Source organism: Oreochromis niloticus, linkage group LG14 (assembly GCF_001858045.2).
Source record: "Oreochromis niloticus isolate F11D_XX linkage group LG14, O_niloticus_UMD_NMBU, whole genome shotgun sequence".
NCBI lineage: Eukaryota > Metazoa > Chordata > Actinopteri > Cichliformes > Cichlidae > Oreochromis > Oreochromis niloticus.
The window spans coordinates 12,966,317-13,038,405 of record NC_031979.2 but is presented as its reverse complement, the minus strand read 5'-3'; the positions used below and the strand labels follow the sequence as shown (position 1 = coordinate 13,038,405).

General features: G+C 38.5%; 2 protein-coding genes and 1 long non-coding RNA gene across 3 annotated transcripts in view; all 3 read left to right on the top strand.

The window, feature by feature from the left end:
- Positions 1–32,458: 32,458 nt before the first annotated feature.
- Positions 32,459–34,822, top strand: LOC109194626 (uncharacterized). The gene is made up of 4 exons (XR_002056431.2): positions 32,459–32,888; positions 33,611–33,689; positions 34,274–34,431; positions 34,782–34,822. It is a non-coding gene; the product is annotated as an uncharacterized LOC109194626 (long non-coding RNA).
- An 11,637-nt stretch (positions 34,823–46,459) lies between these two features.
- Positions 46,460–60,895, top strand: scn2b (sodium channel, voltage-gated, type II, beta). Its single transcript, XM_005474507.4, has 6 exons — positions 46,460–46,714; positions 54,610–54,770; positions 54,858–55,074; positions 55,990–56,182; positions 57,658–57,714; positions 57,960–60,895. Exons 1-5 carry the CDS (start codon positions 46,639–46,641, stop codon positions 57,665–57,667), a joined length of 657 nt encoding a protein of 218 aa, XP_005474564.1. The 5' UTR covers positions 46,460–46,638; the 3' UTR covers positions 57,668–57,714; positions 57,960–60,895.
- A 5,998-nt stretch (positions 60,896–66,893) lies between these two features.
- The window catches only part of LOC100698831 (sodium channel subunit beta-4), a 17,741-nt gene continuing 12,545 nt past the window's right edge, over positions 66,894–72,089 (top strand). Inside the window, exon 1 of the mRNA XM_003441720.5 lies at positions 66,894–67,810. Coding sequence (XP_003441768.1) covers positions 67,717–67,810 — 94 coding nt within the window. The 5' untranslated portion in view covers positions 66,894–67,716. The remainder of the gene's footprint in view (positions 67,811–72,089) is intronic.

The following is a 72,089-nucleotide window of genomic DNA, read 5'->3' as shown; positions in this document are numbered from 1 at the left end:
TATCTCTTGAGCACTTCAGCCTTTTCAAAACTAAGATAGGCCATGTTTTCTGAGGGAATAACTCTTTCAACACAGCTTAACCCACACTTTCTATCATTTTGTTGTCAATGTCTGATCCTTCACCTAGGGTGATGATGATTATTGAGATTGCTTTGTTGCTTTGTTTCTCTGTTTTCAGGCCTTCTATTTAAATCCATTCATTTTGAAATACGTAGCATGAAAACAGCTAATATATGCACACAAAGACGCAAATGTGCATGCATACACACCCACATGCGCTGATGAGCAAACTGGGAATTTGGAACTGGAACAGTTCCGGAGGGGGCCAAAGATCCCCTTCTCTAAGTGTCAACGAAACAAAAACAACAAAAAGCTCAGGAAAAGAAAAAAAAAAGTGATGACATGAAAATAGCACTCCTACAACAAATCGCATCGTTTTCATCTGTTTCACCCAGTCATTGGGACAACTTGCTAAAAAACACCCCCCGGCACAGAGAGAGCTTGAGGATCTAGGCAATGAAAAGTAACCATAAATAAAGTGTGCCACTTAATTGAGGGGAAGAAGAATGCATCCACTTTTGGCCTCTTTTTCTGTGTCTCTCTGTCTTTTGTTATCACTCTCACTTGTGGGGGAGTATGTAGAGACACAGATGCTCTGTCATGCTCAGTTTCTGCCTGTACATTGTCTCTCTGTGCTTGCTTCTATTTGTCTGTATTTTTTTCCCCTTTCTCTGGCTCCATTATAGTTTCTTCTCTTCACAAACCCTGCATTCTAAGGCACAAGTACAGCTTTCTCAACCACTATTTCCACAAAGGGCATCTTTCTTTTTTCTTTCCTCTCCAAGAGTCACGAACTTTTGAAAAGTTTTTGGAAATGTGCTTATGAGAATCCGAGTGTCGTATTTCATGCTGGGCTGGATCGTGTCACTGTTTCCCTTTTGGCTTAGGTGAGACTGAAGCATATTAGGCACTACTCACCATTACTCATTTGCATATGAAGGTGAGGAATGGAGGAAGCAGAGAGAGAACCACAAAGACAAGTGAGAAGGGTTGTTTGAGTCAGTAAAAGAAGAAAGACAGAGCAATATGGTGAAAGATGTCTGTGTATGTCTCTACAGTGAGTGCTGTACCTTTCCCACTTATCCTTCTGTTTTCTGTCACAGGCAAACACACACACATACGCGCACACACACACATACATGCATATATACACTACTGACTGGCTGCGTCAGATCCTATTAGTGCTCTTGGACTCTAGTCGCTGTCCCTTTGCTGTCCTTTGAGGCAGCAGCCAAAACCGCTGGAGGAAAGCAGCCGCTGCACAACATGTCTCAGACAGATTGTTAATCAAGCGGTGCTGCGTGATATTCTGTAACCGGTTACATCTTGCTCCCTCAGCAAGTAATCACCTAACAGTGTTATGCTGATATTGCACAGGGTCAGATGGAAAGAGAGCTGTTTCCTTCAGTATAAGTGGTAGACAGGGGAAAGTGAGTTAATAAAGGAAAGGAAAGGAAAGGTATTTTTCTGGTATGGGTTGGGTCCACTTCTCTCTGTAGAAACAAAATTCACTAGAAATCAGTATTTTGAAATAAGTTACCTTCATCATATGATTTATTTCAGTGATGCTGACTGGTCACTTGCAGGATAGAGCATAAGAGCCTGCTGGGTAGGAATTTGATGTGAATCATGTGCAATGGCCTTTGTACTCATCAGATTAATCACAATTGTACATCAACCATCCAAATGAGAGAATATCTTATGTAAGAATAGAGTTCCAGTGACTCGTGATGTCTTATACATATAACAGGTACCAGGGCAGAGCACCCATGGACAGCTCTATTTATCGGTTCTAAACAACATACATAAATAATCAGACTGGCAAAATTGGCTTATCTTTGCTGAATTCTCTACTTTTATTTATAGATTTTTTTTAAAGTGTGATGTTATTTTGACAGTGAAATTATTAAATATTTTCTCTAATAAGATTAATTACGCACATGATATTTTTGTACTGTCTTGAAATTTTTCCAGACTTGCACTTTGAAGACAGTCCCTGCACACTCATCTCGTATCTCTCTCCAAACATCGACAACAATTTAGAGGCATTTTCATCTAATGGTCCAGAATGGATAATTATAATGAAAATGGTTGCAACTCATTGTCTACAGTTAGAAAGAGGCATCCTTAATGTTTCAATTAAGCGTTATTAATTCCGAAGCTCGGCTCAGTGAAGAGCTTTACAACTATACTGAAGTCAGAAACTCCCTGTAACACACATCTGAAGAGTCACACATATGGCTTTTGTTTGTTTGTTTTGGGGTTCTTTTTCTTTTTAACTCACCATTTTTTTCCTCTGTCCTTGAAGTAAAGAGAGCTAAATTAGTGAAACAACAGATAAGGGCTGATTATCTCAGACAAGTGGCAACACACACCACTTGAATCGGGTTGTGTGTTGCTACATTGCAATGACAGATGGACTGAAATTCTATTCAGTGTGGATTGTGTGTGTCGACTGCATATTAGAGACAATCTGGCGATATGTGTAACATTAGATGAACACATAAAACTTACTGATGCATGAATTCCAAGTGTTCAAAGTCAGTTTTGAGGGTCACACAAGTTAGTGGAGCTTACCAGGAGAAAGGCTACAACAGGAGGCCATGGGAGATGGTCTGAAAATACAGAGAAACCTGGGAGAAATCCTAAGCTGGAAACAAGAAAGACAATGAGATGTGCCTTGTCTTTGCCGACTTGTCAGCCATTATGAGGAAAAGCATGAAACATGTCATTCTGAGTGTAGTGATCAGGTTAAACCACATTGCCATCTACTAATACAAAGTGTCCTTGCTGAGAAACTAGATCCTTAGCTTAAATCAATTAATTAATTAACAGTATTTTCAAATGGCAATACCTAAATTTGCAATAGAAACAACAGAAGTATAAATTAAGTTAAGTGAGCTCACACTTCAGTGGATGTCACATACAAAATGCAAATGTATTTTTTTCCAAAGACACGACCAATCACTCTTTAGGAAGCCCTATTACGACACTGAATCCTATTTCCTTTTCTTATTTTACAAGGACTGATTCACACCCACAAGAATGCACATACACATCACATATAGACATACTTTTCGTGTATCTGGACTTGGGAGATGACGTGGCAGCAGTTAACACCTTATTGACATTTGCTTCTCCAGCTGCAGTTTAGTGTATAAAGAAATAGAAGTAAAATAAGTGAATACAATTCACTTACGTCTTTCCATTTGTGCTTGTGTGTCTTCATTTCTCTGAATGACCTTTCAAATGACATGCTACAACCATACTATAGTGATTTCACCACTTCTAAACAGAAAATATCAAGATTTTGTGGAAGCAGTGTGTAGTTTTGTGAAGTGCAGCTTAGGAATCAATCGTTATGACTATTGTCGCACTGAATTTAGACTGTCAATATGCTGCCCGTTTGTGGGCGAGTAGAGAGGCCACGTCAGGCTGCCCAGACATCTGCTGCTCTGTCTGTGCTCGAGCCTACTCCATCTTGAACATGAGAGATAAACACACACCATGCTAGCCTAGTATGCAATAATCGGTTCAGTTTTATTTAGGAAGTTTATATGTGCAGATAAGTCCCTTAAGGCTCTGGATGTTGTGGGGTTGTCCAGATTGACACACCTCTGTGACACTGAGGTCTGGAGCATTGCTTCTGAACTGCAGACCAAGCTCATTGTTTCTTTTTTCAAGGGATCAGAGGGTGTGTTCCAACGTCAGGGGAATCACATTCCTCAGCCAGTAGTGTACACGAGGGTACTGATGATGTCACTAGAACCTTGGATTCAGGAGGAACAATGTGGTTTCCATCCTGGTTGCGAAGCACTGGATAAGATAAGGTAAGATAAAATAAGAAACGCTTTATTTATCCCACATTTTGGAATTTTCTTTGGGCATTGGAATTTGGCCAACCTGTCTACATGTATCCTTGGGGCATCCTGTTGGGAGTATTGGGTATCGGTCTCATGTTGAGGGCTTTCTGGTCCCTGTACAACTGCAGTGAGAGCTTGGTCTGCATTGCAATAAGTCATACTCATTCCTGGTGCGCACTGGACTCTGCCAAGACTGCCCTTTGTCTCAGATTCTGTTTATTCTTTTCACTCATGGCTTCGAGCTGTGGGTAGTAACCCAAACAATAACATCTTTGATACAAAAAGGGGATATAGGCTCCAAAGGATGTCTGGGCTCAGCTTTATAGGGCGAGAAGCTCGGTTTTTTGGGAGGGGCTCAGAGTGGAGTTGTTCACAAGGAGCTAATTGAGATGATTCAGGTATTTGACGAGAAAGCCTCCAGGACAAACCCTAGGCCACATGTTCTGATGTAGAAGGAGATCTTTGACTGACTTTCAGAGGTGCTAGGGGTCTTGGCTCCCCCTGCACAAACCTGGAAAAGTGGTAGAAGATGGATGGATGGATTTTTTTTATAGTGCCAATTATTACTGTTTTAGCTAGTGTCTGTGTAGGTCCCAGGTCACGTTAGTATAAGTAGCTTGGAACAAGAAGCAATGGGACTTCTTTAAGTTTTGTGAAGATGTTTCACCGCTCATCTGAGAGGCTTCTTCAGTTCTTGCATATCATATTCAAGTAACCAGCAAGTTACATTATGACACAGATATTAAGCAAATGTTTGGTAGCTGCACTAAAATGGCTCCAAGGCGCACAGTTGACATTTAAAATTCTTTAAAATGGTGCATTATATGCGCATAAAAACACCCAAAGTCACGTAAAGAGTCTGAGGTCAAGTGAAAGAAGCAGAAACTTGGCATTTATTTTTGCAGTCTGAGATTAATCTTTGAGGACGTGGCTTTGGGCTAATGGAGTGGTGCTTATTCCTTTGAGAAAGGTTAGAGAAAAAATAAAATACAGTGACAGCAAACACAGAGAGGAAAAAAAAACAGAAAGGAGTGGAATGAGGGGTCACAGAGAAAGCAAGAGTGACAGACTATATAAAGAAGAAGAAGAAGACTTATAGAGTTCTTCTTGGCTACTACATATCTCACTGTGTCACCTCCATTCAATGTCATGGCCTTCTTCCTCTGATGAGATGCTAATGCACATGTCACCAGACAGACATTTCCACTTCCACCATTCTGAGCATCTACTCTCAGCGCGCCTCTCTCTGTCATTTACATATCTCTGTCACCATGTCTCCAATCTCTCTCTTCCCCTCTTCAGCTCCTTCCAGCACACTTATCTGGGCCTTACTCTAATCTGACTCCATCTTTCTGTCACTCACTGTCCCTCTAAAGTCGCTCTCACGTCTCTTTCGATCTATTTAGGTTAAACTGTGTTGACTCAGGTCAACACGTGGTGTATTTGACCAGGTTTCACACATATGTACACAAATACATAGTGCATGCTGTCACTGAAAGATGGAAATAAGCTAAAAGTTGTCACCAGAGATAGAAGGGCTCTTAAATTATCATTTATTTATCTCTAAAACCTTCTGGGCTTTGTATATGGGAGTGCCTTCCTAAGATTGACTGCTGTCGCTGGTAATACAACGTGATTACACAGACATGTTCACACAAGCAAAAACAAAGTTCATTTCGGAACTTGGGTTGCAATGGTAGGAGATGTTGAGTGCAAAATAACATTCTGAGGAAATATCATGGTTTCTTGATATCACAGAATATAAAATTGATGTTTGATGTTTTCCTCATTGTGCAAACAATAACCATCCAAATTTTTCCAAACTCTATACTGACACCTTTAAAAAACTCCCAACTCTTTTGGTGACATCTGGTTTAATCTTAATCTGCTAATTTGTTTCTTTTATTTTATCTCATAATATTTAGTGGCTACTTTCTTTATAAAGATATATTGTCAAAGTACAGTTTTTCTTGTCATCTCACACCTTTTACCTGCTACCCTTTAAACACATGGCACATAGATGTGAGCCTAGATTTAATCTTCCTAGAAATTACTTGCATCTATAATTCAGTAGTGCATGGCCCACGACCCATGCAGTGTTCAGCGTCAATCCAGGAAGTACTGGTGAAAAATGAAAGCGAGAGCTGGTGGTCAGGGTAATGGATGGCAGGCGATAGCACAAAATTATCTTCTAATCTGATACTAAGCAGCACCGAGTGTTTCCAATCATTTTTTATTACCATAATTGGCAAATGTACAGTATGTAGTGAAGAAGCTTGATAAAACCCTAGGTTTTTCTCTGTGATAATTAAGAAATATGTTGAGCAAAAAAAGCTACACAGAAAAATTGCAGACACTAGGAAGAGCAAGAGAGCAATTTATTTTTGGTAATAATCCAACTGAGGCAAGTATTGATATTTAACCAAGACTTATTAGTAGTGATATCAGTACCTCGGTATTCATTCAGCTACACTTAGTGGATTAAATTGGGCTGTTATCTGACTTTAATGTTGGAAGCTGAATAACAAAACTTTGTGGCTTAAAAATTAAATTCCCATTCACATGGCAAAATCGACCCAATGGACTCGTTGAATGCCGGTAGTGGGTTTAACTTGTGCCCCTCAGTTTTTTGCTGTCTGGGACCATACCGCTCACCGAAACTGTGCTGGGATTTGAGGCTGCTACTGCTTCTGGCAGTAATGAGCATTTCATAACTCCCTCCTTTACTCTAGTGCCCACGTGAAGGTTGCAAATTTACCTTTCCCCGAGTCAGTACCATTACTCCCCTCTTCCTGCTGTGCTGAGCTTGGTGTTTTCTTGTGGCGAGCAATCAAGTCAAAACCCTAGATAACTCAAAGCTGTACATATGCATCTAATATTTACCCTTTTCATATAGTTTGGCTGACTGAATTAAGCTTATTTTTCAGCCATGAGAAAGTCTTTAACCTCACTTGAACATACCCCACATGTAATTTGTATGCATATATTTAGGCAATACTGCACAAATTACCTGTTTTCCCAGATATTGATAAGTTTGACTGAGTGTTCAGACCTTAACATAGCACTCTGCAAACAAAGTCTTCCTTAAGCAACTGAGTAAGGATGTGAAAACGAAGCGAACTGGTTCCCCCACAAAACAGGGAAGGACTATAAAAAGATATCAAAGCACTTTGAGCTTGCAGTTTCCCATTTCTGAAGAATCATTAAGAACTTCCTGTTAAAGAAAATTGTGGAAGTTAAGAAAAGATCTGGAAAACCAAGAGAACAGACCGAGAGACATAGCAAAGCATTTGTATTTCACTGAAAATCTCTTGGTTAACATGATGTATGAAAAAACTTGTACAATATCTGCCCAAGGCACTGAGTATTCAAATAGGTGGCTTCATATTACTGTAATGAGGCAGTTAATAATTTCAAAATGTGTGGGGTTTTTTTGTAAAATTGCATAATATTAATATATTGTCACTGTCCAGCAATGGATTGGTGACCTGTCCGAGGTGTACCCTGCATCCCCCCCTCCACCCTAAATTGGATAAGTGGAGGAAAAATGGATTGATTAATATATTGTCTGGCTTCACAGTTAGAGATAAGTATACACGTTCCAACATACAGACTCATAATCAACCATAGAGTCAGACATTCATTCCAACGTACACACTTTCATACACAAAAATAGATCCACAGTATTGCCCAAATAATGGAAAAAAGATTAAGGGAAAGCTAATCTATAAAAATGAGTTTTCAGCAAACAAACCTGCTAGGCTGAAGAAGACTGTTCCTAAATTTGGGTACTACAACCTCAAAAGTGTAATCAGCCCTGGATTTAAAATATGAGCAATTAGGAGACATTGATCAGATGAGAAGTCGGTATCAGTGATAAGATCTTCATAGCTCTGATATATGAGCAGGAGCTTAGTGCTTTATATGTTAATAATAGGATTTTAAAGTGTATTCTGAATTTCACTGGGACAGAGGGAAGTACAGCAAGAAAAGGTTTAATATGTGAGCACTGGTTACATTTTTTTAGCAGCCTTGCTGTTGCGTTCTGCACCAATTGGAGACAGGCTATGGGGATGCTTGTGAAAAGTGAGTTACAAAAGTCAAGAAGAGGTCCAAATTAATGAATTACAGTAAAGATTTGATTTTTTTTCCTATATTTCTGAGGTAAAGGCAGCAAGACTGGATGACATGTAAGATTCAAAATTCAGATGTTGGTCAAAGATGATAACAAGGTTCTTAGCAGACGCTCTGATGTTACTGGCGAGGGGCCCGATGTACTGACTGACCTACTTAGAGAAACTGTCACGGGCAAACATGTAAAGGGTACCTCTGTTGCTCTCTCTCTGCAATATACTTTATATTGATAAAAAGAAAGATTTGCATTAACAAAACAAGCAGCACACATGAAATTGGCAGTGTTTATCCTATTTATGCTCTCAACACGGTGACTTCGAGTAAAATAAAGCAAATTTACTTTCACTGTATGCAAAAAATGTAACTTACTAACATTCAAACTTTTTATGCAATGTCACCTTTAGCCAGAATGGGTATTTAAAAAGGTATGTATGGAGACCCCCGAGCACTGCTCCTACTTACAACCGCACACATTTGACCATTGTCACAGTACAACAGGGACCTCTACAGGCCACTGATGGAAACAAAAAAAAAAAGCTTTTGCACAAAACTGTCATTAGATTAAAGCTGAATGCTTGCAGACGTTTTAAGGTTAAATGCTTGCAGATGTTTCACTCACTGTCACAGTCACAGTCTCTTTCTGCCAGTCAGGAGGCATCTCACTGTCTTGTGGCCTCCAGTGACACACCCACATGAAGTCATTCATAAAGACAACACAGACACTGTAAGTCTGTCCATCTGGACATTTGGATAGACTGTGGACTGCATCAAGGGCTAACACTGGCATGAATAACACTCATTTAATTGTTTTTTGATTATTATTTTTGTATAAAAGATCAATACATGGCCTTTTAAATAAAATCTCTGACTTATATCAGCATACCTCCATACTAAAGTCAAAGTACTTGAATCCCCACTGGAAACATGATCAGTAGCTCTTATACCAGTATTAGATAAGCTGTGATCACTGAAACCACTGAAAAAACAAGACTTTTTCTCATCTGTCAGTATTTGAGAGCTGCATGTGTTATCCATTCTATAAAAGCATTTGTTCCAATCCTTTGGGTAACGACTCTCCATCTAGTTGCAAGATAATGAAGGATAGTAAAATGACTAATGGAAAAATGAGGAGGAAAAACATCTTTCTGCTTCATAAAATTATGATTATTTTTTATTGTACGGGGAAATCTGTCTACTGAGGCCTTTAAATGTTATTCAAATGGAACAAAATTGGACAGAAAATTGTTCTTTGCTTCAGTTGCTCACAACAGGCCTGACAGTGTATGCAAGTGACTTTTTGTAGGGTTCACAAGCGAGAATACTTGGGAAATCACTGCTGTCATTGATGCAGTTAACATATACTTAAACTTAGCTGGCTTTGAATGGTGGTAAGATGATAAATAGGCTATACCTCGGCAAGAGAGAAAAACAGCAAAGGACTTTAAGCTGAAATCTTCCTTGTGAAATTTGCTGGGTGTTGAAATGGTGTTTTCTCTAGTGTCTATTTATTGAAAGCAAAACTTGTCTTGTGTACAAATGTTCAGAAACAACACAACAACACAAGTGAACTGAAGTAAAGTTTTCAGGTTGGTCCAAACTTTTCAAAGAAGCAAGTTTTAAGATGCATTTGATTAGACTACGCTTGAATAAGAGACACGGAAAAGGGCATGGTCATTTTTTTTTTTTTTAATGAAAAGCTCACTTTGATGTTAGATGAATATGTTGATAACATAATTAGAGCATGGTATTTGGATATCTTTGTGGAGTTTATTAGACCACATCTCTAGCTTGAGTAGGCTTTCCTTGACTGTGTGTGACATTTGCCTTTATGGTTCCTTCTCCGTTTTTTATCTCTTCACCTCATAAAGAGAAATCTTAATTGGAACTTTTAGTAAACAGACAGCACCTACAGTCTGACTTTTCTCCTCGGAAGTGGGATATATCATTTATTTTGTACACCACATACCTCCTTGTCCTTCTCACTAATGTCCTCATCGGTTTGCTGCTAGTGCTCTTGCAGCTATTTGTAGGGCCAACTTATGTGATTAATTAATGTATATTTTTAGAAACCAAGTTAACTAAATCTGGTAGGATAATGCATGTCCAGAAGTTTCTTGCTGATGATGTGTGTTAGGATAAAGGCTGGAAAGGGTTGGACGAAAAAGGTAGTCATGGTAGTTTTTTTCTACTTCTTTTTTTAATAGACCTCATAGATGCACTTTCTAGAGCAGGTACTTTGAAAGCCATCAGCTTAAACTGATTTACCCACAAAATGCCTTAGAGCCTCACATAGCCATAGCTCAAAGTTTAATTAACACAGATTTAAATCAACTTGGTTATGTTGACAACTCTCTGGTTATCATTATTAGTCTTTAAAAATGTCATAGTTCCAACTTAATTAGCTACTTCTACTATCCAAGACAGCCCCAGTCACTGGCATTTCCTAAAGTCAATGAATTGCCATATAATACCATAGAATTACACACACAATACTTTTGGAAGACCTAGAAAAGGTACATCTTTTGCCACTTGTATAGTGTGCAATAAAGCAGAACAAAGGGGCATTTACTGCTGCTGGATCATTGTGACATATTTTCTTGTTGCCACCAATCATCTGCAGGTATTCCCACGTCTGACTAGATCCCTCAGCACATTATGATTGATGCATGTTCCAAACCCAATGCTACTATAGCTATGTTCTATGACTGATTTGGTTCAAAAACAGACTTTCAGCAGTACTGTTGACAGGTCTATTGATGACACAATATATTTGAAAGACCTGCTTTTCTTGACTAAAATAGGTGGTACTCAATTGGTCTGTTTTGTGTGGAAGAAGGGTGAAATGTTGCTTGCCCTTTATCTGGAACTCTGCACAGACTCTGATGAAGAAAACTTGGATTGCCTATCGTCATTTATCATTTAAATTTTAGGTTTTGTCAAGTTTTGTCAAGCCAGCAAATGACATGAAAGGATAGGTGTGTTGAGCTCTGTACTATGTGGTAGTTTACCCTTTAGGTTTGCTCACACCGAAGCATGGCTATCTTTTTGTGTCACAAACTGTTTGCCATCAGTTATTATTGGCATCTGTCTAGGACAGGGAAATGTCTTTTGTTGTTGTTGCTTAAGTAGTGGCAGTTTGGTTTGCTGTGTGTTTACGTGCATCACTTTCCTCATGGTCAATTGGTTTTTGGCCCATGCAAAGCTGCAGCGTTTCATAAACATTTCTTCTGTGATCTTTACGCTTGATGTTTAGCTGAAGATATGGATAGAAATAAATAACTGAAGAGTCTGTGTGCATGTTAATATATGTGTGGGGGTGCCCACATTACAGGGTCTTGCATCAGTTTTATGCCTTTGCAGTATAGAAAACAATCACTTGAATTTTATTCTCACTTCTTTTTTCTTGCCTTAAAATATCTGTCTTTTAGTGTGGCCCCTACTGTTCTCTGTCTAAAGCATTTCCTTTTATGCCCCCCCTTCCCCTTTTCTTCCCAGCTGCCAAACAACTTTGCTCCAGTCCTTTCAAAACTTGCCTACTCCATGGTTCTTAAATTACTTGTTTGATGACTTGACTCCAAATACCACAATGCCTGAGATCTTGTGAGTCTGTTAAACTAGGCAGAAATGTTAGGTGCTCATGTGTATATATTTTGCCCACCCTTCCTCTGAAAACCATTAAAAAGCAATATATAATACATTCACTGGGCATTTTATTGGATACACTGGGTTAGATCTCATTTTGACATTAGAACTACAATAATAGATTCAGAAAGGTGCTGGAAATAGTCCTCAGGGATTTTGGTCCATATTGACATGATCCCATCACAAAGTTGCTGCAGATTTGTCAGCTGCACATTCATCAGCCTCATCTTGTTCCATCACATCCCAAAAGTGGATTGAGATATCGTGACAAACTGTTCAGTACACTGAATTCTTTGTCATGTTCAAGAAATCAGTCTGAGGTGATTTGAGCTTTGTGATACAGCGAGTTATTCAAAAGATGGGTACTCTGTGGTCATGAAAGTATAGACATGGTTAGTCACAACACTAAGGTTCCAAGAAAATCAGCATGAACTGAACTGATGTAAGCCAGGATGGATCCATGTTGTTTATGCCATATTCTGACCCTACCATGCAAATGTGGCAGCAGACCTGGAAAGTCAGATTTTTGTGAGTCTGTGGGAATTGTAGTCAGTTTCCTGTTCTTAGCTATCAGAAGTGTAGTTTCTGCTGCTATATCCCCAACTGTTTAAGAGTTCCTTGTGTTTGCTGTTTGCCTACCTTGTTGGAAATGAGTGTTTTTTTAAGTTACTGTTCCCTTCCTATCAGCATGAAGCAGACGGTTATGTGGGAAAGTCACAGTAGTCAACGGTTTCTGGATAACTCAGACCAACTCATCTGACACAAACAAGAATGTCACGTTCAAAGTCACTTAAATGACCTTTCTTCCCAATTCTGATGCTCATTTACTAGTCTTTGACTTTTTCTAAATCCCTTAATACATTGAGTGTGAAAGAACAAGTGTACCTAAAAAAGTGACCGGTGTATATGAATACTAGAGTGATCAGTAACCCAAAAGTGAGTGTTTGATATACTTTTTAAGTTGAAGATCAGTTGTTTCAGGTGGGGATGCCGGGGACCAGAGATGATAGTTCACTGCTCTTGTCATATACATATATACGTCTACACCTGTCAGTTGTACGGACCAGCACTTTATACTCAGCTCCATATCTTCACAGTTTCTACCACAGCAGCAGTTTTATTATCTATCTATCTTTCAAGAACTTGGTTTAAGCATTCTTCCGCTCAGCTTTAACTTTATTTAGTATGAGCAAGTATGTTCTCAATAAGCGAGGATGCACACACAAAAAAACAGGAAGATGAAGAAGGGTTTGCCAATTCTATTACCATTCCTCTTTCTGGGGAATCCAATTCTTCTCTCATCCTGCCAGCAGCATGCATTATTGATCAATATGCAATACAGCCTAGCCCCAGTGCAGTGTTGTTATGTCTGTTGTCTGTCAGCAGAGCGGCTGCCTGATGAGACTGTAAGTTTCCATAGTAACAAAATGTTAAAGGCCCCATATTACACTGCTTTATAATTTTATTCCTGAGGTCTACTAGAATAGGTTTATATGCTTTATTTTTTTAAATTTTCCTTATTTATGTCTACAGTTTGTATGTTGTTGCATCATCTCTTTTCACAAACAGCTTGAAATGACTCATTTTACCCCCCTGTTTCTTTAGGCCACCCTTTGTGGTACAATCCCAGTCTGCTCCATTTGAGGCCAACTCAATTAAACAAGGAGGAACAAAAACATACTTCCATATACTGTAGAAGACATTTGTCAGTGTCCAGGGGGAGATTGAAATATGAGTCAAAGACAATTCACTAAAATCAGTTACTTGCTTGCTGTTGTAGTTATCTTTTGACTTCCTTGACCGAGAACCAGAGGCAAAGCGATGCTTGTATTGCTCATATTCATGACATTCATCATATTTTGTGGGGGGAGTTCTATGGCTTTTGTATGTCCATCAACGGTTTAATGATCTAAAATGTCACGGGTTTATTCAGATTGTCTGATGTTTCAAACAACAAATAGTCAGCTTTGACATTTCTAATTGCATTCCTGCATGATTTGCATAGTTGCGTAAAAACAAACCACATTCCACATGAAACACACACCGTTCCCTCATTTAACGCTATGCTTTCTTAAGGAAGCATACTTATTGACTTTGACACTAAAAATATTGTGCATGCGTGTGTCCTGTGTGGCAGCTAGTACAAAAGAATATTTACTTTTTGTTACTTAAAATTTTTTAATTAAAGGGAGGAAACCAAAGCACTCAGTTGCAAACCCGGAGAACAGAAACTATAAAGAAGTAAAATAGTTAAATGTAGCCATTCTGTTTTTGCATGATCAACAACTCTCACCACCTGGCTTATATTGCACAGGCTCTTCTCAACAGTATTGTGGGTTTTACTTTCTGCTCCATCTATTGTGATGCAGCTCTTTGGAGAGAGGTATTTCATAAACCTCCCTATTTCTGTGGTTTTGCTGAATACCTTTGTCTTATAATAGATATCTTTCCTCTTTGGCTATCTTGCACCTTCTTCTCAGTTTTTCAGATTTGTGCCTTTCCTCCCCTCTCAGACAAACTCTTGAAATTATCCTTGATTGACCAGGTTGTTTTGGGGATGCAGCTCTGATCTTCTCACTGTCCTATTTTCCGGTAGTTCTAAGCAGACCTGTTTGCCCCCTCCTGAAAGCAATAAGAGCTTCCCATAGAGATGGGATTTCCTTTTATTTGTCTTGATTTATCGCCACCTTCGACCTGTGTTTGATGTTAAATCAGTCTTGCTTTCATTCTTTTGTTCTCCAAAGCATTGTCGAAGTTTCTGAATTTCTTTTTAGTCGGTATATCACTGAAGTGTTATTTTGACTCAGTTTCTTTGGTTTAGCCTCATAACTTAGTGCCTTCTTTTTTACCAGTCTTCTCCATTAAGCTTTATTTCTGGAGACCAGCTTCTTGGTTCTGGCTTTAGGACTTGTCTAAAGTGGAGATTATACTCTGCTGTGGACACAGCCAGCTGGAGACACCACAGCCAAGTAGTCATTCTTCTTATAATTCTTTGAAGTTCGCCTTAAGGCTCCATGCATACTTGACGTGTATTGTCTGCTCAGAGCCTCGTGCTCACCGTCTGATGATGTAATTACATCACTCAGACCCAAGAGGACCCTAACAGACTCATGGTTGTGAAAAGTAAAACATGTCTGGTCCTTTCTAGACTCAGTTTGAAGCTTTTTGGTGAGTATAATGCCCGCTGCAAGGCCCTTACTCAAACGCATGAAAGACATGCAGACTTTTTTTTTTTTAGCAGTTGATTTAGCCCCATCTTAACACACACAAGGCAAAAAGCTTATCACCTAAGAATCCTAAACCAGGTAAACTTTTTACACCTGCTGTTAAACATAAGGATGATATGCTTTTGAGGGCTCGTCAGCACTGGGCAATATTTTCTTACTTTCTTACTTTGGAAAAAGCATGAATTGTCAGACAGATGAACCAGATGGACCATATTTAGAGCCCTTTTATTCAAAGTGCTGTAGTTTCATTCCCATGATTGTTTTTGCAAAGGGACGTGCATCTGTGGATGAAACTAATTACAACACTTCTGGAAGCCAGACTTGAAAGAGAGAGATGCGGAGAGAGAAAGATAGAGTAAGGAGAAAAGAGGACTCAGTACTTACCCTGAGCTAGTCTTCTTCTAAGTGAACAGCACAGCTTATGATGTTACACTCACATCAGCTGTCAAGAGGAGTGTTGAGCGTGTGTGTGTGTGTGTGTGTGTGTGTGTTTAATGCCCTGCAATGCTCCTGGCGGATGGGCCAGGTGGCCGTCCTGTTGTGTGGGAGGAAGTAAGCCTTGGCACACAGATATGGTGGGCACAGTTTTCAAAGAGGAAACTCAGCTACACAAACACACCATGTACAAGGGGGGGAAATGAGGACTACAACGTGTCAAACCACATTCAGTTTATCAGCAGTTTCAAACAGTCATCTGAACCACTGGACCGTCTGATGAAAAAGAGAGGGAACATAGCCATGAAAACTTTAATCTCAGTAGATCTCACACATCTCTGTGGCAAGCAACTTTCAATTACACATGCATATGTTACTTGTCATATTCTTCTGACTTTGCTAATGAAGCATTTTGATTGACCGAAACTTTTAAGAAGGCATCCCTCTTTTATTTTTTTACTGTTTAGTTGTCTTTCACTGCCCTGCAAAAACAGAAAAAAAATTATCTTAAATCAAATTCAAGATTTTTTCTTTACTCCAATCCCACAAAAAGAAATTTAAAAAAAGGAAAATGGCTAATTGGATTTTTTTATCTGCTGTGTTCCACACAACTGTAAGGCATGACTTTGTCTTTTTGTTGGTTTTTTGTAATTGTTGTTTAATTTCATTTTAAAAATGGGTTTCAGTTATATTATTTTTCTCCTTCACCTATAGTTAGTTCCATTAGTTTTTGGATAATGGCACGTTTTTTAAGACGTGATTAAAGTGCAGAGTTTCAGCTTTAACTGACAAGTCTTTCATTCATTTCAGTCCCTTTTATATATAGTCCCCCATTTTTAGAGGCTCAAAAGTAACATAATTTTAATTTTTGGACAAAATCCTTTGCAGAGAGTGACTGCCTGATGTCATGGACTTATCACTGGATACTGTTTCACCCTTGAGACCTTCTGCCAGGTGTTTATTGCAGCCACCTTCAGTTGCTTCTTGATAGTGCATCCTTCTGCATTCAGTTGGTTTTGTGTTGCTTTTGTATGTGTTGTTTGACCAGTTTTGCAACATTTGGCTGAATGTGAGAAGACTATGGACATATACACTTCACAATTCATTCTGCTTTTTGTCAGTGGTCACATCATCAATAAACACTAGTGACTTGGTTCTACTGGCAGCTAATCAGACCCATGCCATACACCTTGTTTGACAGATGACATGGAATATTAAAGATCATGAACTGTTTCTTCTCTTAATCTCGGCTTTACATGTACAAAGATTTTTTTTTTTTCCATATCTTTTCGCACTCTTGTAGAAGTTTACTAGCAACGTCTAATGTAGCCTTCTTATTCTTGAGTATTACCAGTAGTTGTCATATAACCTCTGTAGTTCCATTCAGGAAGGTATCTTTCAATTGCAGACTTTCACAATGATACACCTAGAGTATGTCCTTAAGAGTGCTTTTGTCTTGAAGTTGTTAAAATGTTTTTTCAACAGAAGATCAAATTTGTGAACATCCATTTTAGCTATCTTCTGTGGTCCTGGTTTTGGTGTGAACCTCTCCAATGCATTACTTCTTTTTAGCAATGTGGCTGATTGTTGATTTGGCTCTTTTTACAGTTTTGGCATCTCTCTGTTAGTTTATTTGGGGCTTTCAGCCTAATAATGGCATCTCTCATTTGTGTCGACATATCTTTGTACCTCACATTGAGAATTCCACTGAATAGCAACCAAATGCATGGTTAACATTTGGAATTAACTCCAGGTCTTTTATATGCCGAGTTTATAATGGAATAATGAGATAAAAGGCCTCACTTGGCCATGGCCAGGCAGTAGAAAATTATACTGATTCAATACTGATTTAAAAGCACAAATCACTAAAAATAAGTATTACAAAATAATGTAACCAAAATATTTCAATAAAAACTTCTGTATAATAGTATAATGCTATAACCCACTTGAATAAGAAAGCAAAGTAAAGTAACCTGTAAGCTTAAAAATTTACTACTGAATGTGTCTTTGACAACTGATGTAAAGAAAATGTGTGATAGGTGGGTATTTTTGAGAGACTTCTGAGATGTTCAGAATGTATTTATTTATTTATTTTTGGCTGTTTTGTGCTGTCCTTTATTTGGTTTGTTTTTTTAGGCTGTGGCTGGTAAAATAGTTTTAAATGTAATGTCATGAAACAGGTTCTATGTGTAGAAATTAGCATAGGCATTCCCTCAAAGTTGTATGGTTAATATGAATGGTTAATAAATTAGGTATCCGGTCACTGTATGAGTTTAAATGCAAACAACAAATGACTTGAAAATACATCTAACATTTGTTAATTTACCAAATACACACATACATTTTTCAAGACATATCAACAGATTACAGAACTTGCTCAGAGCAAAGAAAGTGCATAAAACAGTTGCCTTCTGTATCTCTCTTACTCTCAAGCACTCAGCTGAGAATATCTGCAGGGCTTCCTCTTCTACTATCAAACAGTTGTTTGTTCTCATTATCAGAACTAATTAAATATGATCAGACTTGATCCAACTATTCTTTTCACTGTCAATTTTTTCTTCTTACACCCTCTCTCTCTCTCTCTCTCTCTCACACACACACACACACACATTTTCATGTCTTAGTGAGGAAATCCAATTGACATGATGCAGCACAGGTGACTGTTGGTCCCGACAAGTGTAGCAGCATGCCAATTTTCTGTCCTCACAAAGATGTCTGAACATGTAGACACGCACACAGTTACACATGGTTGTTTGTGTATTCATCATTTATAGATTTTGATCAGACAGAATCTTTGATAAGGTTTACAGACTGGGCTTGCCCAGGCAGAGGGGGAAACAACAGAAATAAACAGTCATAAATATATACATGGTGATACCCACTGGATGACGCAGGAGGCACAGTTAATGTAACGATACTGTTTAAGAGTCAGTTACTTACTGATTTGTGAACGAGAGACAGCATAGCCAGGAAGTGTGCTGACCCTCAGTTTGCAGTTTCTGAAAGGAAAGACTTACACAGCATTGCACTGTTTTATTTATTTATATATTTATTGATTTAGTGGAATTATTTTTTTAATAGGAGTGAATGCGGGAGTGAATGTGAGCACGAATGGTTGTCTGTCCCTGTGTGTTAGCCCTGCGACAGACTGGCGACTGTCCAGGGTGTACCCCACCTCTCGCCCTATGACAGCTGGGATAGGCTCCAGCGCCCCCCCGCGACCCTGTCTGCTTTCCCAAGTGGTTGGCTGCTAGTCTTTCTTTACTTCACATCCACCTTCCCATGCTGTAAAACTTAATGCTGACACCATCGCTGTAGTCATCTTTCTGCCTGCCTTCCTCAAGCCAATCAGCCTCCGCTCTGCGTACTTTACATCTTACTGCTCATATTTAATTTTCACTTGCAGACTCCTTCATGGAACCCATCTCCTCCCTATCTCCAATTCACGCAGGTCACTCCATCCAAGCCTTCATCTTATCTTCGACACCACCAGCGTCTAGGGGTTCTTGCCTAATTCCTATCACAGCTGGGATTTCATTCTGCTGTGACGGGCCATCAGAGTCTAATCGCTAAATAGCATAACTGAATTCTATATATCAATAAATCATACTCAGTTCTTTCTAAGGATCTCTCCTTATTGAATTCTGATCTGCTTTGATCTGTTTATGCATCAACAGAATGTCAGATATGTTCACCAACTATTTTCCAAAACTCCTCTTTGATGCAACTTGTAGACAAAATAAAATGAATGTGAAAAACAGGACAGACAATTAACCTAAGATCCTTAAGATACTTCAGCATCTCAATGGGAAGCATGTGGGAAAGTCTCTCAGCATGCATCAAAGTAACAAATTCATGGAAATTAGCTGTGTTTGCATGTCTTTCTCCATTTTTATGCAGAAAGACATTGATTATGTTCTACAGTCTTTCCACTAATGTCAAAAACCATGTGTAGAATTTGAATCTGCACGGCTTAAACATATATTATCAGTGAACATGATTTACAAATGAGAGGCATTGGTCATTAAATGCATTTATTTGTAGATTCCTGATAAATGGGTTCTTCACATGATACAAGCTGATGACAGCAGGCAAACTTGCTGTTTAGCTGCTTTAATCTCAGTTGGAAAAACCCCCCAGAAATAACACTGAATATCATAAATAAAAAGAGCCTTGAAGCAAAGAAGAAGCAAAACAGACCCTTGTTTAACTCACTGACATTTGTATTCTAGATGTAGAGTTTTTTGTCAACATTCTTCATTAACCATCAACACTAAACACTGAGGCAAAGACAGGGATATACACACACAAAGACAGCAAGATTGAGTGATGTGCATGAGTATGAGACAGAGGGAGCAAGAGAGAGATTGATAGCAAAAGTAAATCCGTGCCAAAAATAAAGACTAATCCAAACTGAGTCTGATGGATAAGTTGGTAAATTGAGTAAACAAAGTCCCCCCTCTCTTCATTATGAGGTGCCAGGAAAAATCTTGTCATACAAAATGGAATCCAGAACAAGTCAGTTTGGTTCAGATGGGGATAATGTTGGATAAATATAAGCACCAGTAAGAAGGAGCAAAAATATAATAACAAGAAATCTACCCAACAAATGATGATCTCAACTCAATTTGACAGGCTTGTAGACATGGTTTTAAAAAAAGAAAAGAAAAGAAAGGTTTAAAAAAATAAACACCAGCTAGTGTACAAGGGAATGAAAGAGACAGAAAGATGTGAAGTAAAGAATAAAAGAAAACGAACAAAGAATAAAAAAGGCAAAATAGTGAGACTGAGGCAGGAGAGAATATGAAGCCGTTAGATTAATTACTGTATGATAAATCTTTACCCTGAGTAGAAACCAAAACCTCTGATGCAAGACACCTAAGGAAGGCCAGGAGAGCCAAAGACCATTTTCACAGAGATAAGATATTATTGACACTCTAAGAATGAAGCACGACGCTCTTCAGAATAACACAAATATGAAACTGGAGACATTTCAAATTGCCTGATGAGCAGCAAGATGTATTAACATAACTAGGGTTTCTTCCATTTTAGTGTCCCGGTAAGAATACCAAAAAATAAAGGGTACTTTCAGCCTGTCAAAATGCGTGTCACTTTTGACAGTGTCAAAAGTGGAATTTTTAGATATCATCTTTATCCTGAAGAGAAAACAAGAACAACAGATGACAAAAGAATCACATGATAAAGGCGAGAACGCTAACAGCAGTCAGAAGAAGCCTGAGAGAGCAGGTAGAACAGCTACCAACAGTTTGTGACCTTTTTCATATATATTGCCTCTCATATATGTCTGTTAGCTAACCTAAATTGTGTTTTTTTTTTAGTTTGTTTACAGTTGAGAATTTAAGCAGTTTGCTTCAGCTGAAACTTGAAGCTCGGGACTGTTGCCAAGGTGTTTCTGCAACTGTCTACTGAAAAAAAACCTGATTATCTCGCTCTCACACACAAAAACACACAAACACACATGCCATGTGATATATTGAAAACATTTGGTGCCAGAAAACTAGATACATGTAAAAACTGTGCACTTACTGTGAGGGAACAGAAGAATGGGGATGTTTATTGTTATGTATGTATGTATTTATGCTGTTAAGTTAGCTTTTTTTTTTTAGCAGTGTTGGCTTTTGAACAGTGAAAAACATTAGCAACACAAAGCTGGAGAGTAGTCTGTTGATTCCCCGCACACACACCTCCCATTTACACTGGATCCCTTTGAGGAGAAGCTGAAGGGGAAGGAGACATGTGGCAGTGGAAGAAAAGAACATATGGCATCTGCTCTAGTGTAAAATCTTAATATGGGGTAGAGTATTGGCACCCATCGCCTCACTAGCATTGACATGCTGTCAGAGTTGTTCTGGCAGAACACTAAGTGGAGCACACTTGTCCAGCACTGTTCCCATGAGTGTTGCAGCATGTCCCTTCCCACTTGCCATCCACCCTGGACCACATTAGCAATGCTGTTATAGAAATGCGAGAACACAAACATGGTAGAGCAGATCTGTTTATCAGATCTTCAGCCAAAGATCTGGTGAGACACACTGCTGCGGCTAAATTGGTAAGGAAAAAAGAACTAGAGCAATGAATAGGCAGCACAGTCATTTCCAGAGATCACTAAACGGCAGGGGTCCCTGGCATAGACCAGAGGGAAGTTGTTTTTTTTTCTATTATTATTCTTTTAAATCATGATTACAATATTATCAACAAGTACAGCTCTGTAATTACAAGGATAAACACACTGCGGCCCTTTGGCACAACTTGAAAATATGGCTAAATAAACGCTGCCTGCTACTATGATATCATATGTGTAACCAATGCACAAGAACATTTCTCCATAATGAGAAGCCTCAAAGCCTTTCCTTTATTCAAAATTAAATTAAAAAAAACACACACACACCATACATTTATGGCTAAACAGGGCTGCTTCAACATTTCAGCATTAAAACTGGTTAACAGACATTATAGGAAGTGCAAAAGACAGATTATTACAAGACTTATCCATATGAGAAAATGTTAACATGAGCTGTGTTTGTTAGCCAGGCTGTCATCAAATCAAAAGGACTCTAATACTACTGTTTGAATTCATAGCTATTTTTCAGAAATTGTTCACCTGACATCATCATTTATAACCTTGCTAGGATGCTCAACCAGATAACAACAACTGTTACTTTTATTAGTAATATTTGCTTTGTAGTAAAGTTTACAAATATAACCTTGATTAAGGTTTTGTGAACAATGTGACAGGACAGGTAACATGTGCTTATGTGGAACTGATCACATTATGGAAAGCTACTTAATACAAAAAAATAATAATAAAATAATATTCATAACAAATAATAATCAAAAATAGAAAAAGGCTTAGTGCAAGTTTGTAAAACAAAGCAACCGATTCAGTTGAAAAGACTCCTTATTCCCCTCTAGCCAAGAATTTCCTACAGTGTGGACATTTGGTCACAAAATTGAAATTCTGCTCTATATACTTCATCAATCCCATTCAATTGGGGGTGGAAAACACAATCTGTTCGCCTTAAAATAATGCTAAATTAATGTTTATATTGGTGCCACGACTTCAGGTGAACAGATGTGATGTGTTTTGCTAACATTTTTCCATGTAAAGTATTATTAAAGTTTTAAAATCAGAGAAAAGCAAAAGCTTAAATGTTCCAAAGACCCACACAAACATGTAGTACATATACTCACATACGTACAGTAATGATTCAGTTCAGTTCAGTTTAATTTTATTTATATAGCACCAAATCACAAAAACAGTTGCCTCAAGGTGCTTTAAACTGTAAGGTAAAGACCTTTTAATAATACAGAGAAAACCCTAACAATTAGGCGACCCCCTATGAGCAAACACTTGGCAACAGCGGGAGGGAAAAACTCCCTTTTAACAGGAAGAAACCTCTGGGAGAACCAGGCTCAGGGAGGGGTGGCCATCTGCTGCGACTGTTTGGGTGTGGGGGGTGGGAGACAGGACAAAAGACACGCTGTGGAAGAGAGCCAGAGATTAATAACAGGTCATGATTAAAGTCAGAGTGGTGTATAAACACATGATGAGTAAAAATACATGATTGAACGAGAATTGTTCAGTGCCTTATGCGAAGGCCCCAGCAGGCCAAACCATTTGCAGTGTAACTACGGGGGGATTCAGCCTGACCCAGCCCTAACTATAAGCTTTACTAAAAAAAGGAAAGTTTGAAGCCTAAACTTAAAAGTAGAATGGATGCAGAATGGATGTAGCTTCTGGGTCGAAAAAAAATGAAGCTCCAGCAGAACTACCAAAAGAAATCTGCATTCTATCTGAAAGCCACCAGATGGCGATAGCTGTAGCTACAGAATGACTTTCTATAGAAGTCTATGGGAAAACATATTTTAAGCTCTGTAAACAACTTCCTGCTACGTTTTTGGGCTCGGTCACTAATCTTGGATCATACTGAATAATAAAAGAAGTGTTCTGTAAATCCTTGGTCATGTTTTTTATTTAAATGGAAGATTTTCTGTGGTGTGAAAATCCACATTCATTGGCTAACGAGTTGTCCTCACAAGCCTTTAGCCAGTGAGCATACAGTTTCACAGCCAGACCCAACTTTCTTTGTCTCACCCAGTATTTTGCAACCAAGATAGTGACATAATTTCAGAAACCAATGGGTGACACCACAGTAGCATCATCCATCTTTATTTTTTAAATTAATTATTAGTCCTTTATTTATCTAGGTAAAAAATCTCATTGAGATTAAAAATCTCATTTCCAAGAGAGACCCTGGCATCATGGCAACAAAAGTCAAAATACATGTATTTTTATACTGGCTATTGCTTCCTTACACTTTTAATCGTTCAGTGTTTGACCTAAACATATCATTGTCCATGTGTTGGGTTTTTGGAGGACTGCATGCAAGCCTGGTTGCATAGGTTGAAAAAACTCTCTATTTACACTCTACCTAGGAAAATTCACAAACAAGCAGCATGAAGTAGAAACTTGTTTTACAAGCTTCTGTCTTGTTTAGCTTTTTGAATAGAATTAGAAGTAGAAGTTAAAACTTACATTTACAATAGAAGTTAAAATTTACATTTTACTGTCAAACACCAGTGGAATCATAAGTAGGCTTAGAAGTCAGCGTAAATGTGTTTCATAGAAGAAGACAACTGGAACCCAGTGACTCAGTTTTTGAGTTTAGAAGAACGTCATTAAGCATTTGTAAATGTGCCTTGATTTAATCTTCACTTTCATGTGCGAGAAGGAAGCAATGACATTACATCAGGGAGAGAACATGCCGCAAAAAGTGCACATTGTTCTAACTGTTCAAGTTGGGAGAGCGCTGTACTCAGTACATTTTGGCAAGCTAAATGCACAGAACAATTTGCTTACATAATATGATATGAGTCTCTCTCATTTTCCAAGTGTATTATACAGTCAGAACTCAATTTGTTTTATTCATGGTAGAACTTAGAAAATATGGCAAGTGTTTAAATGTACAAAATGCACCATTTTAAGAATTTGATGGCAAAACGATGTCTTGGTGTTCAAAAGCCCAAATGTACCCTCATACCATCAAAGACACATTTTTTATAACTGTGTGGTGATATCAAGTTGAATGGTTCCTTTGCTCTTTAGTCCAGAGAATATTGTGTCTGTGTTTTCAAAAAAGAATTTCAAATTGTGATTTGTGTTACCACAACGGATGAAATATTCAGTGTTTGCAATTTTCCACCAAAGAACCTCCAGTTTTTTCTTTTTAGTGTCACTTACCTATCCAGCCTTTGTTGCTCCATCAGACATTGCTGAAATGTGTTGCTCCCTTCAAATTTAAAATGGGATCATATTTTTTCAGAAAAGAGTAAATTTGAGGCGTTTGAAGTATTTTGTGTGTTATTTTGCCCTTAAAATATGGGTTTATGAGATTAGCAAATCTTGCAATTAGCATCGTGTTTTTATTTGGATTTTACACAGCAACCACAGACCCGTGGTTTCATCATAGGGTAAAATTACTTGGCTTTATAATGATAGCATTGCGATAAACCTAGCAGTTTTTACCTCTTTAATAGTAAAACCACTTTTTGAAGATGAAAATATTCATATTCCAGTAGCTTGTGGCTACCAGGTTAAGAACCACAGTTATAGCCAATTATGTAAGGTCTTGTCACACCATTGCCTTCTGGTAGTTTTGAAGCACCGCATGTAGCCATTGCTTTAGGCAGCCATTAATGTTTCCAACATGAAAGAGATGTTGTGCATGCTGCTGGAAAGGACACTTGTTTTCTTCAATGTCTTTTTTTCATGAGCACATGGAGGTATGTTGTTCCAACATACCTGCTGTGAATCCAAGCTGAATATAGCTGCCATCTATGACAAAAAAGCAATTTACTTTCAGAGCCTTCTTTCAGACCCTACTGCCAGTGAAAAACTGATACTTAAACAACAGATGTTTGGCAAAGTCCAGGCATATTACAAAAGTGAATAACAGTATAAACGACAGACGGCTTAAAGTGGATGAGTAAAGGGAAAGACTGATTTACAAAGTCAGATAAATAATGTCACTTTTGTTGATGCCGGTAAATAATATAATCCTTGTTGATGTCAGTGTGATTGGCTATAAATATAACATCCTGATGGTACAGTTTCCTGGTGCTGCTTTGCTGTGGACCTTTTAACCCCCCACAACAGCTCAATGACGCAGCTCCCTGGGAAACAAATTGCATCTCTGCTTGTCATTATCACATTAACTATGCATCAGCTGTCAACAAAGGGCCACAGTACGCACATATTTGCTCACACACACATACACACACTCATCGTCTTTATTCTACTTGACTAATCTCCAAACAAAGCTGTGAATGTTAGCCTCTAAAATCCTTTCACTTTGAATTTGGTTGAAAAAAAAACCCCTGGAGAAGAGCTAAGAAGGACGATGCAGGCAAAGAAAGAGATGAAGAGACGAGCGCTAGCCAACTCCTACTGAGACCCTTTTGATAGATTCAGTTTGTTCGAAGAGGGAGTTTGGTTCATTTGAAAATATCTCCCCAAAAGACTTTGGGTATTTTCTGTTTCTATTTGTATGTGACTCTACTGTGAATCTTTGCTCTGTGGTGCATACTACATGCATATTGTACATGTGCATATTATTGCTGTGTTTGAACAAGATAATGGCTCTACTGTGTTTTGTGTGTGTGTGCGTGTGTGTGTTTGGGTAGTCCTCATTATCTGGATGTTGGAGTTCTTATTGTGTAATCTTTCTTGTATCCTTTAAAGAGCTATTAGATTACCTTGATGTTTTACAATACAGTAAATTGGGATTACTGGAATCCCGGGACTAATACGATTAAGCTTGCTTTTTCACTGTTTAAAAGTGTACAGAGTGTCAGATTGTACAGCTCCCGACAAAGCAAGGGAGTCCTGGTTTCAACCCCTCAGCATGGCAAAGAAATAATTAGACCCCTGTGCTTTGGGTCCACATTTAAAAGAACTGAACTCCAAAAGGATGAACTTTATATTTGTTTACAGGTTCTACCTCCTGCTTCTACATGAGAAGAGAAGAGAAGAGAAGAGAAGAGAAGAGTTGTAATTAGTGAAAGTAGGACATATGTATGAGGTGACAAGAAGTGACATTGAGCTTGGAAACAGAAAATATACAAGGAGCTACTGAGGTTTTGCATGAAAGTTCAGATTCTGTTTCTGTCATCTTCAGCCTAATTAAGTATGTGTGTCACATTGTGAAAGACGTGGGCTGAACTTTATTTCCATACCTGCTTGAGTTGTACAGACATTTTTTTCTGTAGGATAATTGTCTTCACAGATTTGGTTCTGATGAGGTTTTATCGGCCAGCATAACCACAGGAAATCTGTGTGGCTGTCTTGGCTTTCTTTAAGAACAGGAATAGGCTGGTTTACAAACTCATAGAAACTGTACACACTGTAAAGCTGTATATTGGCTTGACTCAGCTGTTCCTGAAACCAGTCTTTATAAAGACACTGGCCTTATTGATTCACATGCATGACAAAGTGCATTCTGTAGGCTGATGAATACCAATCCACTGAGGAAACTGTTCAGGTTATTTTCTGAATGTGTTCTGTTATACATGCTACACTTACTGGCTTTGTGCTTTGTCCTTTATTTCTATCTTTTCTCCTATTTCCTTCACTTTCTTTTCTTTTTCCCTCCCTTTTTTCACTTCTTTTCCTTATCTCTCTGCTCTCTATTTTCTTTTCGCTAATCTGCTCCTCCCCACCTGTCAGCTCTGGCGTTGTTAAACTGCACGTATACTAATGTGAATAATAAAATCAATACATAAATAAAAGAAAAGAAAGGACTAACAAGAGAAGCCTATAGAGAGTTTATAGAGTTCCTCTTGGCAAAGCAAATGTGTTTGGCACAACAGTGCATTCAGATCATGATTCTGCTCACTAACGCTGCCAGGCACGACAGGTTTAATAAATAAATAAATAAATAAATAAAACACAAGTGGCAGCCGTTTGCTATAAACCAGCTTTAAAGGTTGTCAGTCAGTCATGGGTGTCAGACTGATGGTCAGCGCTCTTGCAGGCTGACAAAATCCATGCTGGATGTGCCACCCCAGTGCTGTCACCTAATGTTGCATCATTCCATGACGTAGCCTACACTCTGCAGCCACAATCAGCATGCACAACAGCGTGCCAGTATAATGAAGCCAATGGGGACAAGTGCAACAAGTGGTTTAGCTAGGCCTGCTAATGTTCCTTGGTGTCACAGACATCTGCTCCTAGAGCTGACAGGACTCACATGGATCACTTACTTGACACTCATAGGTTACAGAGCCTGGTCAGTGAACTGGAGCTACGGTGTATGGTGAGAGGATTTTAGAGTGTACCCTTGGCTGCGACTGTGATAGTTCAGTCATTAAACCCTTTGTTTTTGTTATCTTTTTTTTTTCAACTGTAGGACCCTCATTAACAAACTTGAGTTTGTACTTATGGGAGGGAGTGCTACAGCTCTAGCAGGCCTGCATGTTGTGTGGGTGTGTTCTGTGTCTCTGTTGAACTCAGACACTGTTTTCCATGAGGAGCCAGTGTGCACCTGGCCCCACTCAGCAATCAGCAAACAAACAGTATAAAGGCTACTTGGTCGGTTTGTGTGTGAACAAGCCCTGAGAGCGGAGAACTGTGGTGGTGTGCTTTGAGTTTCCGTGCTTCAGACTAGTGTTGTTTTGGTGCTGCTAGTCAGTAGTTTGGGTTTGATGACAGCAGAAATATTTTTCTTTTATTTAACCTCTTCCCTTTCAGGATATCTTTGTTTGCTGCTACAGTTGTATTGCAGTCTCTTTATGCTTGGTCATTTGTAATAAAAGCCTATCATTATTATTGTTACAAAATTCTCACCTTTTTTTCTTTTCCCAGCTCTTACTATTGTTGTTCCCCTCATCCCCTAGCCCTTGTTGGCGACGGAAGGCTTTCTTTCTTTTGTACCATGAGTTCAGGCCCGCAAGGAAGTATAGAAGTTAGCACTGCAACACCACCAGAAAGTTCAAACATCATGAATGGTGGAGGCCTTTGCCGTGGGAATTTTGTGAACATAGAGGGAAATGTTGTGTGCAACAATGCCATCCCACCACCATAAATAAAAGAAAGCTTAATAGCCTCTCATTTATCAAATGAAATATGTATAACAGTTAAAGTAGTTTCCTCTGCACACAAGACAAAGCCTGTGTGCACATTCACATTGTGAGCACCATATCTATATATCAATATATAGATATATATATAAAACAATACGGACAAACTTACACATTTTTTACAACTCAGTCAGCCATATGAGCTGTCACAAACCAAGTCAAAATTTTAAAGTTGTTCACTTTTTTCCCTGAAAAGTTATTTATTTTTATGTTAATGCTTAAATTCAAAGTCAATATGTGCAGTGATGATTGTACTATGTATAGATAGATAACTTGTATGCTTTAATCAAACTTCAAAGTGACATGGTTTTTGCCTCTAGGTGACACCAACAAATTATAATACATCTGTTTCTGACCCCCTGACAAACTGTGAAATTTTGCTAACCCCTTTTAATCATTACATAAACTCAAATCTTTGAAGTACAAAGCAACATGGAGGCTTGAAAACAGTAATTTTTTAGCCATCTACAAAAAACATGTGAAATAATTTACAATTGTTTCTTTTGAAGTAGATGACCACATGAACGTTTTAAATAACTCAATTAGATTACAGGTGTGAGTCTAAACCTTTGATTTTATCCTGTATTTACCCCCTGCAGTCCGTCACACCTGCTGTGCAACCTGATACTGCCCCCAAGCCATTGCCCGTGTTTAGAGGAGTATTAACTTATTCTAATGTGGAATTTAAGGAATTCAAATAAAAGCTTAACTTTCTTTAAAAATGTCAATGTAGTGCTACAGTAAGACTGTAATTTTGGGCACTAAATCCCACACTTGCCTAGATATCTATAGTAAATGGCTGGACGTAGTCCTAGCAATTACAAAACCTCTTTAGGTGTATTACAGCACAACTACTGGATTGAATTAGGAGGGTTCCAAGATTGTATCAGAAGCTAATTGAGATACATTGATTATCTTGTCAGTCATATTGTCCAGGTAAACATACTGGAAGTAGGAGAGATCATTATAAATATGAGAAGGGCATCACTAAAATGTCAAGGTTTGTAAAGTGTTTGCATTCAGCAGTGGCGAGGACCACCAGCATACTGGACATAACTTTTTGAATTGTTAACTGTGTGAGTAAATGTAATAATTACTGGAGTCTCAGTAAACTCAATTCATTTCAATTCAAGTTTATTTATACGAACATTCAGGTAAAGACCCTACAGTATTCTGGAGAAAACAATCAAATGACCCAAATGTTACTAGGTTCTACGATTTAGCTACTTAGTCACTGAGGATAGAATAAGGGCATCACAGTAATCATGATGGCATGAAAATTCACCACCTTACCCTTGTGAAGGACAGGATCACCTTTCTCCAACTGCAAGCCAGTAAGTGCCACAAACAGATCCCAATGACATGATCATAAGAATTTATTGTGATGTTTTACTTCACCTAAAAGGCGTCTACAGTGTCAGCCAAAGCCACTTCAAACTCAGCAGTTAACCGCAATTTGAACTCTTGAAGACAACAAGTCAATAAATCTGCAAAGACATGTTCAGTGAAGGAAACTGGCAGCTGTACTTTTTGTCACCTTGACAGATGAATGACACGTCTCCTTGTTATCCCTCTGAACGTCTTTTACTTTTATCAGCCTCGTACCTCTGTCTTATCCCCTGTACCTCTGTTGTCAATTGTCTTTATTTCCGTCTCTTGCAACGAGTCTCACTCGTATTCTTCATCTAACCCTAATGAATTCTTCCTGGTACATTTAATTTTTTTTTTCTTCCCAGCTGCCCTCTTTTTATTCCTCTTGATTTCTTCTTTGTGTTTTTGTCCTCACATCTGTTTGGTTAGTTGAGGACGTGGTACAGCGTCGTGTCTCAGGCCACTGGAGGACTTTTAGAAGTCAACAAGAGAGAGTCTACGGCGGTCTCCTGGGTTCCTGTGTGCGCACACACACACAAGCAAATTCACACAAATTCAATCACACACCAGTGTTAAGCTCTCAAATTCCCCTCAAAGAGTCTCACTCCCACAAGGCAAGATGCCACAGAGAGAAAAACAAAGAGATGGAATGTTTTCTCTCTATCCTCCCCTTTCCATCTCTTTCTCTCCTACTCTGGCTATAGTCCTCAGTCGTTCTCTGCAGTGCAGTACAAACATGCAGAGTGATCAAAGAGTCTGGGGGTGTCAGAAGCAAGGGACAAAATGGACGTGTGTAGAAGACAAGATGAGAAAAGAAGTTGGGGGAACACAGCTGTCAATTAGACATTGAGTCAAACTCCGTGGAGTTTCTATCCCAGCGGCACACCTGCGGACTTCTGAGCTTACCTGAAGGACCATCAGTGTATTAAAGTTGCTACAGTTGTTACCTTTGCTTTGTTTCAAGGTCCGTGCTTTGTTGTTTGCTCCTTAGAAATAAAACAAAAATTGTAATTGAAATGAAAAAAAAATCTTGTGATAATTAATTAATTAACCTCATTAGCATGGTAAAAGGAATGAAGCCACTTTTCCCTCTGTCACTGAAGTACAGGTCTATTTGTGCGAAGATACTCTACTGTTAGCATGTGAATCTAGTTGTGTTTACCTTCAAGCCTAATCTTTCGTGAAGTCAAAAGAAAAGTATCCATTCATCCATTTTCTTATCTGCTTTTCTAACTTGGGGTCACAGGGAGACTGGAGGTTATCTCAATTGTTTCAGTGTGAAGGATGGGACAGGTTAGCAGTAGATCCCAGGGCTAACACAGAAGGGCAGATAACATCACATGCTCACACCCACAGCTACGGCCAATTTAGAATCACCATTTAATCTAACAAGCATGTCTTCGGGACAACTACAACTTTACACCCTATTTTTAAATATAGCTTAAATGCTGCTACTGGAGATTAATAACCTCAAGAAAATGTGTAAGTGTAGGTTTGCTTAGGGGAAAAAATAATAATAATATGGCAATAATTTTAGTCCAGATTGCTGCTGTGTGAACCGTGGAGTCACAGCGCCCTCTTCTGGATCCAGATGAAAATAGAAGGACACGGTTGAGATGTTCGCTGCATTTGTGTATACTCAACTACATGCAATGAAAAGATCTGGAAGAGTCATACTTATGGTTTACCAAAGACAATTTTATTTTGATCAGCCTTTAATAATTAGAGATAATTACAATAAGTCTGATAAAATTTGGGGTTTTTTGCAACATTTAAAACACAAAAATAATTCTAATAATAATAAAATGTTAAATCAATACAAAAATGTATTTTTATCCCTATTGTTTTACACAACCAACTGTATTTCAATTAATAACCCTGGTGCTTGTTTCTCTGTCTCCCCCATCTTTTTAGGCTGCAGACAGGAAGGCTCTGTCAATTCAGTGGGAATAAGTACACTGATAAAATCCCAGTGTCTCTGTAGTATGCACTGAGTTTATTAAAAATCACATTTAAGGTAAAATAGCTTGGGTGTTTGGGGTTGGCTTTTATTTGTTTATTATAGTTTTAAAATGAATGGTTTAAAAAAGATTTACCAGTTATGTTCCAAAAAATTGATTCTGTTCATCTGGACGTAGTGTTTTAAGTGGGAGAAATGTTTCGCCACTCTACAAATTTTCACTTTTGCAAATAAATGTGACACAAACTAAAATATATAGATTGTATCATGTTTTAATTCACATTGTATACTTACTGTGTCCTGGGGATCAGGTGTTGGGTTGCCTGAAGAAAGGTCAGTCTTTTAGTGGAGATGAAACGCAGGCTGGGTTTGCTCATCCATCCAGAACTGTGGATGGATGAGCAATAAATATACATGTAGGTGTCTCTCTTTCTCTCTCTTTATGTGTAGGTTGATACATTTCATTGCATTATAGGGTAATTTGGGACAATCAGTTTTCAAAGTTAACACTACATTAATCCCAGTTATCCATTAGTGAGATACCCATGTGCAAAATCACTGGTACACTGTAAAAACGATAACTAGTAATTGTTGATTTGAGGAAAGTTTTCAAATTAAACTGACTTAGAAATAAAACTTTCCATTTACAACCTAAAATAGCTTGTCTGCCCAACAAATTTCTTCCATTGTTGTCCTAACTAAGATTTTCTAGCGAGCATAACAAAGATTATCAACTTTTGAGTAGATTTTTTGAGTCGAGTTGGGAACCGGTGGGAAACCCCGTAGGTGACTGGCACACGTCGTGGTCTGAATAAGTTTGAACTAGACCAAACGAGTCTGAGCAGACTGTGTGATAGTGGTTTGTCGATGTGTTCTGAACTGAAAACCTGCTAAGAAACTTTGAACAAACGTGGCCAAAGTTGGATGAAAATTAAAATTTTTCGACCATTACGGATTTTACCTGGTCTGAAGTTGGAGTGTATTATTTGACCATTTTTTTGGACAGGTGCGGGAGCTGCCGGCCATTTGCCCTAGCAGGTAAGCTAACGACATCTGTTATTAGGATTTTCTACAAGCGCTAGGCTGCATCCTCCTGAGGATCCAGGAGGGTGGAACGAGTAAAGCACTGAAAAAAAGCCAAACAATAACATGTTTAAGTCATCTAAGGGACTTATATATCATGTTTAAGCTAGCGAAGGACCGCGCGGGGGGTTGAAAATGATATGCCAGGAGTTCGCTGTTCTCGCTGCTCTAGCAAGCCTTGAATCCCTAGCTAGCTATCGAAGCTGGTGGTAACAGACGTCTCCGAAAACGTAGAAGCATTTTTGCAAAAATGTGTTGTCTTAATAAACTGAGCAGATATATGAAATTTACACAGCTACATTCTCGCCTGAAAATACCTTAAAAGTTTACTTTGTGACCCAGAAAGAGTAATAAGAGTAATATTAAAACTAAGTGGCTGCCGCCATTGTTTGAAACTAGAATCGGCTGGGCCGCGCTATGAATTCTGGCATAGGGTGGGCCACGAAGGATACACCTGACCCATCCTTCAAAGCTGTGGAAAGTATTGTATTGTTTTGAGAGCCTTTTTGTTGGTGGAGTATTGATTTTATGTACAATTCCACGGGTAGACGCGATCTGTACGGTCCGACTTTGCACATGCGCAGTAAGGATCGGGGAGTCCGATCCGTAACTTTTTTTCTCGGTTTTTTTTCTACATTATATTGAAATGTTTCATTATTGCAAACATTTTCTCTCAGGCGGAGAGAGGTCGTGGAGTGTCAGCCTATGGTATCTGAGGTCCAGGAGAGATGACCTGCGCTGTTTTCCTCTGAGGAGGTAAGACTGTCCTAATTTATTTATAATTTAATTATTATTCAAATTGGGCATGATTTATACTTATATTGAAGCAGTACGGTATTTGCTGGGGTAATGCATTGGCCAACTTTATTATCTTGTGCTACCACTCCAGTCAAGGCCCTTGCCAGTGTTATATTGAAATCCTTACCCTGAACATTTCTGCCAGTACAAAAGTCCCCATGCTAAATCGAAATTGTGAAACAGAAAGGCAATCTCATAATTTTGACTTAGCATGTATTTTTTTTCTTTTTGTGCTAGAAATAGGACTTCTATAGTCTGAGATTGTTAGGGAAAGAATACTAAGGCAGGTCACAGAATCTGATTGGTCACAGATTTTGGTGCAACTTAGAACATAATATGTATTTTCATATTGATACTGGGTTTTGTGGGGGGTGTTTCTATTCCTGTGCAAAAGACGTATTCATGAGAGATTTTTGAAGTAGGTAGGTTTTGCTGTTGATGACACAGTCAGGCATATAACATGGTGCAGACTGTCCAAGACAGCTACCCAGGAATTTTCTGTGCTGAATAAATGACAATATTTTGGTGAATGTATTGTTTAGATATCTGAAAATTTCATCGGATCACAAGCAAAGACCTCCTGGGGACCTTCAATGCATCCCTTGACAAAGTTGTGCCTGGCCTGCTGAAACTGTACTGGTCTAAGAAGGGAGTTCTTGGTGAGGAGATGGAAGACTTCCTGGATAAACTTGATGAACAGGTGAGTGAAGTGCTCCTTTATCTGACATTTTTAGAAGAGAGTATACTTTTCTCTTAACAGAAACTGAAAAAGATGTTGGCTTCAAACAAAACACATCAGTGGATATGTCAGTAAAAATGAATGTCATGAGTCATTGCAGTATTTTATTTAATTTGTAAAACGAAAGTAAAATTGTTAACATGGTGTTGTTGTTGTTTTTTTTGGGGGGGGGGGGGTGTACGTTTTGCGTGTTGCTGGGTCTGACCTGTGCTTTACTTTCATTACTATGAGAGTTCTGATTTTGCATTGTGTATAGTACACCATGTTACTTCACTAATTGAAATTCTTGTTTTCCACTGAATACTCTTTAGACATCCAACACTGTGTCCAACGGGCACTGAGAGGCCTGCCAATTTTCCTCAAGAGAAGATGCAACAGAGGTTTTCCTGAAGTGCTTAGTAAGTACAAAAAAGTAATGCAAGTAAAACTAATTGCTATGAGATGTTTTTAAAGGATGAGTTTATCCAAAATGGAAATGTACACTTTCTCAGTGCAGTCCAGATAATTTTATAGTGGGGATTGCAGTTGTCATAACTCTCACTCCTTTTTTTCTGCTGAGCAGCAGCTGGGCATTGTTAGTGGTTGTTCCATAGCAGAAAATATTTTTGTGCAAAACTCACAAGGTGGCATTAATTAAAAGAAAATAAGCTTTTTCTTCTTAAAACCTCCATGGGTCAAACGACCAGCATGGTATAGAGGTTAAAGTTAAAATCTTTAGAAATTTGTTTTGTCTTTAGTTTTTCTTAGCTTTCAATAATTCATATTTTACTTTTCTTCAGGACACTGACATTTTGGAACCAGTGTTGAACGGTGCATCAGTTGCCATCCTCACCATCCTACAAGATGACGATGCTGATACGTCTGTGCGAGAACATGCAGTTGTGTTGGAAGGGGACATTGTGCTACATAACATTCCAGATCTCTCTACTGCCCTGGCACACCTCTTTGGCCTTCTGTATGCCCTCAACATTGATTATCCAAAGCAGATGAGTTTTACCTTTGAAGCAATTCAGGCCATCTTATTTTGGCCTGGTCGGACAATATGAAGGTGAAGTGGATAAATCATTATTCGAAATGTAAATTTTAGTCAGATGAATCTGTATTGTTGAGAATATATGGTGAAAATTTGTCTTGTAGTATTTTAAAAGATTTGTTATAGTGTTAGTTTCCTCTTCATTGATGGTAACATTTCTAAGAACTTTTAACTTCCATAGTTCATCATAGTAAGCCTGTGTAAAATGTCAATGTCTGGGTGCATAGGCAATCGTTTGTAGCACTACCCTATTTAATGTGCAATAGTTATGTTCAGCTTTTACAAGACGGTCAGGGTGTGTGTGCATGAATTATTAAGTTGCTGGACACTTTTCTTTTTTGGTTCTGGACTCTAGAATTTTAACGTCTCTGCTGGTGTGCTCAAAGCACCCAAAAGAAACTGGCAACACGTTTTTGTTTGTTTGTTATTTCTTTTCTTTCTTTCTTTTTGTTTTTTTTAACAGAAATTCACCCTACTACCCATGACATTCTGAAATGTACTGAAAAGACTGTTGAACAAAATAAATAAGCTTTTAGATAACATTGAATTGTGCTTTGTTTTATTCTATATCTATTTATTAAGTGTTTTTTCAAGTATAATAAAAACATACATTTTCCTTTGTTTATATAGGTAAATTTTCAACTCGCTGGAGTAAGAATTGTATGATTACTCAACAAGAATATCTGTGTTTGGTGAAGGCAGAAATACATGGCATTGAAACCAGAATTTCTTCGTTAGACTTCCAGGATTATCCTAATTAGGTGAACAAGAAGATCCAAGTTGGCAGAACTTGTAAATCTTAGTTGAGTCAACAACAGTTGGCAAAAGTTGAGAAAACTCAAAAATCTCTTGCATCATGTTGCCTTGAAATTTTACGTTTTCTCAACATTTTCTTTTTTACAGTGTAGGAGAATTAAAAACTGGAGTTTATGCCTCTGTAATGTTATTTACACATATCTAGGGAGGAATTTCACTGGAGCAGCTCAAGCAATACATTTATTATTGACAAATAAACACCCAAGGCTAAATATCTATGGGTTATGTTTTTCTTTTTCCAGATTCTGATTGTCAGTTTGCCTGCAAGGGTGAAAAGCTCCAGTGTGTTCTTTTGTCACAAGGGAAAGAAATAACTTTTGAACTTACAGCTACCTTACCTGTTTAGCAATTTTTAACTGGTTTCAAAGGTGAAAGTGAGCGTAAAGGAGTCTGTGTGCATGTGTGTGTGTGTGTGTGTGTGTGTGTCATATTGGTAGTGTGGTACTAATAAAACCTTGGAGAAAAAACTATGGTAGATGCAGTTTTGTTCTTGGGAAAGTGTGCACAGTGCAGCTGCAAGTATAGCTTTTGTCAAAACAAATTCATTATAAGTGTACAATATACTTTATTTGCCTGCTTTTGTGCCAGAACATTAACATGCATCAATCATAGTGCTTGTTTACTTGTATTATTTATGGCAGTCCTGTGAAAAAAAAATGGATGAATTTCATTTTTAAGACCTAAAAATATTTACTCTGCATACTTTAACAACATCTGAGACTGTTTAGTCTAGTACCTCCACGGATCCCTACCTTTGATGTACATAACACCAGCAACAGCCAGTACAGCGGGGATGCACTCTTGTACAATATCGCTGCTGCCTAGCAACAAAAGGCCTCTCTTTATAGCAACATTTCTTCTCACTGCAGAAAAAAAGAGAGAGACACATAGAAAAAAAACAATAATTTCTTTTACAATTCTGTTTACTTGCTTTAATAGGTTTAGTTTCAAAGGCTCTTTATTTTTTGTAGCTCTGCAAACAAACGTGTGCTACCAATCAATATTGTATGCAACGTTTTTCATTCTTCTCTCAAGTATATGTACAGATACTCGTGTACTTGTATTCTCGTAAAACCTGAAGTACTGATTCAACTTCCTTACACAAGAAAAAGTGAAAAAATAAATGTTCTAAAATGTACTCATTGTTTAAAAGTAAAAATGGTTATTTGGGGGACATTCCTTCCAGCTATTTTGTACAAAGCTGACTGAACCTTGTGCCATATTAATATAATAATAAAATATTAATACAAGGGAATACAAACTTTATTTCAACCTAAATTCTAATTCTAATGAATTTCTTCAGCTTCAACGCAAGCATGAAAAAAAATTAAATAAGAAACAAAACTAGCTTTATTTGTTGTTTCCTGCATTGTAAATGTGACTGCACATCCAAACGGAACAATATACAGTAGTCAGGGGTTCAACCAGTAATGCTAACTTACACCATGAGGCCAAGTTGTGCAATTTGAGACGTGGTGAAATCCTAAGACTGGCTGTAGTAGTGCAGCATGGGGAAAACAATCACTCAGAATAAATCATAATCATTTCTGTTGTGAGGTCCAGTAGACTTGTTTGTTTATTTAGCCATAACAGCTCGGTAACATCTGCCTATCATGGCTGATTTCCCAAAACTAGACAGTATAAAGCTAGTGTTAATGTAACTGTTTATGTTTATTAAGATCCCCACTAACTGCAGCAATGCGGCAGCTATTCTTCCTTCTTCCTAGCATTGCAAATCTTTACATTTTAACAATGCATTATAAGACAGACACACATATACAGTGTAACTAAATATACACACAACAAAAAATTGCTCCATATAACACTAATTAGGCCTCTTATCAGGGTAAGCACTGACAATACAACATTTGAACAACATAAGACTAATGTACTGTTATTACTATAGCACACTTGCCCATTTTTCAAATTCATATTACCATTTTTAACACCAGTCAAAAGTCAGACCAAATAAATATTGTTTTGGAAGTTTCTTGTATTATCTGTATTGGTAAAGAACTCCATTCTTCCATCGCCCTGTACAGAACTGTTCTTTTGATAGAACTGGTTCTTGCTTTGGGTAATAAAAATATTTTTCCTGTCTAACCTGTCTAGTACAGTATTCCTTTCTGTCGATACTGAAATTCAATATTTTATACTAAGTGATTGGTGCCTTTGTAAAAATAATATCTATATAATCTATATTTAACAATTAACCAATTAAGATATTTATGCATTCTTACAATATTTGTTTTATATCCACAAAGGATCATTTGTACTGTTTTATTTTGTGCCATTTGCAATTTCTTAATCTGCTCCATTGTACTACCAGACCATACTACCGGGTAATAATCAACATTAGACAATCAAAGACCTTGCATCTCATTTAACTATTGAAATACTTTTTCATTACATTTTAGCAACAAAATTATTAATGTGCTCTGTCCAGGACAATTTACTGTCTAAAGTTACACCCAGGAGCCTGCTCTCACAGACCTGGTTAGCAGGTGCACAATTAATAGAAACCTGCAAAACTGGATTCTTGCTAATAGAATGGTTAGAGCCAATTATCATGCTACTGGTCTTAGATACATTCAAAATCAATGTATTATCCATTATCCATTTAACTATTAATTGGATCTATCTTTAACTCTTTTTTTAGTAATTAATGCCATGTATATATGGTTAACTCATTCGTATACATAGACATAGTTGCCTTATTGAGGACAAATGGCATGTCATTTGAAAAAATAGTACAAAACAGTGGTCCAAGATAACTTTCTTGGGGTACTCCACAATCTACAACACTCATGTCTGAATATGGTCCATGTTTCCTAACACATAGGGAGAGACAACCATTCGCACCTATGGACAATTTAGAGTTACCAATTAACCTAACCTCACTAACTCCATGGCTTTGGACTGTGGGAGGAAACCGGAGTCCTAGAGAGAACCCACGCAAACACGGGGAGTACATGCAAACTCCACACAGAAAGACCCCAGCATGATGGTGGAATAGAACTCAGGATCTTCTTGCTGTGAAGCAACAGTGCTAACCACCATATGCTAACCACCGTGCTGCCCATTAAGGACAGCACCGTAACAAATCCATAACATTCTAATTTCTTCAATAGCATTTCATGATTGATTATATCAAAAGCAGCTGTAAAAGCCAGCACTACCGCTCCAACTGTTTTCTTCTCTTCTGCACATCTTAACAAATCATTAGTCATTTGATTTAAGGCAGTAGCTATAGAATACCCTTTTCTATAAGCATCCTGAAATTCACTAATTAAATTATTCTCACTGAAAAAAACATTTATCTGCTCATAATTCTTTCAGTAATCCTTAATAAAACAGGTAATAAACTTATTGGATGACTATTAGATCCACAAAAAGGTTGCTTTTTCTCACAGAGGGAAAAATACTTCTTACTGCAATTTTCCATGCTTGGCATTCTTTCAGTAAAACTTATCATAAATTTTATGATATGACAAATGCCCAGAGCAGTCGGATTACCAGTACTTTAAGCAGTGTCATATGAAACCAGTCAATACACAGAGGTTTGTTTTTACATCTTTTTAACATATTGTCTGTTGTACTTATATTTACCAGGTTAAAGTTTCTTTTTCCATTTTAGGATTTTCTTTTTGATTAGATATAATACTTCTGTGTCTGTTCTAGGCATATTAATTTTTTTTAGATTATTTAACTTAATTAGAAAATATTCATTGAAATGATTTGCAATATCATTTGGCTTAGATAAAAACTGACCTCCTGTCTCTATGTAGAAAGGCATATCTTTTATGTTTTTGACCATTAAATCCTTTAATATATTCCATAAGTTTTTTAACCATTTTTTGCATCGCTAATCTTATTTTCATAAAATAATTTATTTTTCTTTCTGTTTAACCAGTAAAAAAATTCCTTAATTTAATATATACCTCCCAATCTGATTCATAACCAGATTTGCTGGCTGTTAATTTTCAACCATATGCTCCTTCCCTGTCAAACCAGTAAATTTTCTTAGTGGTGCATGCTTTTCCACCACCTGCATAAATAATATAACACTTCAAACTTTCGATTTTCAGGGTGTATTTCAGATAAAAATTCTGACCAACATATTTTCTTTAGCAATTTTCAAGTTAGTTTTTTTAAAAACTTACATATCTTTGGATCCTCACCATCATGACTCTATATCCAAATTTTGTTTTCTGATCCAATTCTGTGGGCAAATTCCACAAAATTCTACGTTTTTGTCCCTAAACAACTCATTGAAGAGAGACACCACAAGTCTAAACACACGTAAATTGAATTTGCTGCTGTGGCTTTCCAAACTTTCAGCCTTTTCTCTCAACTCTTTATTCTCTTTCATGAGTAACTGTTTTGATTTCTCCAAGGTATGTCCTCCATGTTTGAGAGTTTGTTTCCATTCACTCAGATCCTCCTTCATAGAATTAAGCTGGGTCTATAGTTCGTCAATTGCAGCATTTATTTCCTCTCTTATTATATGGGAGATTGATACTAACATTTCACGCTGCTTCTCACATAAAAAAAAATCTAACTTTATGCTTGTTCCTCTTAGTGCTTCCTACACCATGAGGACAACTTGTGAATATCTGCACCACAGTATACTGAAAAAATGATACATAAATGATGTTTTTGCCTTGTTTACGCTTTTATGTACAATGAGCACCAGTGGTGGATACATCAACAGGATTGTTATTTATGTGTCACTGTTTCTTCCATTTATGTTTGAACTGTTTTGATATCCAGAAGGCACAATGTAATCAAATAATCTACCACCCCCCCTAAAAATTGTCCTTAAGTACAGTAACAAAATATCTATACTTGTGATTAAGAGTTAATACAGGGGATAATAATCAGTGCTTAGGCTGCAAAATGCAAAGGGTCTCTTAACATAACATCTTAACATCTCCTAATATAGTTTAACAAGGACTTCGAAGAAGATCTGTGTGAGTTATATAGGGGAGACCGGGGATAGTTGTAACGTGGGTCAGTTGTAACACTTCCAATTTCTCCAATCAGGGCTAAGTTTCAAATGATGTGACTCATCCTGTACATGCCCAATTCAGTTCTGCTGTCACATGTGAAAAATCAGCACATTTTGTCAAAACCAGACAATTTAACACGAAAAAAAGTAATTTGTATGTCAAAAAGTAAGTTTTTCTACTTTATTTCAATTTCTAATAGCATTATCTGCTTTGCAGTTAAACTCATCAAACTTAAATTATTAAGTTTAATAATTTAAACTCGATCGTGGCTCAAGAGTTGGGAGTTCGCCTTGTAATCGGAAGATTGCCGGTTCGAGCCCCAGCTTGGACAGTCTCGGTTGTTGTGTCCTTGGGCAAGACACTTCACCCGTTGCCTACTGGTGGTGGTCAGAGGGCCCGGTGGCGCCAGTGTTTGGCAGCCTCGCCTCTGTCAGTGCGTCCCAGGGTGGCTGTGGCTACAATGTAGCTTGCCATCACCAGTGTGTGAATGGGTGGATGTCTGGATATGTAAAGTGCTTTGGGGTCCTTAGGGACTAGTAAAGCGCTATATAAATACAGGCCATTTACCATTTAAATTATGTTATTTGTATGTCTATGGGGATATATTCTGTGTAGGTCTTTAGTGCTAATGTTTTAGCCGTTGGCTGTAATGTTAGCTAGTTCATGGCTATAGGAGTCTGGGTCAGTTGTAACAGCAACAGTCTGGGTTAGTTGTAACAATAATGCAGATGTTACAACTTACCACACTATTACTTTAACTTATATTAAACAAGTTGGGGCAACGACATCAGCAGAGAGAGGTTCACTGGTCGCTTTTGTATATGCGGTTAATGCCATTGGCAACACAATTCCTCCACTGTTTGTGTTCCCACACATACATTATGCAGACCACTGTGTCAGAGATGGACCAGTAGGAAGTATTGATAGTGGAAATAAATCAGGATGGGTGCAAGAAACAGATTTCCTCATCTTTCTGAAGCACTTTGCAAACCACACCAAGGTAAGCCATGATAAAAAGTAATGGAATTGCGATGCTGGTGAACAACTACATTTTTTCAGCTTCATTGTTATGTTCAAAATTGGTGCAAGAGTTGTAGGTTACAATGCCCACTGAGCCAATGAGGCCAAACTCAAGGAAGACCAACCAAAATTAATGAAATATTCAGTTGCAGAAAATTCCATAATTTGTCTTTTTTGGGGGGTTGGAATATGTTCAAAAGCTGGATTTCTGCATTCTGTCACACACACACAGCTACATAAATGGCTCTAAGTGCATTCATGTGTTGAATAACCAAACATTACATGTTAATGTTTTGTCAGTACCCTTATTTCATTGTGTTACATTTCACCCCAGGATATGTTACAACTAACCCAGACTATGACGTTAATTGTAACATTTCACTCTTTGTGTTTGAGACCATACCATGCAATGGGTAATTGTGCTGCAGAGGAAATAGCTGCACTATTTAATAGCCGAGACATGTAAATACTTTGCATTACATTTTGAATCCACTACCTTAAAAGAGCTCCAATTTACAGACAGAAATGTCAAAAATGTTACAACTATCCCCGGTCTCCCCTACTACACCTTTCTATGCATCACCACTTTATTGTGCTTTGAAAGACTGCATTGACCCTGGAGATATGTTTTCGTAGGCAGTTTGACCCTGGTAGGTTTTTTCAAGGCAAATGGGTAAAGGGCCAGTCTTAAACAAGAAAACCTCTGTAAAATTCCAATATATATTTCCCAAGATTATGTTTTCAGTGTACCGGCTCGGAGCTAGGCCCAGGAAGAGTCCTCAAAGGACAGTGCCTGGTGGCTGGGCTTTAGCATATAACTCAGCCCAAAAGAACCTCAACCCTTCTCTCCTTTGGCCCCACCAACTGCATGAGGTTCTGTGCCATGTGGATTGGGTAGTGATCTTCTTCATCAGGGTGGCCTACAGTTTGCATTGGATCACTTTGCAACCAAGTGTGAAGCAGCAACAATGAGAATTAGCATCTATAAGTGTGAAGCTGAAACAGGGTGGGTCTTTTTCACAAACTCTTAGGCTACGTCCACACTACCCCGGATAGATTTGAAAATGGCATTTTCGTCTGAAAACGCTCTGCGTCTACACTATCGTTTCAGTCGTTTTCACAGAGTTGTGCATCCACATTGAAATGGACGAAAAAGCTTACGTTCCAGTACTGCGCATGCGTGAAACGCAAGAAGATTCGACCTGCCTCATTTCTGTCTGCCGTTTATTTACTTTCCGGCTCTTTGAAACGTCGCGGCAAAATGTCGAGGAAAAGCACCGAGTTTTTTAAATGGATTAACAATGAGGTGGAGTTGTTGCTGCGAGTAACACAAAAGTACAAAGTTCCAAAAGCGAGTGAGAGTTAAAGAATTTGAAGAAAAGCTATCTGGAGCATGTACAGACTGATATTAATCTTTAATAGGGCTGTCAAAATTGAGAGCAAACAAAACAACTGCTGCATAATGCCCTCTGCTATCTTAGTTTAACTGGTCACTTGACTGCATCACATGACTAAAATGTGTCATCATTTTCAAAAAGTCTCTGTTTTCGCTGTCCACACTGCGATGCGGAAGCAGCGTTTTCAAATGTATGCATTTTCAAAACGCTGCGTTTTCCTTGAGCGAAAACGCCGTCTCAGTGTGGACGGAAGGCCACACAGAGAAAAAAATTAGTGTGGACGTGAGGATTGACAGATTGGTTGGTGTGTCATCAGCTGTGATGCAGTTGTTGTACTGGTCTGTTGTGGTGAAGAGTGTGCAAGTAAAGCTGTGGATTTATTGACCCATCTATGTATGCTCCTACCTTCATCTGAAGCCATAACCTGTTAATATAAAGTTTTGTAAATTGCAAAAAGTAATATATAAGAAACAGTCCATTTACAATTTAGTCTATTCATCACTACCACTTTCCCCGCTGGGCTCCAACACGTTCTCACTCCCAAAGCGTAACATTTTACGCTAGGTGACAAATCGTCAACATATTACGTTTTCGGGCAAACAACGGGTTCCTACGTGACGACATCGGAAAACTTGGGCACATGAGAACCGTTTGGACTCAATCTACACATCTTCGCTTTTTCCCTTAAAATCGCTTGGGAAAACACTATTTCACGTCATTAAAGTGCTGGTTAAGGTCATGGTTAGGTTTAGCGATAAGGTTAGGTTTAGGCGTAGGGATACGGTTATGGTTAAGGTTAGGAATAAGGTTATGGTTAGGCTTAGGGATAAGGTTAGGTTTAGGGCTGCAATACAGGGCTGGAACCCGCCGCGTACCATAACAACGGGGAAGGTCACCTTTCGCGTTCCTCAGGAACGCCGCGGGACGTGACAAAACGTCGGGATGTTACGCCTCGGGAGTGTCAATCTTGATGCTGAAATCACTATTCTAGTCTAATCATCTTATTGCCCACCTTCTTTGAGTCAATCAGCCATCACTCTGCGTGGTTTAAATCTGTGCTTAGACTCTCATTAGTGAAACCTCATCCAAGTCACTCAGAGCTCCATTTAAGCCTCAATCGTCCCACCACCAGTGTCCAGGCTCTTTGGTTCTGCCATGATGGGTCGTCAGACAAACACACATTTCTGTGTGTTTTAATGTGTTTTACCCACAACATTCCAGACTTTTTCCTCAGCCCAATGCATGTCTTTAGCACCAGCAGCACCACTGTGTAAACCATTAACTTACATTAAGTCTGTTGAATTAATGTGATTGATTTACTGTCAGATGGTGCTGGAGTATGTACACAAGCTCATTAGCAACATCCTGTAAACAGGAAAGTACAGAAATGGCCTGCAAGTATATGGCCTCTGTTGAGACTTTCTACAAAAGTGCTTTCTACAAGTCTCACTCACCCAACCACATATCTATGCCTAAGTACATTCTAACATTCACACACACACACAAGTAACTGGGGGAGTAACTGATGAATTGAGTAAACTGGCAGTAGCACTGTCTGCAAGGTAAAATAGATAACAGGTCTGTGTGGTGTTTGGTTACAGTATGATAGTTTAATAAATGGATTGGATAGCAGCAGACTCCTACCCACGGACATAACTTTTATTTGACTGTGCTTATACTGCTTTGATAAAGAAGTTTCAAGTGCTTTTCTGTTGTAGTCAGCAGGGTTGTTATTACAAACACAGAGTGTGTTCCAACCTTTTTCCACTCCTAATGGAACAATGTCCATAAACCACTCCCCCATTATTACCCTCAGGGTTCTTACTCTCTTCTTGTCTAGGCACCCGCTACCCTCCATCTCAGTCTTTGTTTCCCCAAATTTTCTTCTCTTTCCTAAATGCTGACATTATCATTTTCTTTGGAAAGTTGATATTATCTCTGCTGTGAGGAATAAACTGGCTCATATTTGCATCCACGTCACAGCCATGTCTTCCTCTAGCCCATCTCCCTCGTTTTATCAAACATATGCCACACTTGACGCTGGCCTCTCCAGTTTGTATCCATAGCAGCAGATGACATAGCAGGCGAAAAGATGAGCGAATGTGACCAGGGGGTGTTTGCCTCTTTTATTTCCCAGCATCGTCTCCAGCCTTCCACAAAGGTAGAAAGGAAGAAATGGATTAAAACAGGATGGTCGCTGTTTTTTTAATTTTTATTAATTAATTAATTTTTTGTTTCTCTACATGACCGCTTCTTTTTTTCAGAATCAGAATCACCATCAGAAAGACTTTATTTTTTGCGAGGACAAAACACAATAAATACAGACTAAACATTGTATTATTTTATGTTGTTATTCATGATAATAAATAATCATAAAAATACGTAATATTTTTTCCTACCAAGCCTACAATTATTTAAATGTCCCTGTCATTTTGATGCATAAGAAATTGAAGTATAAAACGCCAGAGTTAATTTTCCTAAAGTCAAAATTACATATTTTTCCCACTAAAGTCAGTACATGTATCCAGTACGAAGAAGAAGAAGAAGAAGAATCGTCGTCCATCTATTTATCCTTGAGCTTACTGCCTTGAAGTAGACTATATTTACCATTTCTGACAAACGGTCTGTGGAGGTCGCATCTGTATGGAGATATCCTCCCTCTTTCACGCTTTTCTGTCCTGCCCTCCCTCCTATAGCGTACCCCCCCGCCCCAAGAACTCGACAACCACGAAATCAACCGTCATAAGGCTACAGACACTGCCAGCCATTTCCTGCCTCTAAAAGAAACACTCTTTTTAGCATTTTAAGGCAAACACGAGCAGGCTTTTATATTTTACTATATTTTTTATAAAGATATAGGCTTCATTTTTTTTAACAAGAAGGACAGAAAATGTCTTACCCCGCGCAGGAGAGAAGGTCTGGCGTTCAGCTGGTGAGCGCGCTGCTGCTAATGCTCTCGCTCTCCGGTAAGAAACAAAACACCCGAACGCTCAATGCTCTGATACATAGGTACACGATCAAAGGTGCGGTGACATTATATTTCCTTATCACTCGTATTTGCGCGTGTGGGTTGTATGGTAACAGAGGGGGGTAGATGAGAGGGGGGTAGATGGGAGGGGGGGGTCCTATACTATGAGATAATGTCGCGGGACTGACATCCCTGCATTTACTAGTTTAACAAGGCCATGACTAAAAACCATCATACTGTGGTTTTATGCGACCAGCTTAAGCAAAGCGCTGCTTTTTCATCCGTTGTGCTGACTGGGAAACGACACGTTTGCCCCTCTGTATCTTAATTTAGCCTCCGTTGACAGCTAAATTACTGACCCAATACATCACAGCCCTTAAAGAGGATTATGATGCAGCATGCAAAAATAAATATTGGCTTTGTTTGCGCAAGTAATAGTAGTACCCAGCAGGTCGCTCAAGTATGGCTCAATGTTGTGAGGGCAGTGAGTGATGGATAGAAATAGGCCTTTAATGGTGTGCTAATGTTATCAGGAGACACTCCTGGCTGTTCAATAACAGATAGATATGATAATTCACAATAACGTTGTGAGCACACCCTGCAAGATCCTCACCATCAACAATGTAAAGTAAAGAGGCCCAAATTTTAAGCAGATCTGTAGCAGAGATCAGAACAATGCTCTCTTTATTATACCATAATAGGAGCCCCAATATTCCCCCACTGCTGCTTATGTTAGTCTCAAATGTGAAATCCCAAATCCCAGCACTGGGATCAGTACACTGTGTTAGGAACATCGGTCTTAGGGACAGCACAGGAAGGAGATGTCATGAAGGATCATATTTCAATAGTGTAAATTATGTTAACCATTTTAGAAATATAGGTAAACTCAGAGCAGCATAGTTTTCAATGAAAGCACCCTTTGTTGTTTCACCCTTTTTTATAGCTGAAAATAGATGCAGAAAAGTTAACTTTTGCTGGCAAACCTGTTGCCTGACACACCCTCTTTGTGTGTTAGTGTTTGTTTGTTTTTTCACAACGTAAATCCAGTACTAAAGGAAAGAAAAGCTGAAACACTCACACACCCTCTTTGTGTGTGAGTGTGCATTTGTGTTGGGACAAATGCATCTTACATAGGCTCATCAATTTGAGATACCTCATATATCAAAAACAGAACCTCACATTATTAAAAATCTGAACTAAGCAGCCAGCTGCAGTGTCATTTAGCAATGCTGATCCACATGTCAGACACAGTAGGTCATTAAAAGCCCATTCCCATAAACATAAACATATTTTGTGTTACAGTAAAATGTTGTTATGAATTATCCGTTGTCTAGACAAATAATTCTTTAATCATGTGAGTGTAGCATCCTACAGACTTTATTTCTGCAGTTTTTCTTTCTAACACAATTCCTTCTTTCCATCAGTGTCACTTTACTCATCACCTGCACCGTTTCAGTTCTCACAGAGAGGCACTAGAGGGCAGCAGCACAATGACACGAGGAGGCATGTAATAACAGTGCACTGTCTTAAAACATGGCAAGCTTAAGTACAGAAGGTTCAGGTTATCACAGCTGAATCCTTACAGTAATTCAGAGTGGTGGACATTTAATTTGTTTATATAAATGACAAATGTGTGAAACAGAAAAGGACGGACTTTAAACTCGACTGTATTATTTGAGATGTTAACATCATTATCGTCATAGGCGCTGTTGCTTAGTTGATGTCTGAGCTGGGAAGCTTAGCACCACAGTGCTTTTCACTCTCATTGGTAGTCACATAAGTCTTCAGTTGAGAAAAGTTTATTTCGCATCCTGCTCATTTCCTATCATCTGCAGTTATGGGAATGATGGGAAATGGGCAGTAGTCACTTCACGCTTTGTGTAGTCTCAGAGATGATATTCCTGTGATTTGCTTCCAGTGTGTATGTAGCTTAGCACCAGTCATGATATCAGAGTCAAATGTAATAGCAGTCAAGAAGAAGAAAAATGAAGACGTTCTGCAGCAGATGGGAGTTTGGTAACTGTAGCAGAATGTTGGACTGTTGGAAGGTATTTGACAAGTACTTTGGAAAGCCATGAGCAGCCCCACTTTGGTGTTTTACAGAGGAAGGGTGTCCAAGTGTCCTTTACGTATGGTGTATACTTTGGCAAGAGAAAACTAGGAACACAGTTATTATTTCTAGCACAGGAGCAAACTGGAACTGTTAAACGAATTATTGTTACCTAAGTATATTTAGGAATAGTACAGCTGATATTTAGAGGTAGTAATGAACAATTTGTCATTGTCCTGGTGGACATGATCCATTACAGAGGTTGCTAGTACCTTGCTTGGTTGGTTAATAACCAGTAATAATTGGTACTTTGTATTAGTTTGTTATAAAACATCTTCTACATAAAAACTTGAGTGAACGTGCAAAATTTTGTGGTTTTGCATGTCTACCTTAGAGTTTACTGAAAGATTGTGAGGCTGCTGACTTTTTAAATATCTTTAAAGTGTACCATAAAACATCCAGACTTTGTGACTCTACTATAAGTACACTTGGTTGTCAATAAATGGTAAATGGCCTGTATTTATATAGCGCCTTTCTGGTCCCTAAGGACCCCAAAGCGCTTTACATATCCAGTCATTCACCCATTCACACACACATTCACACACTGGTGATGGCAAGCTACGTTGTAGCCACAGCCACCCTGGGGCGCACTGACAGAGGCGAGGCATATAATGCCTCCTTCACCCTAATGCATAAAGGGTGAAGGAGGACAGAGAACATGGCGTACTTTTTAAAGCTTCCTCCTTAAACCACTCATCAATATTTTGCGTGTCTTGTTTTTAGTCTAAAGGAAAGGTCTAAGGCTAAAACACTAAAATGAAAGAAGATCAATAAAGGCCTGGCTACATCAGTGGTTATTTGTCTCCCATGTACAAAACTTACAGGGTTATCAGAATGAGCCTTGGCTTGGATGAGTTCTGCCGTAATCAGAGAAAATCTGATCCGGGGAGGGGGGGGGGGTTGCTTCTGGCTGCTGCAGTATGCAGAATGTAGTAAGGCTGTCTCCAAAGCAGAGGGCACTAGAGACAGTTCAAGTGAGTCAGAAATTTAAAAGCAGCATGCCGGAGCTGAAATATTATCCACAGAAATGTGTCTGGTTTATTTAAAAACAAGTGTAGCTCTTGACAACAAAACTGATCTCTGCTGCTGGAGCAATACATACAGTTCCCAGTGTTTACTCTCTCCCTTTCCCGCATGCAGTCAAGGTTGCACCAAGTCTCCCAAAACACCAAAAAGTCATTTGTTTGTTGGAACATTTTTCACACACAAAAGCAGTACATGCGGTGACACGATCATTGTCCAACAAGCTGCAGAAGTGGAAGCTAAGTGAATAACAAATACTGTCTTGTCCCAACTTAATCTCACAAATCTCCTGTGCACAAAATATAGTGCCCATGGCTTAGAGAAACCAATAAGCACTTCTGAACCAGCAGACTCTGTCTGACTGAATGCTGAAGGCAGATTTGGTGTTAAAATATTAGATTTTGTGACAACAACAGAGGTCTTTAGACAGACAGTGTAGGTGAAATTTAAAACCCAATTAGAGTGGGTTATGGACATTTTGTGGTAAACATGGCAGTCAGGCTCTGAGGGATGAGGAAGTCAGAGGTCAGAGTCAAACATGAAGTTCATATTAAGCCTTTCCTCAGTAGGCTAAAACCCTAGTACCTTTACAAACTGCACTATTTAGTCTTTTTCAATAATTTAAATTAAAATAAGCTGGGGGGGGGGTCATTTTATTTGGAACAACCTCTCAATACTTAACTGAAGCGTTTGTGCACTCAGAGCTGCTTTGCTGCTATGTGTAGAAGAGACTTTCAGATATTGTGTATTCTGTAAAGTTGCTCTTCAGCGGATTCTTTATCTGAAAGTTTTGTCCATGCTATCCTGCAGAGGCCTAATTGGATTGAGACTTGAAAGCAGAGGAGATTAGACCAGAGTAGTTCTAAAAGAAAATCATGCTGCATACTATCTATATATATGTTTTTACAAAAACTTTACTGGATTTTATATTTACTGGATAACCAAAGGGCTGTAGTTATTTGGAACACTATGTTGTCTGCGAATCATTTTAGTGTTGCATGTAGACTGCTGGCTTTACCCCTTCATAATATTTTTTTTCTATTAAATGAAAATGGATACTTTTTACCAACTTACACATTTACTGTGAAATTGATTTCATTTGCACAATTCAAACCTAAAGCAATAAAGGTATGGAGAGGGAACAATAAGGAGGAGGTAAGAGATCTACCTCACTTTACTTTCTTCTGCACTGACCTTGCATTATAAAGAAGCAATTGAGACAAAAAGAGAAAAAAGGGGGGGTGGGGGGCTGTGTTAGGGGTTGGAAAGCGGTACAAGGAAGGAGGCAAGAGAGGTGGACAAAGATGGGGGAGAGGAAAATTGGGAGGGGCAGTGAGAGGGAGGAGTCACATGAGGGTTCTTCACTGCAGTATTTCATCTGTTAGCAAGTCTCTGCATCTGCCTCCTTTTTTTCCGACTCTCCACAGGACTGCTGAGTCAGCAGGAGCCTATGTCAAACAGTTTCCCTTGTTGTATATCTGAATGTTTACAGCTTCCACTACCAAAGACACACGTATGACGGTAGTCCTTGTATGTGTGTGTATGTGCGGCAAGGACAGCAACGGCTGTTTGAGTGCATTGCTGTTAGCAGTGTACAGATAGGCCACTACGAAGGGATGACATTGAAACAGCACCGCTAGTGGGTCGGGCTCACTGCTAACACTTTCTTGGAGGATGTGTATGCATGCATGTGTGTGTTTATTAGGGAGATAGGGGTTGAAGCAGGTGCAGTGCTGCTTCACAGCACACCTGACTATGGTGTACTGTGGACATAGAAAATTGTGTGTGTGTGTCTGTGTGTGTGTGGGTGCGTGTGGTGCAGAGAGGCAGGCCGGTGGAGTGGTGCAGCAGCAGTGGGAAGGGAGCCAGAAACACTCGACTGCAGAGGAGAGAATGGTGCAGAGTCCCATCATACGCACGCACAAACACACACATACTTACTGAGAGAGAGGCACAGATTCTGTCTGGGGAGTGTGAGCCCATGCTGAGACAGGATGTTAGAGGGCAGGAGGAAACTTGAGGAACGTAAACGATACTTCTATTTCATTTCATTTTATATTATGTACATTTAGAAGCATTTGGGTTTCATTTGAGAATATCAGAATAGTTGCTTAAATGGCATATATACATATATATATATGTATATATATATATATATATATATATATATGAGGGCCGTACAAGCCAAAATGCATTCTTTCTTTCTTTCACTCTCACACACATACATTCTTCTTTCACACACATATACTTTCACTCTCACATAGTTTTATTTTAATTTTTATATTTAGATATTTTTTTTACATGATTTTCATTTATGCATTCCTACATTTTGCTCTCATTTACATGCATTCAATATGCATTTAATCTCACAAATAATATATGTATGTAAGAAGAGAATGCATACATGTCTGAAGAAAATATATGTATGCAAGAGAATAATGTATGTGAATGAAAGAGTATAATGGAAACGGAAGGCTGGGTGTCTGTACCCCTGTGATTGGCTGAGAAGCACGCGCGGGTCACTTTCAAGTGTCTGACAGCATTGAGGGGGGAGAAGAAACTCGAGTTCTTCAGCAAGCTATCGGGGTGTTAAGAAATATTTTATCATCTCCTGAAACGGTCAACAAGGTCCGCGTCAAGTGTTGAGGAACCAGGGCACCCTGACGACAAGTGGGCTACTGGAACAAGAAGGCATCGGTGGGCAAGAGACGAAAACAGGGCGTTGTTGGAATGCTACTACGCAAGTAACCCTGGCGGAAGGGGTTACATGAATAGGATGAGGGACCTATGGATTCTTCGATACCCAACATCCACAATGACCACCATGAAGAGGCCGCTAGGAAAGCTGCAACCACCAAGTACCTGCAGAGGGTCAGGCAAGTCCTGAGGAGTCAGCTGAACGGTAAGAACAAGATCCGGGCTATCAACACCTACGCCCTGCTCGTGATCAGGTACCCTGCTGGGGTAATAGGCTGGCCAAAGGAGGAGATAGAAGCCACTGACATAAAGACAAGAAAGCTCCTTACCATGCATGGAGGGTTTCACCCCAAGTCCAGCACCCTGAGGCTGTACGCTAAGCGGAAGGAAGGGGGCCGGGGACTGGTGAGTGCCAGCACCACAGTCCAGGATGAGACAAGAAACATCCACGAATACATCATGAAGATGGCCCCAACTGACAGCGTGCTCAGTGAATACCTCAGGCAGCAGAAACCCAAGAAAGAGGAGGAAGAGGAGGAGCCATCATGGAAGGACAGGCCCCTGCACGGTATGTACCACCGGCAGATAGAGGAGGTGGCTGATATCCAGAAATCCTACCAGTGGCTGGACAAAGCTGGACTGAAAGACAGCACAGAGGCACTAATCATGGCAGCACAAGAACAAGCTCTGAGTACAAGATCCATAGAGGCTGGGGTCTATCACACCAGGCAAGACCCCAGGTGCAGGCTGTGTAAAGATGCCCCTGAGACAATCCAGCACATAACAGCAGGGTGCAAGATGCTAGCAGGCAGGGCATACATGGAGCGCCATAACCAAGTGGCCGGCATAGTGTACAGAAACATCTGTGCCGAGTATAACCTGGAAGTTCCGAGGTGAAAATGGGAGACGCACCCAAGGGTGGTGGAGAATGACCGAGCTAAGATCCTGTGGGACTTCCAGATGCAGACGGACAAAATGGTGGTGGCTAACCAACCGGACATAGTGGTGGTGGACAAACAGAAGAAGACGGCTGTAGTGATCGATGTAGCAGTTCCGAATGACAGCAATATCAGGAAGAAGGAACACGAGAAGCTGGAGAAATACCAAGGGCTCAGAGAAGAGCTCGAGAGGATGTGGAGGGTGAAGGTGACGGTGATCCCCGTGGTAATCGGAGCACTAGGTGCGGTGACTCCCAAGCTAGGCGAGTGGCTCCAGCAGATCCCGGGAACAACATCGGAGATCTCTGTCCAGAAGAGCGCAGTCCTGGGAACAGCTAAGATACTGCGCAGGACCCTCAAGCTCCCAGGCCTCTGGTAGAGGACCCGAGCTTGAAGGATAAAACCGCCCGCAGGGGCGTGCTGGGTGTTTTTTTTTTAATATCAATACATATATATATATATATATATATATATATATATATATATATATATATATATATATGTATATATATATATATATATATATATATATATATATATATATATATATATACATATGTGTATATATATATATATATATATATATATATATATATATAATATGTTATATATATATATATATATATATATATATATATATATATATGTGTATAGATATAGATATAGATATATGTATATATATATATGTATATATACATATATATATGAACATAGTCCTCCGCTTTTAATAACGCTAAACCAGTTGATAGACATTTCATGTTAAATTATGCTTTGACCATTCTCATAAATTGTAGTATTTTTTTCAAACTTTAAATGGATATAAATTGGTTTAAATGTCCATCCATCCATTTTTTTCCACTTATCTGGGGCCGGGTCGCGGGGGCAGCAGCCTAAGCAGAGAAACCCACACCTCCCTTTCCCCGGCCACCTCCTCCAGCTTGGCCTGGGAACACCAAGGCATTCCCAGACCAGGCGAGAGATGTCTCTTGCTTGGCCGGGGAACACCCAGGCCAAAAGAGAGATGTAATCTCTCCAGTGTGTCCTGGGTCTGCCTTCTTAATGGTTTAATTGTAATGTATTAATCTTAGTACTATCATCACTAATGCTGTTTATTTGTCTTCACAGGTTGTTCAAGCATGGATGTAATTGTGGCCAGTAGCATTAATGCACTAAATGGAACAACGGTAAAAATCTCTTGCGTGTTCACTTCCTGCTATAAGATGGATGTTACCAAGTTTGCCATGAATTGGACCTACCAAGAAACACGCAACGATACACACGAACTGGTAAAATGGATACTTCATAAATTTTTAGCAAAGTACTTACATTTTAAATCTCTGAGCCAGTTACAAAAGCTTGCTCTCTCTTCATAGTTTATGACATACTATAAGAAAAGGGGAATGGTGCCTCTTCGATCAGAACGGTTCGGAGAAAGGGTCACGTTTGCTGGGAACCTGGATAAGAATGACCTGTCAATCACTCTATCAAATGTTCAACTGGAGGATGAGGGTATTTACAACTGCTATGTGAGAAACCCCCCAGACCGCATCCAGGGACATGGTATCATACAGCTCAACGTTGTCACAGAACGTAAGATTCTAGTTGTAACTTCTGCACACACAAAGTGGGTAACCTTATCCCAGTGATTGTTTGTGAAACAAATGCATGTGTGTCAGAATTACATTCCCATTTCACTAAGCATCATTTGGTGCCATTTAACGTCAGTATGCAATATGAAATCATCTCAGAACAACAACAAGTTACAATAACCACAGCACAAAATGTCGTCAGTTTGGAAAATAATACATAAATATTCAACTACACCAGATTCCTAAAAAATTCTACTTGTCAGTAAGACAAAAATAGTATCTCACTACTAGTAGTTGCAGGTTGCAGATAGTGAACTATACCACATGTGAGTTTAACTTTATCATAACATTGATCATACAGGGGCTGTTTGCACTGCTTTAACTGCTTTGATTATCCTCTGTAGGATAATCTGCAGCTTTGCCCCTCTCTTACCTACTTCTGTAAATCTTCATTCAGGGAACGAAGCCACTCTGATGATTTAATGAAATCAACAGCAGATTTTTGAAGATCCAGTGTCAATAAACATATGAAATGACTCAGCTATGATTGTATCAAAATAATACCATTGAATTTTATTAGTATTGAGATGAATATTTTTATAGTTTTGCTAAAATTGCTCACAAACTTGCATACAATCAAATGACATATATTCATCACATCTAACATACTTTGTTTGTGTTTGTTTCTCGAGCGTGACGATCTCCTGATGATGATGATTCAGCTTTTTTACTTATTAATGACCAACAAGAGGTTGAACTTAGTCCCTCAGCATCTCTCACACACACACATGTACTCACATGGACCAACTCAGCAGCACTTTCTTACTTTCCACTCTGTTTAATCAACCCTACAGAGCTTTTAGCCAGCACTTCACTTGTCTACAAAATGCTTAACCCTTTCCTCTCCTTTCCTCAGTCCCACCTCCAAGGGATTCAACCATTGCGGTTGCCATTGGGGCTTCTGTGGGAGGAGCATTAGCACTGCTAATCCTTTCCATGGTAGTTGTGAAATGTCTCCGTCGACACAGGAAACAGGAACTCATTTCAGAGGAAAAAATGGAGGAGGAGGGGAAACTGGAGGCTGAAGGTGTTGCAGAAGAAGGAACCAAGTAAGAAATCTTGGCATGAAAGCATTAACCATCACTTGAAAACTACGAGCAGCACAAACACAGAAAAGTAAAGAAGTGGGATGCCACTTCTCTTACAGCAGCTGTTTTCTTACAACATAGGCTATGCATAAAAAGAGTATTCTGCTATGGCAAATATCACATAGCACACTTAGGATAAATGTCTGGTACTTTTTTCTACTATTATTATTATTATTGTTACTGCCATTTTTTCCCAGTTAAGTTCAACTTCTAAAGGAAAAAAACAAAACGCCCCATGTTTAGCTTTTCTTGGGTAGAAATGTAGCAAGTGCTTTTATTTAAAAGAAAAAAGAAAGAAAGAAGCACTGGAGTAGTCAACTATGCAATATCCAGGTTTAACTTTATCATAATATAAATAGTACAGAAGCTGTTTTGACCCAAAAACACCAGTGAGTTTGTGCCAGGTGTTCATTTTGTCATGGCCAAACTGTACTCTCTAACTTATGTTAGCTTGGCAACAATGCAGCCTTAAAACATACATCAAGCATAAAACAAAGCCGCTTCACTAAATGATGATCTTCTTAGGAACTTCACCTTTTAGCAGTGTTGCAGTACTTATTATATTAAAAATCACTTTGAGCGCTCAAGTAGAAAAGCACTATATAAGACCCAGTCCATTTACCAATATTCCATCTAAAGAGCTCCATATCGGAACAGACCCTGTATTTTTGCAAAAAAGTCATAGGTATGAAACGGTGTGATCACTGTTTTTCATGTAAAACGTGTTAGTGTAGTACCAGTGTATTCCACTCCTGATTGTGAAATGCCATTTCTGTATACCAGACTAATGGTTGCCGATCTAACTTGGCTACCACATAAGTGCGCGCAGTATCCTGTGCTATTGGTTTTACAATTAATAGTCAGCAGTGTCTTACAGCAGTAAGAAATACAAATGTAAGTGGTTTCTGCCAATGCACAGTAGATACATAACAATAAACAGAAGAGCAGCAACAGTCATCAGTGCCATGCCGCAGGGAATCAACCTATTTACACTTATATTTATTATTTATTCAATTTTGGTGTTGGTTGTAGTGCAGGTTTAAGTGTTAACAATGGCCAGGGATGGAAAGAGTTTTGCTGGCACAAAAGAAATAAAATAGCCCTGACAGAACTATGTTTTTGACTTATTCACTTTATCATCATTGGAAAAATTGAAAGCTATAATGGACAACAACAGACACCCTCTCCACACTGGCTGGGCAGACGGCTCCTCGTCTTTTTAACACCCCCTTTTATCCCCATTTTTAACATGAGTTAAATATTTTATTTACGTATTTATTTATGGTTATAACTGTATGGATGTGTGCTTTTAAATGGGGATGCTGGATGTTTGAATTTCCCCTTGGGTGTAAATAAAGTACGTAGCTATTTATCTATGTGTCATTCTACTTGAAAGCTAACCTGCTGTCATAATGTTGCATCTCTTTTTGCTACAGGCAACCGTAATGGATCATGTGGTTAAACCAGAAGCCTGTGGAGCTCCCAAAACCCTGGTAAATATCTCCTCAGCTAAACAGTTATTTATTCATTGGAAGCCCATTGTCTGCTATGGAGTGTAACTTGACCTGAAGAAAAAAAGGAAATACAGTTAACTTAAACCTTAGTAATGTTAGCTTTCCATCTTCACTTGCTACTTAAGAATGTTATTTAGCAAGAAATTTAAAGGGATTTGTAATGAACAGAAGACACTATACCTATTGCATTTAAGTAATAAATGTTACCTTCTCTTGTCTTTCAGACATATCCATCCCTTCTTGAGGATCTATAGTAATCACACCTCATCCCGTTTGCATGTTTGTGTGTGCGCGGATGTCTAATGCACATATATCTGTTTCTTTGTGTGTGTGTGTGTGTGTGTGTGTGTGTGTGTGTGTGTGTGTGTGTGTGTATGTTTTCAAAGTGTCTATGTGTGTAACTTACCCAGTAAATGCATATTGCTTTATTCATAGCTTTAACTCACTGTTAATAACATTTGAGGTCTTTCTTATGACACAGAATGCCATTTTCATAGCATAATATATGGCGGGCTATGGGGCTGGGCGGTATGACTTCAAAAATTATATGAGGGTATATTTTGAATATAGAACTTTAACTAAAAAACTGAATGACAGTGTAATATTTTTGCTGTTACTGTTTGTATAGCTGTAATGTTTTATATTCAGTCCCATGCTTTGGGAGAAAAACCTTTAACTGCCTGCAATGAGCTACTGATAAATATAACAGCGGTTGTGGAGATAAAGCTTCATACATAATGAAAGCTGAAGCTATTTCAACTATCATATGCAGTATGTATATCTGTTGTGGCAGTAAATTGCTGATAACTCCAATGTCTAACACGTCCAATGTTGGGGTTTTGTTTTGAATGTTTTTTTGTTAATTTTTAACATACATACTGTGAATCTAGTGGGGTATTTTTAAACATTGCCTTAAAGTCTTAACTGCCTGTATGGACACCATGTCTTAACATACATTAGATGCACAGCTGGATTTTGCTATTATATAAATATGACCAGTTTTCAGTGAGTAAGCCAAATTATGTTTACACGGAGCTCGAAATCTACTTGTGTCTGAGTCAGAAAGCAATCTCAAACATTCCTAATATCTGGTGAATTTTGACAGAGCAGTTGGTCTGTGCACTCTACAGATAGGGTTTTTTTATTCAGTCAACTTCTCTCAGAAACCAGAAAAACAAGTGCCCCATTAATATTTGTCTTTACACTAGAATACTGCAAATATTTCAAACCATTCAAGATTTCATTATTCCAAATATTTCAAAATATCAAAATGTTTTTCAGTATCTATACATTTTTGAGCTGCCTCTGTCCTATGTCGTAGCAGTTTGTTATTAAGAATAACTTAAATGAATAACATGATTACATGAATTGCTTTTCAGAATATGTTATGTAGTTTAGATTCTATACTAATGCAAACAAAATAGCATTCTTTATTCTTTTTTCTTTATTTTTTTTTTAAAAATAATTCTACTGTATGTCATACCGTCCACCCCCATAACAGGCACCTTTCCATTAAGCCTGATACTGTATAGGAATGACTTGGAGTGCCTGAATAGAGAAGTTGCAGTGATAAGCCCAGATTTCAGTTCATTCTCTGTTTTACATACAATTAAAACGTTTTAGTCCTGATGATATCTGTGACTGCACTGCTTTATACAGTCATTTGCATATTCCACTCAGGATTCTCAGAAATCCACACAATATAAACACAACTGGCACTAGAACAAAAACATACGAAAGAAAGTTTAAAATGACGTCCACAACACTGAAGAATATTGAGTCTTATAATTTATGTGGCAACTTTTATTGATAGAATCTATAAAAGGTTGTCACAACAGTGACCTACACACAGACAACAGTAATATATTGTACTAATCTCCATCACCTATATCACGAGCTGGTATAAGTCCCAGCTGAAAGCAAATATTTGAATGTTTACATTCCTAACTGACAGAAATCCTGTTTTATAGAAACATAAAAATGGACAAACTGAATCACTGCTTCCTAATTTATACACTTTTTAGAGTGTATATAAAAGCTTAAGAAAAATTGTCTATTAAATAGTTGTAAAGCTTTACATATTCTATTCTAGCTAAGTCTCCAAAGTAATGACTTTACCTCAACAGCGGTGTGCAAAACTGTTTGCACCTCAAAACACTGATACATATTCTAATGTTAATGTAGTGGAGATCATGTGAATATAATGGAAATGAGAAAAAAACATATATAGTGCAGATATTATAATGATATTAAAACTGTTATAGGGAATGTGTGATTGTGTATTTCACTATTAAGTTGACTAGAGAATCTTGAATGTTTTTAAAATATATATTCTCATAGTAAAATACTTGATCACTCTTTAATATCAATCCAGCATGTACACTTTGTTATTGTCCCATGATGATTCAACTTCAGTGTACTACGATAATGAGACAGCAGTGTCACAAGGTGATGTCTCAGTAACTGTTAAACGGGAGGGTTCCAAATCTGGTGGCTTGGCCTGACCTGGGTTTTGGCTCTGTTAAAAAAAATAATAAAAAAATAAATTGTGTACAGGTCTATGTTTAGGTCTGTTAACATCGGTGATTTTATCATTTGTTGTCCATTATTATGGATGATGTACTGCATAATTTCATCAAATATTAATGGCACATCTTTAAAGTCACAGTAATGTGTTCACAACTTTGTGTTGCTCTGTGCTGGTCAATAAAAACTAAAATTGTCACTTCGTACAATCATGCGCTAAAGAATAATAAAGTGATTACAAAATTTTGAGTTTTTTCATTAGCTTTTTCACATTTCCTGGTACACTGCTGTCTGTGTGTAATCATGCATGTTTAAGTTACAGGGTTTATAGACCCATAAGGTGATGGCAGATTAACATTTAGGGCAAATTTACTGCAGTTATCACCAGACAGGTTTTATCAGCAATATTGTATATATTGTGGTGTAGTATACTTATTATTCAAAAATAGTTTACAATTAAAAAAAATATAATGTGCTAGATATCGTGCACTGCTGTTTTCCACCTCAAGCTGTGAATTTGCCCTGAATAGTTTCTGTTATATCACTTTACATGTTAGTAGACATCAAGTTATGCTTGCACTGCGCTGCCTCTAAGCAAGTGGCAATGTATTTCAAATAAATATATATGAAAATATCAGGTTTTTGTCATTTTTTAACTATCCATCCATTAGATATACATGTTTGTTCTGATCATTGCAAAAATGCAATATGTTACACATCACTTGGTACCTTTTGGGTTTGTTTTTTTTCTTCATTTCATATTTCATTGTCTTACTTATTTACACACCAGAGAAAATTATTTGTTACACTACTTGTTATGTTACTTTCCTGTTACTCCATAACATGAAATGCACTGTCACATTATTACCAGTTAATAGTATTAAGCTTGAGCTACTTATCGACTCCCTGGCACAAATCGCAACAATTTGTCTTCTAGTGTTTGTTTGAACACACGGAACGAAAGTCAGAATTCTGACTTTCTTCTCAGAATTCTGAAAAAAAGATGCCCCCACTTTTTTATTTCAGTAGCCCTAATCGTCTTCTGTACAAAGCTGAAAATACAAAGCAGAGCTGAAAACCAGCCCGAAGACACTTTAGAGCAATCAACTACAATTCTACACTGTAGAACCAAGTACAGGGAGAAATGTAAGCCAATGTGCTACAAGCCTGGCTGCTCATCACTGCTTTTGTTACCTGATAAAGATCAGGCTCTGACTGCTGGGCTGAGGTTGGCATACATTAACTCTTCTTTGATAGCTTCCTATTAGCAAAAATTGGCTAATTCTATTCAAAGCTACCACTAGCAAAATAACATGAATAGCATACAAACAAACAAAGGTATTTTTTTCTTTTCTCCCCACATTGCAAAGCTAGGACATCACAACAAGGTGATTGGTCAGTTGCAATGTTGATCTTGGACCAACATTATTATGACAATGCAGGAACAACACCAAGATGGGTAAGCGCATTATGCATTATCAAAAATATCTTGTGATTACAGGAACAAGTAAAAATCAATATAGCACCAGTTGTCACAAGCATGATAAGATAACTCTTGCTTTCTGCTGCAGTCTATTTAGAGTCCTGGCATCGCCTCATGTCTTTGCACTGAGTGGAAAATAAAGTCACCAAAGAAAACTGGCAAGGATACAGACCTACATGCAAATGCCACAGTAGGAACCCCTTTTTTCAGAGTCAAAGCTAACCTGTGCTATCAAATCCTTCGTCCATTAACACCGCTAAGAGCTGTAACCATGTTGCGACTTATAGCATCCCATCATTCACCTGTCATTCAGTAAAAAGCAATGCTGTTGCATCTTAAAAGCCCTCTCTGTCTTTGACAGTACTGCACAGTATATTTTCTTTTACTACTATGCTATGCCACCAAGTGAGTATCTTTCAACTGTTCCAAAGATCTGCTCTTTACACTATGATAGCTCAAGTATACACTATATGAGCAGTAATTAGTCTCAAAGCTAGAAAGCCAAGCTGTACTCTGATCTCATCCGAGAGGACGAGTTGGAGCTGCTCCACTGAGAATCAATCAGAGGTGACTTTGTTAATGAAGATTAAAGGATGCATTTAGAGTCTTTACTACAACCCAGACAAGAAGCAAACCTACATCAAACAAACGCACAGATTGTTTTGATCTATCTTAGACCCAGAACAGCAGTTTCAGTAATACTTTGGTTTTGAAATAGTGTTTTCAGCTCTGGAAGAGCTTTCATAATGACAACAGTGCAGCAAATCTGACAGTTCAAACTACAAAGTTGATACAGAAATGTCCGATTAAAAACCATGGTCGAGAAACCAAAAGCACAAGTCCACAGAGAAACAGCTAATAACAGCTGTGTATAGTATGACAAAGATTCCTATGATGTATAATAGGAGATTGAAATGTTCTTGTGAAGTTAATCACATAAGATGTGGGATATATAAAACAAAAAAAAAGCTTAAAGACAACAAAATGATGCGTTTAAAGGGTCTGGCTACAGTGCTACTGCACAAAAATTATTTCTGCAAAGTTTTTATACTTAAACCTTTTAGACACCAAGCTATCATCTTGTTAAAGAGTACTAAGCCAATTATACACAACTTGATATCTGACTTTTAACAAAGAGACAATATAATACTGCACAATAAACCTCCAAAACTAATTTTCAGCAAGAGGCCAGCTGCGGTTCATAAAATATCGGCTTTGCCATCTGGTACTTAACATCTCTAACTTTACTGGTAGGTGTGTGAGTGTGTGAATCAAAATGGACAGCACATTTGCTCTTAACTTTTAGACATGACTCACCTTTTGATGAATGCGGATCCCCACCGACAGACAGATGGATGGATAGACAAATAAATAACGGGAGCACAAACTGCAGGAACAAAACAAATTTGAAAAAGAAAGCAAAGACAATGAAAGACAAAAAGTCAAGCATGCAGCAACATCTGAAAAGGGCGACAAAGAGAATGGGTGCTGGAGAAGAAGAGACAGATTGACCTGCTCAGGTAAAGAAAAGGAGGAAGGACAGATGAAAAGGAGAGGTGGAGAGAGGCCCACACCTTGTCTTCCTCCACTCAGATGCGTTGTGAAATCTGCTCACTCACCGGCTGGTGCAGAGAGAGAGGGGGGTGGGGTGGGGGGCAGGGGTGGTGTCGAAGTATGGGGTGAGATGAAGGTTAACCAGAGAGGTGAAAGTGGTGGGTGGCTGGGTGGATGGGTATGAGAGGATGGAGGTATGGAAATAGAAAAAAGGAGAGGGAAGGGACTAAGAGCTCAGTGTTTCTCTGTAGCTGTATTCAGAGCAGTATGGCACCACTGCAGCATTTCACTGGCTTGGCCGTCCCAGAAACAGATCCTCCACTCCCTCCCTCTCTCCGCCTCTCATCTCACCTCCCTCCTTTGCCTCCTGTCATCTCTCCTCCCCTAGCTCCTGTCATCCCCCCACCTGCTCCCCTGACCGCTCCTCCCTTCTTTCCTCCTGTACCCATCCTGTCCTTCCTTTCCTTTAACTTCTCTTCCTCTGACCCACATCCTCCACTCCTGATCCTTAATGTTCTCTTCTTCTCTCTTTAGTGCAACATCCTCTCTTGCTCTGCCTTCCTTCTTTACACACATCCAAGGTCACCCTGTCCAGTGGCAGGTGTGTGAGCATGTGCTCATATGTGACTGTGTGGCAGTGTGCATATGCAAAGATGGATGTGTTGATTTATCACTGTATATGTGTATGCATCTCATTCTGCCTCTCTTGCTGTGTGCATATATCATGGATTTACTAAGAATTCATCTACATATTTGCCTACACATACCTTACTGTGTAAAGGCAGAGGATGTCTCTCACTATGTATCAGTGCAACCCACACATACTCGAACTTGGAAATGACATTAAATTCCAAACGATGTATCATCTGACAACATGTGGGTGTGTGCAAGCTGGGGAGGTCAAGGATCCATCGCGTCTGTTTGGATAGTTCTGAAAAAAAGGGGGAGAAAAAACAGGAAATAAAATCTCGAAAGTGGTAAGGAGCATGCATAATATACATCATCAGTGTTTTATTTATGTTTGTTCATCTTTGATTTTTTTTCTTGGGTCATACATCAAATGTGTTTGTATTTTTTGTTTGTTTGTTTTTTATAAGACTGAATGGTGTAATTAACACCAATGATCATTATCATTGTGTGATAATCAAATATTAATGTGTAAAAATGTGTAGTGTAGTGAAGATAAAAAGCCCGACATGTAGGAGCACGTAACCTTATTTAGCATATATATGATGACGTATCAGTGGACTTTATAGTGTTTTTGCTTACATTTAAACGTGCAGAATGTAGCTGCGTTGCCTTCCTCAACCTTATATCAGTTTTCCTGAGCAATAACAGCAATTTAAATAATCAAACTCAAAGTAAAGAAGAATAAATACACAGACATTTGAAGATGTTCTTAAACATGTCAACATGTTGTGGTGTCTTGTCTCTGGATATTCACTTGCAGCCAAAGAGTACAGTGGGTGGGATGAGTCTGTTATGACTGTGGCTTATTTTGTGTATGACTAATCTGATTCATTTATCATTTTCTTCAAGATGTTAGATGTGATTGTGGGGTACACAGGGAGTGCTAGCAATTTACAGATGACGAACAGTTCCATTTGCAAGGCTGCAGTGCTGCAAAAAAGCAGTCTCATTTCCTATCGCTCTTTCAGCTTAATGTTATGATGGCAGGTGAAGGCCAGTAGACTTGACATGAGGCAGAGGCAAAATTTGTTGCTTGCTTACGTTTTACTTACATCACTAAGTGAAATGGGAAATTATACTGGGTGTAGAGAAATTGTTATGAGACATGGCCCTGTGTGGCTCTGACGTTAGTGACAATATTATTAATGTGTTTGTTGATTGGTAGGGAAGACATGAATCTTGTGAATGAGGCCAGGCTGTACATTTCAACTACAAATTGTCACAGTGGTCCTTCGCTGAGTTGGGTTGAAGGCTGGGCTTAGATTATTGAAAGGTATGCTATGGTCAGGTAATGCCTTGGTGCATCCATGTTTTGTAACATGGTGTTAAGAAGACCCTTTATACATTGCAAGCAAACAATCAGTCATAAAAACAATCCTATGATAGGCTCCACCCTTTCTGTAGTTGACTGTCAGTATCACAGTCCAATAACACCAGGATTCAATTAGAGGGAATTAGAATAAATATTTTTATTTAACCATGACATTAACACATTGAACCACAATACACACTCAAAATTACGCAGTAAAGTCATTTTTTGCAACACTTTATTTAACAGACTTTTTTTTACATTTTGACATAAAGATTTGCTCAGTTTGCTCACCTGAATATTTTTTATATCAAAAGGTAGTTTGTTCCAAACTTTTATGGCAAACAAAAGAAAACAAAATCACAAACTTATAAATATTTTCCATGAGGGTGAAAACTTTATTTTGCAATGTTGTTATCACCTATTTTTACAGATAAGACACCACTTTGCATCACTCTGTTTGAGTCAGAACACATGATGTGTAGCACATGAACAAGTATCAAATAGCCTATGTTCATTAATCAACTGTGATAAATCAAATATACGTATAAAATATTGCAAGTTTTAAACTATTTGATTTACTAACTAATTTACTGTTAAATCTCAAAAAATAAATGTTTCTTGTTGCATAAAGAAACGCTAATTGATAAACATTATACAAATGTATGTCAGATACAGATTTTGTCTTAGGTAATAATAAAACTGTGGAAGCTAAAGTGCAGTAAATGAATGCTTCTTTTTTGGAAACAGTTGTATTGGTCTAACTTTAACATTTGGGCTTAGGTAATGAGGAGGCCTGCAGAAATAAGTAATGTGTCAAGCACATCCAAAGGAGACACAGATCACACACATATGGAAGGACTGCATAATTATTATATGCCCGTACACCTATTTTTGTTTGACATTTTAAATGGGTCCATTTTGCACAAAGATCATATTCTTGCTTCTTTCCAGCTTTTGCACTCAAGTATCTGGGGGTCCTTCTGAACTTTTCCAGCCAAAGTCACCATCAGTAAGCCCTTGGTGGAGTTTTGTCTTTGCCACAATCACAGGCATTATGGTTTTTGTCTAAATTTGTACGAGAAAAAGTCTTGTTCAAATTGAAGATCTTGCTTAGGAACCATTCCTTCAAAAGATCACCAAACACTTTAAATCAAGTTGTTGAGATGATGTAAAAATTTAAAAAAAAAAAGTGCTAATATCAAAAGGTTGGCAGTCGTTGTTGCTCTCTTCAAGTGAATTGCTGGCATGTGAACTGTGGACACTATGCTCACACATACTGATTTTATTGGGGGATAAAAACCCGAAAACTCTTTATAAAAAATTGCACCTTAGTGATATTTTGATGACAAACTCAACACTCCTGCTGTGAAACTCAAGTGAGAAAGGGAAGAGAGCCACTGGAAGCAAAACTCGACTGCCAACACAGATATAAAGTGTAACCATGAAATGAGAGAAGCATGAAAGTGGAGACATGAGCAAAGGATGTAGTAAAGAGGGGTATGTGGTATGGGTGAAACACCCAGCCCGTGACTGACTCGGAGACCTTCTTGAGCAAAGGCTGACTCAGCTGTTCTGTGCTGGGCGCATGTGTGTGTGTGTGTGTGCATCTATGTGGCAGCAGACATCACCCGGTACCCCTCACCCCCACTCGCTATCCCCTCCTTCCCTCGCTCGCTCTCTCTTCACCTCTACCTCTGCAGTACCTCATTTCTCCCTGCGCCGGCAGGGGAAACACGCATACTTTCTGCTTTTCCGCCTGCTGGCTCTCCTCCAGCATCCTTCTGTGCCTCTTGTGTGTTCTCCTCCCCCTCCAGCCTATGTCTCCCCCCCACCCATGGGGTTTGTTGGCCAGCCTGGTTACCTGACTATTGCTGCTGCTGTTAAAGGAGTGGAGCTGTCTGACACAACGCTGCTACCCTGGTGCCGCTCTGCCTCGATTCTCCTCTATGCCTTTCGCCTCACACTCTGCTTTGCTGGATAATTACCACTGTGTCTGCCAGAGACAGCGACAGAGGACAGCAGAGGAGGGAGTCAAAGAAACAGAGAGGCTGCACTCTTCATTCAACTGCTGCATTCTTCAGTCTTTCCTTTCCTCTGCTTCCCCGGGCTGCCGGAGAGCGGTGCAAGGAACAACTTGATGTGAGAGAGCTCCCTAAAGGAATTTTATCCTTCTCTCTTTTGCGCTTCCTCATTCTGTTCATTCCTGGGACAGAGTGCAGAGGAGGAGAGAAGAGGGAGGGACTGGGAGCAAGACTCTGCCTTCAGCTGCACAGCTCAGTGTCCCACCTTGGTCCAGAGGCATATAAGTCAAACACTCACAGTGACTGGCGGACAAGGAGACAGACTGACAGAGACACACATTGTATACATATAGACAGGCAGAGAAGAACAGAGACAGACAGGTGGTGTAGGTGTCATGGCGTCAGTGGACAGCACTGGTTCAAGTGTCTCTGGTCGGCTGAGATCAGGGGATCTACTTCACGCTGGTCTGGCAGTTGCACTGCTGCTTGGTGAGTTACACTTATCTCTGTACCTTTAAGTGCCATGTCATTCCACTCTTTTCAAACATGTCTCTGGCTGGGGCTATCCCTTTAATTGCCTATACATTTTAACTTGTTTCTGTGCCCTTTAGACCTTCTTCATTTGCTCCTTTTGCTCTCCTTTTCTTATTTCTTATGTATGGGTGGGTGATACAGCCCTCTTACAGTAAATCAATACCTTTTTTTGGTTATTCTATATCAACATCTGCTACTCTGTCGCATCTGCTTCGGCGCTCATGTTTAATCATTCTCTTTCCATACCCAAACACTACAATGTATGGTGCTGTCACAGGTGATGTTTAATTGTTAAAGAACAATCAGGCCAACAATACAAACCTTTGACTGAGCTCAGTTTCATGTTGTAGGGTTGCTGCTGGACTGTTTGAGTAACTGACACTTCGCACTTTGAAATTGTACTTTAAACATAACCTTCATAAAGGAGAAAATAAAACAAATAATTAACTTTTGGTTTTCAAAGTAAAGAAAAACAAGCTATAGTTTATCTACATGCATGCCTGTGTGAACATAGCATTACTGGTAATGACGTAGTGGTGCAGTGATGAGCTGTGCTTTTGCTCATACCCTCCCTGATTTTGTTGTAGTGCCCAATAGTGCCCCCACATCCAAAAATTCCCCCCTGGCTCTCAGTTGTTTGTAAAGTTGAGCACCATTGAGTTTTATGGAACAGAAATGGGACTAGTATGTGTCCAGTATTGTAATATTAGTGTTGTCTTTAGATAACCGATAAGTAAGATTAGAATGCATCTTATCGTGCTGCTTTTTAAAATGTGTTCTAGATCCAAAAAACACAAACAACACTTTGTTGTTTCAGTTTTGTTTTGTTTTGTTTTTTTAGCAAATATTTGTGCTCTTTATGTTTTCCAACCAAACATCAGGGGGAAATATTAAAACAAAAACAATTTTAGTTCAGTGAAACATGTAATTTTGCATTTTGGTAAAGTTATTCACTAAATTATTTAGGGAAGAGTCCATGAGTCCAGGTTAGCGGCAGCACAAACACCAAATCATCATTTGTCCCAGTAGGGTCAAATTTGGTCATAGCATATCACATACTGAAAACATGCGAACACACTTCTGAGTAGCTAACACAATGCAACATTAGTTCACTTTAAAGGGATTAAACAATAGTATAGTCCTTTTGAATAGATATGATAAATATATATACCAGAAACTTTTAACAAAATATTCATTTAAGAAAGAGGAACAAATACAGGCAATATACACACCTCACTTACATCATAGTTCGCATACAAAAAAATAGTTGTAAAGCACAAATTTACAATTATTCATCTTATACATCTTATTCATATTCATTTGTTTCTTGTTCTATTTCATTGTCAGTACACGTATTTCCAAATGAAAGTTTTGAGTGTTGTGGAAAGTCACACTGCACCAAATAACACTTTCTTAGTAAAATATTTTCCCAGAAATCGTGCTAAAAAACAGCATTGATCTGGTTGCTTTGTCTAAATTACCACCGAAGTTCAGTGGAATTTCTCTGAAATCATTTTCTCATAAGCACATATTCTCAGGCTGAATCCCTCTATACCAGCAACCAGTAGATACACCAACACACAAGTACAGGCAAGGCTAACACAAATAAGAAAGAAACATAAACTGTATAACAAATTATATTTTTTTATCAGCAAATCCTTAAAGGATAGCCACAGCATTATAGAGCATTGTTGTTTTAGTTTGACTTTTAACAGTCTGACTCAAGTGGTGGTGCGAGATTGGTTTACATTAGTCATCTGTCAATTAAAATAAAATAAGTTCAAATATCTTTTAACCCATAAGAGCCCAGACCCATTTCCACACTCAGGAAAATTATGGGAGTGGTAAATCAGCAACATCAAGATCAATCAACAAAATGGATTATATAAGAGGCATCACTGTAGGTTCTTAAACAGTAAAATATGTAACTCGATATCCCCCAAATACTTAATTTTTACAAATGAATAGATTATAACTTAAATTTTAACTTAAAATCCTAACTCAGCAACAGTCCAACAGTCCGTATTCCAAGTTAGAAGAACTCTCTTAAATTTCAATTCAAGTTCTACACTTATGAATAAATACTTTCATTTGACTATATCCTCCTGAGAACTGAGGAAAGAATCTTCAATCCTCTTTGGAGCTAAAGGAGACCACCCAAACGCATGAGATATCAATGGAAAGCCCAGGATGTCCTCTATTTAGTACATCAGGACTTATTATGATCGCTCAAATAAGTCACAAGATAGAGACCAAAAACAAATGTCCATTACAGAGGACATAAATGGATGGGCTGGTTCTCAGGAGGATATGGCTTTAGTTCCATGGGTGAGTTTGAGTCATTCCAGGCTTTGTAGTTCCTTGGTTTGACCTCTGATTACTATGTTCACTTACATCATTAAATTCTCACCTCTATTTAAGAGATCTGGTTCATCCGTTATGAAAATGTCCATCTAAAATGCATTTTATCATTGTTAACATCTTATATATTCAGGATATGGTTATTTATCTAAATTGTGTCTGTATGGGAATGCTCAACTGTTTCTCTTATGTAATCAAGTAATGCCTAAATCAAGTAATGTGCAAAGTATTACAGCAATCTGTCACAACAAAACCTTTTGGCAACAGAGAATGAAGAGAATGAAGGCAGTGAAGCAAAGGTCCCAATAAAAGTCAGGTGCGAAATTAAGGAAAAATGTTTAACAGTAGGTTGTTCTCATTAACATCTCCGGATCTAAAGTGTCATTCATTATTAACAGACAGCTGTTATTGCAGCAGGACCACAGACAAAACTTGGAATAATGACTTTTTTGAGTGATCATGCTGTAACATAGTAATCATGTTAACATTTCTCCAGTACTGTGCCTGAAAATGTAGTTACTGCAGCATTGTTTGTATGAATATCACATTGCATATATTACCTGAAGTGAAAAACTGAAACTATCTTGTCCCACAATACCAGCAGCTCTGCCTATTAAGTAACTAAGCTGCTGGTGTAATTCTTTACCCATTCACCTTGAAAAGGACATCTCACATCCCTCACCTCTCTCATATCCATTCCCCTGTTCTTTCCTTGTGACCCCTTCCATCACTTCCTACACACTGTAACTCCTCCATTACCTACGCTTCCTTGTTCATACACCCCTCTCCCACCTTTCCCATCACTTCCCTGTATATCTTGCAGAATAGTGTCCTCAGTCAGTTCTCTATGGGTTCTCTTAGAAATACATTAACTCTTCAATTACTGGCCTACTTAAAAGAAGAAGAAGAAAAAAAAACAGTCACCTTGACAGTCAGGCAAGGACACACACACACACACACACATGCACACAGACACACATGCACATACACGCACACACTCAGTTGCTTTTCAGACCATCAGTATTACTGATATGTACACAAACACTTGAAGTAAGTGCATATATACAGTTCACATACATGCGCATGCACACACATACACAGACACACACGTCACATAAAAAGATAACAGTGCATACGTTACATAAGTGAATTGTACACTACTTCAGGATGTGAATCTGTGGGCGGTTTCAGGACAAACTGTTAAGACAAGAAAAGAGGATAGTGATACAAAACCATGATAGTAGAGAGCAGTAAAGCCAAGTTTATTTCTAAGCATGAGGAGGGGGCACCATATAATCCAATTAGAAATGTTTTTGTAAATGGATTACATCTTTTTTTCTCCACTGGAGCACTTTGTTTCACAGACTATTCACTGAAAATGTGCAACTAATTACTGATAGAGGATAAATGTTTGTTTTCATTGTTGCATTTACCAAAGAGTTTAAAAGATAGTTCAATGTTCAAAACCTCTAAGCCTCTTAAAGTAGAAAATACACACACACACACACACACACACACACACACACACACACACACACACTACCATATGTTTCCACGTTCTTATTTAGGTATTGTCTCAAAGCAAATAAATTGAGGGAACACAAGGAGTGAGAGCAGAAGTGTCCAGACTGTCCAGTGCTATAAAAAAAGTAAGTCAGGCTATTAAAACAAAGCAAAAGTGGAAACAGAAAACAAACAAGTTCAAAGTTAAATATGCCTGAGCTGAAAGTGGATGAGTCAGCATAACTGAAGAGTTAAATACCAGGTGTTACAAAAAAATCAAGAAGAGTGGGTGGGACAAATGCATATAGATGACCAAAAAAGCAAAGCCAAACAAACTGATGCTTCCTTGATGTATAAATATTTATTTGTA

Excerpts from the sequence above, each read along its gene's own strand:
- scn2b (XM_005474507.4), top strand. The coding sequence starts at position 46,639 with ATGTCTTACCCCGCGCAGGAGAGAAGGTCTGGCGTTCAGCTGGTGAGC. Across the intron at positions 46,715-54,609 it reads GCTAATGCTCTCGCTCTCCG|GTTGTTCAAGCATGGATGTA; the intron begins GTAAGAAACAAA and ends TTGTCTTCACAG. Across the intron at positions 55,075-55,989 it reads GCTCAACGTTGTCACAGAAC|TCCCACCTCCAAGGGATTCA; the intron begins GTAAGATTCTAG and ends TCCTTTCCTCAG.